Raw genomic sequence first — 69,322 nt, forward strand, 5'->3', positions numbered from 1 at the left:
CAGTAGAACTCAGCGCTATGTTTAATAGTGAAAGTAAGAGCATTTCCACACGCACAATGCGAAGGGAACTCAAGGGATTGGGACTGAACAGCTGTGTAGCCGTAAGAAAACCACTAATCAGTGAGGAAACCAGAAAGAAAGGCTTCGATTTGCTAGGGAGCAAAAAGATTAGACTCTGGAGCAATGGGCACATCAGGGTAAGAAGAGAGGCAGATGAAGTGATGCCCCCATCATGCCCAGTGCCTACTGTACCAGCCTGTGGGGGCAGTGCTATGATCTGGGGTTGCTGCAGTTGGTCAGGTCTAGGTTCAGCAACAGTATGTGCTCCAAGAATGAGGTCAGCGACTACCTGAAGATACTGATGACCAGGTTATCCCAGCAATGGATCTGTTTTTCAGCTGATCAAAAGTTTCGGACCACACCTACAAAAAAAACTAACCCCCCCAAAACAGAAATCCAACCTCCAAACATGACCTCAGTAATGAGTAGCTCCGCCGTTATTGTTCCGGCATGCTTGATGCAAGCGTTTCCATGAGGTGAGTGGGAACATTTCTCCAAGTGGTGAAGACGGCCGCACGAAGGCCATCTACTGTCTGGAACTGTTGTCCATTTTCGTAAACTTCCCTTGCCATCCATCCCCAAAGGTTCTCAATTGGATTTAGATCAGGGGAACCCGCAGGATGGGCCAAAAGAGTGATGTTATTCTCCTGGAAGAAGTCCCTTGTCCTGCGGGCATTGTGTACTGTAGCGTTGTCCTGTTACCACACAGACGAGGGCCCTCAGTCATGAGGAATGCTCTCTGCAACATCTGGACATAGCCGGCGGCCGTGTGACGCCCCTGCACTTCCTGAAGCTCCATTGTTCCACTGAAGGAAAAAGCCCCCCAGACCATTATGGCGTCCCCTCCACTGTGGCGCGTAGAAAACATCTCAGGTGGGATCTGCTTGTCATACCAGTAACGTTGGAAACCATCAGGACCATCAAGGTTACATTGTTTCTCATCAGAGAATAAAACTTTCTTCCACCTTTGAATGTCCCATGTTTGGTGCTCTCTTGCAAAGTCCCAACGAGCAGTTCTGTGGCGTTCAAGGAGACGAGGTCTTTGAAGATGTTTTTTGTTTTTGAAGCCCTTCAGTCTCAGATGCCGTCTGATGGTTATGGGGCTGCAGTCAGCACCTGTAAGGGCCTTGATTTGGGTCGAGGATCGTCCAGTGTCTTGACGGACAGCCAATTGGATCCTCCGGCTCAGTGCTGAGGATATTTTTTTGGGGTCTTCCACTTGACTTTTTTGTTCCATAACCCTCAGGATCATTTAAGAAATTCCAAATGACTGTCTTCCTGCGTCCCACCTCAGCAGCGATGGCGGCTGTGAGAGACCCTGCTTATGCAGTTCAACAACCCGACCGCGTTCAAAAAGGGAGAGTTTTTTTGCCTTTGCCATCACAACGTGTGACTACCTGACAGAAAATGACAATGGCTCCACATCTGTGCACAGATTTGGCCTTTTAAAGGCATGTGGTCCTAAACTTTGGATCAGCTGAAAAACACCTGTTTCAGTTTAATCGTTGTTTTCATTAAATTTAACGCTCAAAAAATGTCTTGTCTCCCTCCCATTTCTTCTTGTTGCATGGTGAAGCTCCACTTGGAACCTTGTTAACATCCAGCCATGATAAATAGGATTTTTTGCCATTTTTCAAGTGGTCTTAGACTTCTGATCAGGACTGTATTACAGTGCGCGACCATTTATTTTCGGACAGGCAGTGTATATAAGAGAAGAGATGACGGTCGCTGCTCTCCTGATGTCGTATCCACCTAGTTTTATTGCACCAGATCTAATACTGGCTCTACCATAAAACGTGGATACCCAGAATCCCCTCTCCTTCCTGATAGCGCTGTTCTTCTCTCCTGATACGTCATATGTTACAGGAGTGACGTCACTGCACGATCTTTCCTGTTTCTTCGCACACGCCCCGTCTCCTCCCATTGGCCCAACCCTCTCAGCTGCCGCTCGCTAGCACGCTCCTCCCTTAGCAACCGATTAGCCACCTAGCAACCCGCGCAGCAGCGGCCGCATACACCGCTTTCAAATTGTGCGTCGCCGGGGAATGACGTCACGCGTCCGCCGGCTCCCTCAGAGCAGAAGCATGCGTCCCTCCCTCCAGCCTGGGCGGCCTGGCTTCCGGTTTCCGGCCTGTGTTGCAGGGGCTGGTGAAGCGGAGGGACGAGAGGATGGTCCTGATTAAGGAATTGTGAGTTACCGGCGCCCGCGGGACCGGCCTTATGAGGCGGGGGGCCCCTTTAATGGACGGTTGGGGTCCCCTGCAGCGGGGTTGGGGGTGTCTGTGAAGGGGGCAGCAGTGTGGGGGTGGGGCTGCTGTCTGGAGAGGTCTGGGGGCTGGTGTGAGGGGGGCTGTGCCATGAGCTGCCAGGGTGGGGCCCCAGGGGCCCCTGTGGGTCTTTACTTTCTCTTTCTGGGTCTTCCAGCTGTTATAGAGCCACAGGTGTCTGGACATGCTGGTGCTTGTAGTCCTTCGGTGACCGCAGGTCCTGGGTTCCATGTCTGAGGGCGGCGGTCACCCCCCGGATAGAGCGGCGGGGTTCCCTCGGATTGGTCCATTATCTTATGCGGGGGTGGGGCTGCGCAGCGTGTCATGTGACCCCCGGATTGCTCTGACCTCCTGTTGTCTCTCTTGCAGCCGCGTCTGCCTGCCCATCTCGGTGGAGGAGGTGAGTACCGCATTGTCCGCTTCCACTGTCCTATCTGCTCTTGGAAAAGCTGGGTGACTGCTGTCCAGGACCCTGGCCGTATTGATGTCACCCAGCTTTCCCAGGTGCTGACATAGCCCCGCCCCCTGCGTTCCGGTAACCTGTGCGGCCTCTCCCTCCAGTACCAGGTCGGGCAGCTCTTCTCGGTGGCGGAGGCCAGTAAGGACAACACGGGCGGCGGAGAAGGCATCGAGGTCCTGAAGAACGAGCCCTACGAGCGGGACGGAGAGAAGGGGCAGTACACCCACAAGATCTACCACCTCCAGAGGTGAGGGACCACCACCCCCATCATTCTCTGCCGTCTTCTGAGGCTGAAAACCCGTCCTGGCCGAACGCTGCTCACAGCTGAGGGTTTGTTACAGTGAGGCGGCCCAAGTCTCACACTGCAACAAACAGGGCAGGAGAATCAGCCTGGATACAAGTGTAACAGACCCTCAGTTGTGAGAGCTATGAGGCCTGTGCAGGGTTTCGACCTCTGGCTGTGAGTCGGGCTCCGTTCCCCTCTTGTCCGGGCCCTTGTGTACAGATGTTCAGCCTGGTGGAAGCCCAGGGGCCCCGCTTTATCTGTAGACGGCAGGACACCGGCCCTTTAAGTATCATGCTCCGGGTGACGCTTGTGTTGCTCTTGTCTTGCAGTAAGGTCCCCAGTTTCGTGAAGATGTTGGCCCCTGAGGGATCGCTGGTGTTTCACGAGAAAGCATGGAACGCGTATCCGTACTGCCGCACCAGTGAGTGTCCGCACCGTGCTCCGGAGGAGGCTGATAATAGTGTTATAATGTGATGATGTAATAACGCGCTGTCTCTTCTCTCCTCTCTCACGCTGCTCCCCGGACATCAGTTGTCACTGTGAGTATATACATGGTATCAGTCTGTCAGCGCCCCCCCCCCCTCCCTTGTGTGTGTGCGCGCTCTCTTAGTCCAGTGCTCCTCCCTGTGTGTGCGCGCACTCTTAGTCCTGTCCTGCATGCTCCCTCTCTTAGTCCTGTCCTGCATGCTCCCTCTCTTAGTCCTGTCCTGCGTGCTCCCTCTCTTAGTCCTGTCCTGTGTGCTCCCTCTCTTAGTTCTGTCCTGCGTGCTCCCTCTTAGTCCAGTCCTGTCCTGCGTGCTCCCTCTCTTAGTCCAGTCCTGTCCTGCGTGCTCCCTCTCTTAGTCCTGTCCTGTCCTGCGTGCTCCCTCTCTTAGTCCTGTCCTGTCCTACGTGCTCCCTCTTAGTCCTGTCCTGCCCTGCGTGCTCCCTCTCTTAGTCCTGCCCTGCGTGCTCCCTCTCTTAGTCCTGCCCTGCGTGCTCCCTCTCTTAGTCCTGTCCTGCGTGCTCCCTCTCTTAGTCCTGTCCTGCGTGCTCCCTCTCTTAGTCCTGTCCTGCGTGCTCCCTCTCTTAGTCCAGTCCTGTCCTGCGTGCTCCCTCTCTTAGTCCAGTCCTGTCCTGCGTGCTCCCTCTCTTAGTCCAGTCCTGTCCTGCGTGCTCCCTCTCTTAGTCCAGTCCTGTCCTGCGTGCTCCCTCTCTTAGTCCAGTCCTGTCCTACGTGCTCCCTCTCTTAGTCCAGTCCTGTCCTGCGTGCTCCCTCTCTTAGTCCAGTCCTGTCCTGCGTGCTCCCTCTCTTAGTCCAGTCCTGTCCTGCGTGCTCCCTCTCTTAGTCCTGTCCTGCGTGCTCCCTCTCTTAGTCCAGTCCTGTCCTGCGTGCTCCCTCTCTTAGTCCAGTCCTGTCCTGCGTGCTCCCTCTCTTAGTCCTGTCCTGCGTGCTCCCTCTCTTAGTCCTGTCCTGCGTGCTCCCTCTCTTAGTCCTGTCCTGCGTGCTCCCTCTCTTAGTCCTGTCCTGCGTGCTCCCTCTCTTAGTCCTGTCCTGCGTGCTCCCTCTCTTAGTCCTGTCCTGCGTGCTCCCTCTCTTAGTCCTGTCCTGCGTGCTCCCTCTCTTAGTCCTGTCCTGCGTGCTCCCTCTCTTAGTCCTGTCCTGCGTGCTCCCTCTCTTAGTCCTGTCCTGCGTGCTCCCTCTCTTAGTCCTGTCCTGCGTGCTCCCTCTCTTAGTCCTGTCCTGCGTGCTCCCTCTCTTAGTCCTGTCCTGCGTGCTCCCTCTCTTAGTCCTGTCCTGCGTGCTCCCTCTCTTAGTCCTGTCCTGCGTGCTCCCTCTCTTAGTCCTGTCCTGCGTGCTCCCTCTCTTAGTCCTGTCCTGCGTGCTCCCTCTCTTAGTCCTGTCCTGCGTGCTCCCTCTCTTAGTCCTGTCCTGCGTGCTCCCTCTCTTAGTCCTGTCCTGCGTGCTCCCTCTCTTAGTCCTGTCCTGCGTGCTCCCTCTCTTAGTCCTGTCCTGCGTGCTCCCTCTCTTAGTCCTGTCCTGCGTGCTCCCTCTCTTAGTCCTGTCCTGCGTGCTCCCTCTCTTAGTCCTGTCCTGCGTGCTCCCTCTCTTAGTCCAGTCCTGCGTGCTCCCTCTCTTAGTCCAGTCCAGTCCTGCGTGCTCCCTCTCTTAGTCCAGTCCTGTCCTGCGTGCTCCCTCTCTTAGTCCAGTCCTGTCCTGCGTGCTCCCTCTCTTAGTCCAGTCCTGTCCTGCGTGCTCCCTCTCTTAGTCCAGTCCTGTCCTGCGTGCTCCCTCTTAGTCCAGTCCTGTCCTGCGTGCTCCCTCTCTTAGTCCAGTCCTGTCCTGCGTGCTCCCTCTCTTAGTCCAGTCCTGTCCTGCGTGCTCCCTCTCTTAGTCCAGTCCTGTCCTGCGTGCTCCCTCTCTTAGTCCAGTCCTGCGTGCTCCCTCTCTTAGTCCTGTCCTGCGTGCTCCCTCTCTTAGTGCTCCCTCTCTTAGTCCTGTGCTGTCCTGCGTGCTCCCTCTCTTAGTCCTGTGCTGTCCTGCGTGCTCCCTCTCTTAGTCCTGTGCTGTCCTGCGTGCTCCCTCTCTTTGTCCTGTCCTGCGTGCTCCCTCTCTTAGTCCTGTCCTGCGTGCTCCCTCTCTTAGTCCTGTCCTGTCCTGCGTGCTCCCTCTTTTAGTCCTGTCCTGTCCTGCGTGCTCCCTCTCTTAGTCCTGTCCTGTCCTGCGTGCTCCCTCTCTTAGTCCTGTCCTGTCCTGCGTGCTCCCTCTCTTAGTCCTGTCCTGCGTGCTCCCTCTCTTAGTCCTGTTTTGTCCTGCGTGCTCCCTCTCTTAGTCCTGTCCTGCGTGCTCCCTCTCTTAGTCCTGTCCTGCGTGCTCCCTCTCTTAGTCCTGTCCTGCGTGCTCCCTCTCTTAGTCCTGTGCTGTCCTGCGTGCTCCCTCTCTTTGTCCTGTCCTGCGTGCTCCCTCTCTTTGTCCTGTCCTGCGTGCTCCCTCTCTTAGTCCTGTCCTGCGTGCTCCCTCTCTTAGTCCTGTCCTGCGTGCTCCCTCTCTTAGTCCTGTCCTGCGTGCTCCCTCTCTTAGTCCTGTCCTGCGTGCTCCCTCTCTTAGTCCTGTCCTGCGTGCTCCCTCTCTTAGTCCTGTCCTGCGTGCTCCCTCTCTTAGTCCTGTCCTGCGTGCTCCCTCTCTTAGTCCTGTCCTGCGTGCTCCCTCTCTTTGTCCTGTCCTGCGTGCTCCCTCTCTTTGTCCTGTCCTGCGTGCTCCCTCTCTTAGTCCTGTCCTGCGTGCTCCCTCTCTTAGTCCTGTCCTGCGTGCTCCCTCTCTTAGTCCTGTCCTGCGTGCTCCCTCTCTTAGTCCTGTCCTGCGTGCTCCCTCTCTTAGTCCTGTCCTGCGTGCTCCCTCTCTTAGTCCTGTCCTGCGTGCTCCCTCTCTTAGTCCTGTCCTGCGTGCTCCCTCTCTTAGTCCTGTCCTGCGTGCTCCCTCTCTTAGTGCTCCCTCTCTTAGTCCTGTGCTGTCCTGCGTGCTCCCTCTCTTAGTCCTGTGCTGTCCTGCGTGCTCCCTCTCTTAGTCCTGTGCTGTCCTGCGTGCTCCCTCTCTTTGTCCTGTCCTGCGTGCTCCCTCTCTTTGTCCTGTCCTGCGTGCTCCCTCTCTTTGTCCTGTCCTGCGTGCTCCCTCTCTTAGTCCTGTCCTGCGTGCTCCCTCTCTTTGTCCTGTCCTGCGTGCTCCCTCTCTTTGTCCTGTCCTGCGTGCTCCCTCTCTTTGTCCTGTCCTGCGTGCTCCCTCTCTTAGTCCTGTCCTGCGTGCTCCCTCTCTTCCTCTTGGGTGGTCCTGTGTATGTTTGCACACGGTCTGTCCCTCCTGAGTTGTCAGCAGATGTCAGTGGGTTGCTTTAAGTGCCCTCTAGTGCTGCCCTCTCTTAGCTCTTCCTGTCATTGATTCACAGACCCCCTCCCCCTTTGCCCTCTCTTCCTGGCAGTCAGTCGCCCTTCCCCCTCCCCCCTTTCTCAGCTCTTCCTGGCAGTCAGTCACCCTTCCCCCTCCCCCTTTGCCCTCTCTCAGCTCTTCCTGGCAGTCAGTCGCCCTTCCCCCTCCCCCTTTGCCCTCTCTCAGCTCTTCCTGGCAGTCAGTCGCCCTTCCCCTCCCCCCTTTGCCCTCTCTCAGCTCTTCCTGGCAGTCAGTCACCCCTCCCCCCCTTTGCCCTCTCTCGGCTCTTCCTGGCAGTCAGTCACCCCTCCCCCCCTTTGCCCTCTCTCGGCTCTTCCTGGCAGTCAGTCACCCCTCCCCCCCTTTGCTCTCTCTCGGCTCTTCCTGGCAGTAAGTCACCCCTCCCCCCCTTTGCCCTCTCTCGGCTCTTCCTGGCAGTCAGTCACCCCTCCCCCCTTTGCCCTCTCTCAGCTCTTCCTGGCAGTCAGTCACCCTTCACCCTCCCCCTTTGCCCTCTCTCAGCTCTTCCTGGCAGTCAGTCACCCCTCCCCCTTTGCCCTCTCTCAGCTCTTCCTGGCAGTCAGTCGCCCCTCCCCCTCCAGTCATCTCTGTATGCAGCTCCATTGGGATTGAGTGTGAGATGTTCTGGTGCAACTGCAAGAAAATCCGGGTCAGTCGGCACATCCCGGCGCGCGCTGCCGTGGCTGGAAACATTGCATTGTTCTGACGTCAGACAGTGCGGAGCCCTCCCTTTATGTTGGGGATTGTAGTACAGTGATGAGGAAGTAGTCACTGCAGCCTGGGAGGTAACAAGGCCTGGGCGATGGCGCAGTTCTGTCCCGGAGACCTCATGGGTCGGTAAGGCCGCGGCCGTGACCTCTGTGCGCCCCCCCATGTGACAGAAATGACCGGTTGCATTGTCTTGAATTTTAATTCCAAATTATTGGAATTTGTATCGATTTAATCATTTTTTTGTTTTGAAAAAACTTTCAAAAACTTTCTGCTTGCTGTCAGTGAATGGGATCATTGATGGAGAATCTGAAAACGCCATGCAGACCTGCTACGTCTCACAGCTGAGGGGTTGTTCCAGTGTTCCAGTCTAGGCAATCCTCTGTGAGCCAGGTAGCGCGCGGCTCTCGCCTGTCCTGATTAGTTTGTTACAATGTATCAGTGCAGGCTGAGAAGCTCACAGAAGATTGCCTCGACTGGATACAACTGTAACAAACCCTCAGCTGTGAGAAGTAGCAGGTCAGAATCGGCAACTTTTGTATGGAAACCAGGAAATTCTGTTCAGGAAGCGGAGATCTTGATCATGATGAGGAACTCTTCACTACACATTGATGACTGGCAGTGAGTGGCGCCTCCTATCAGGCTCCGCTTCTCAGATGTGATGATTTTCGGCCGTTGGCACCTGCAGCGCTTACGTTCAGACCGTCCAGTGATGTCGTTTCCTGGCCCACTTCCCCTTTAAGCAGCAGTTTCGCTCTTGCGTGCTGACGTGGCCGGGCCTGCAGGTGGCGCTGTTCCATTGAGGTCTATGGAGAATCTCCGGCGTCTTGTAATGTGTCATGGATTTCCTTCCAGAACGAATACATGAAAGACGACTTCTTCATCAAGATCGAGACCTGGCATAAACCGGACTTCGGAACTCTGGAAAATGTGAGTCTGACCGCACCGCGCTATGTGTGCCGGTGTAAAACGCGCTGGTGCCCCATGTCCGTAATTCACACGCTTCCGTCCCGCAGGTCCATGGACTGGATGCGGAGACCTGGAAGGAGGTGGAGGTCGTGCCCATCGACATTGCAGACCGCTCCGAGATTTCCGAAGACGTGAGTACGATGGCGAGCGCCAGTGTGTACGCCTGACATGGGACTGCGCGTTTACCCGGCTCTGCTTGATTCTCCACAGGACTACAAACCTGAAGAAGATCCTGCAGCTTTCAGGTCGGAGAAGACGGGGAGAGGCCCCTTAAATAAGGACTGGATGGTATGATCCTTAAAGGGGCAGTGCATGTCCTACAATCTGCTGTGACCACTACCCCTCCTGTCCCGATCATGGGGACCCTTCTACTAGTCCTTACCCCATGAATTCATCTTCCTACAACTTGGCCTACAGCAGTGCTCATCCTGATTCATTAATAGAATGCCAGAACTGCGGTTAAGACTGACACTCGCCGCTGAGGGTTTGTAGAAAGCTGACCGACTTCATGTTTGTTTGTAGAAAGAAGTGCAGAACAACCCCTCGTGCCCTCACATGTGTGCCTACAAGCTGGTGACGGTCAAGTTCCGGTGGTGGGGTCTTCAGGGCAGAATGGAGAAATTTATCCACAAGGTAAGAGCCCCTCCATAAGGATGACGTTATCACGCGCCCACCGCTATAGCATTCCCTACACCTCCCACCATGAGCCAGCAGGAGGCACAAGCTGGGGACCGCATGGCTGCAGCTTTGGATGTGACAGGAGTATAAAGCTTTTTTTTTATTTTTATTTTTTTTCCTTTTTATGTCCCAGCAAGAAAAACGCCTCTTCACAAACTTTCACCGTCAGCTCTTCTGCTCGCTAGACCGGTGGGTGGACCTGAGCATGGACGACATCCGCCGCATGGAAGACGAGACACAGAGAGAACTTGACGAGGTGAGGCGCGAGGCTTTCCTGTGGTTTATTGGGGGGGGGGGGGGTTAGAACATGTGCGATTTCTGGGACTGACGCATCGTCCTCCCTCTCACCAGATGAGGCAGAAAGGAACAGTCAGAGGGATGACTGCCAAAGATGAATAAAGCCTGGGGCCTTCATGGACTAAACAGGTAAAAAAGGGTTAAATCTGCTACGCAGTGCAGTACCGGCAGTGACCACAGGGTGGCATCCCTGAACACCAAAGAGCTGGAAAGAACAATGTCTCCATCTACAGGCAGAACTGGTAACTGCGCCTCTGCTCTCTTCTAGATCCCTCATGTGCGGAGTCTGGATCATCTTCCTCTCATTGGCTGATCTGCGCTGGGGGGGGAGGGGCGCGTGGCTGAGAGTGGCGATGAATGGCGAGGAGGAGCTGCTGACCCCTCCCCGGCGGATTCCTCCCCGCCCGCTCCTTTGACGTCTCGACTCTTTGGCCTTTCTCATTTTAATATTTCTCTTTTTTTTTTTTCCTGCCTGCCCCCTGCTGGCTGTCCATGGCATTACCAGGCTGTGTTAACCTCTTCGCTGCCGCTGGTCTACACTGCCCTCCAGCTTTATGTTAGTAGCGTGGTATGACAGCACGGTTAACCCCTTGCTGGAAACGGACATTGAGGGCAGAGAATTCCCAGCCTCCAGCGCCACTTGCGTGCATTGAACGGTTTTCAGAAATCATCGTAAGAACAGGACAGAGATTTATTATATGGCGCCCGGTGCAGCTACATCCCCTATTGTGCAGCAGTGGAGTGGTTAATGCGCTCTAGTCCAGCAGGGCAGGGGTTAACGGGATGCCCTTTTATCCTCAAGTGTCATTTTGTATATTTTTATTTTTTTCTTATGGACTGTTCCATGTTAGGGAATGGGGGTGTGCGTGCGTGGATCAGTCTATTCCGGTGCTGTCCAATAGTAGAGAGGCCGGTGGGTGGAGCTTCAGGTGCCACTTACTTTTCGTAGGGTCCAGAAGTGACGAGACGCGGGACCAGAAGGGATGTTCACAGGGGCAGTGGGCGGGGCTTTAGTAACTTTTTTTTTTTTTTTTTTTTTTTAAAGGTATCATGTCACCTCATTTATGGAAATAAAAAAAATTAAAATTCCAGATGGCGTCTGTGATTGGTGGTGCATTTGGGTCAGGCCTCGGTTGTGGTTGGAGGGGTTACCTTGTGGAGGTGTATGGGGCGAGAGAGTGGACGGCGGTGCCTCTGATTATACGTGACCATCCGGTGGATCGGCAGAGCGACCGCAGCAAGAGACAGAGCCAGGAACGTGCCGTGAATCTGCAGGAAGAGGGGAAAATGGACGTAGAATGAATTTGCTTCGGAGCTGAAATCTCCCAGCGTCCCCTGCTTGTTCAGTGTCTGCACAGTGACTTGCTTTCCAGACATGCCAGCTCGTCACCAGGCGCTGTACAAGACGTTAAAGGGGTTGTCTGCTCTCCAGACATTGATGGCATAACGCTAAGATATACCATCAATGTCTGGTAGGAGCGGGTCCCAGAGACGGGACCCCCACCTATCTGCAAAACGGGGCCCCTGAAGTGTAGAGCGACGGCGCAAGCGCTGTCACCCTCCATTCACTGCTATGGGAGCTCTGAAAATAGCCGAGCGGTGAATGGAGGCTGGCCACATGTGCGCGGCACGTTATTCACTTCAGGGGCCCCGTTCTGCAGACAGGAGCGGGTCCCAGAGAAGAGAAACCCCCCCCCCCCCCACCGATCAGACATGATATGAGACAACCCCTTTAAGTAAAATATATTTTCCTATTAGGTGAATATCACGTCAGCAGAATTGTGAATATAGCTCTGGAGTATAATCCAGGCAGTAGGATATTGCTCGGAGCCGGACATGTGCATTTTGTTCTCCAGTCCCCTCCAGAGCTGCTTTTCTGCAGTGCATTGTGGGAGCTCAGGAGAAGGGTCGGAACTTGTTGGACCACGTGATACATTCCAAGGAGGAGTCGGCAGAATTGTGAATGCAGCTCTGGAGGGGACTGGGTTTCAGCAAAACTATGCATTTATTTTTTATATTTTTTGTAACCTTATGGCACTTGAATGCTTGAAACAAGACAGGCACGCCCTCACCCAGAAGGGGTCCCCACGCAGGGGCCCCATGAGCAGCAGGAAGATCGGATATTGGACAAGGGACAGGATTGAAGAGATGAACGTGTTAATTCCCAGCAGAGCTCCAAAATGCTGTCCGGGGAACCTGAGGGACAGAGTGGACATGGTAACGCCCGATTCCTTCTATCATGGCTGACGCGTCATCCGATCCTGTGCGTTATACTCACACGCTGAGATAGAGAGTGGAGCTGACGAGGAACATGGACGCTCTGATGGCCACATGGAGGATGAAGCTGACAACCTTGACGGGGGGGGGGGGACAAAGAGAAAAGCGACAAGTCAGGTTCAGGGAAGGGAATTTTCCTGGAGCTTCACTCCACCTCAGGTAGTGATATGTGTAGTACCAGTCACAGCCTGCAGGGGGCAAGGCAGCGCCATCTGCTGGCCCTGAGGTGGTACAGCACCCAACCTGAAAGTCAAGTTAAACTTCGTGTTACCAGGATCACTTACCTGGAGTTGCAGAGAAGGTATAAGACAGCTTATGCCAAAGCCAATGACGAGAAGACTCCTGAGGGCGTAGATGGCGGACAGTCTCTTCATGCTGCACGCTTGTTTGTAAGAATTCCTGCAAAACATCACATCATGTGGTTTAGGCAGCAGCCCTATAACGCAGAGATGACGGTATTATCAGAAAACATGGGAGGACCTCGCCGCGGTCTGGCCCGTTTTTCTGGGTCTTTTTCGGAGTCGGTGGTTATGGAGTAAGATGGAGATCACCGGCGCAGCAAACAGGCCGAGCATCTGCAGAGCCCCAAATACTGAGGAGTAGACATCTAGGTGGAGAAGACACTGTTAATTGGAGGACCACCCTGAAGAGCACCAGGACTAATGATGACACTGGAGGGAAATGGTTGAGGGCGCTCACCTGACTGACTCCAGCGACCCTCCTCCTGACTCTGAAGATGGGAGTTCACCGAAGAGACGTAGAAGTAGATCCAGGTGAGCAGCGTGGAGTCGGACAGCAGATGGAGCAGGAACGTGGGGCTGACGAGACTTTCCAGCAGAGGTGACTGGGCAGGAGCTGGGTGGAACAGAAGCAGGTCAGCGGGTGGTTCATGATGGAGCAGGACCCCCACCCCCCAAATGCCTAGTCCTCATGGTGTTGTCTTCTTCTGGTCCTCTTTGGCTCCTTGCACCAAGGCCCATTCTGGGTTCAGAACCTGGTTGGCCATAGTTGCTGTCCCCGGGACAGATCTCTCTATGATACAACTGGTGCCTTGGTTTTTAGATGAAGCTCTTCTGTCAGAAGAGACCTCACCCTGGTCCTGGCCGCCTGAAGGTGACTAGTAGATGATGGTGGTGGTTACCGTCCGGCCTCTTGAAGCTCAGCGTCCTCCTGAAGCTCAGGATTCTTTCTCTGTCCTTTAGAGAGTTCTGGAACTTGTGTTTCAGAGACTTCTGGCACCACTCATCCTCCTGGGGCTTCTTCTTGTTCATGGCCTCGTAGCAGTTCAGCCGCAGACTGACACTGAGGAGACACAGCAAGCTTGTTGTGACCATCTGCACCAATCACTACAACTCTCAACATCTTCAGATACAGTGAGTTACTTGGGACAAAACCACTACAGGTGGGATAGTGTGACCCACCAGAACCCGGAGTCCTCACCTGTACATGGTGTCCTCTTTCTCTCTAGGTGGGCTGAGGCACCAGCAAAGAGTACTGTTCAGGACCATCGCACAGGACATGGTCCCGTATCCTAAAATTATGGGGACAATGGGGATCCCCGAAAAATAAATGACCTAAACAAAGAGAGGGAGCAAAACTGTAAGGCTGAAATCTTACATCACCATAAAGATATACCACTGGATCAGGGACTGAGCGCTATATATACCACTGGACCACCAGGGACTGAGCGCTATATATACCACTGGACCACCAGGGACTGAGCGCTATATATACCACTGGACCACCAGGGGCTGAGCGCTATATATACCACTGGATCAGGGACTGAGCTCTATATAAACCACTGGATCAGGGACTGAGCTCTATATATACCACTGGACCACCAGGGACTGAGCGCTATATATACCACTGGACCACCAGGGACTGAGCGCTATATATACCACTGGACCACCAGGGACTGAGCGCTATATATACCACTGGACCACCAGGGGCTGAGCGCTATATATACCACTGGACCACCAGGAACAGAGCGCTATATATACCACTGGACCACCAGGAACAGAGCGCTATATATACCACTGGATCAGGGACTGAGCTCTATATAAACCACTGGATCAGGGACTGAGCTCTATATATGACACTGTACCACCAGGGACTGAGCTCTATATATGACACTGGACCACCAGGGGCTGAGCTCTATATAAACCACTGGACCACCAGGGACTGAGCGCTATATATACCACTGGACCACCAGGAACAGAGAGCTATATATACCACTGGACCACCAGGAACAGAGAGCTATATATACCACTGGACCACCAGGAACAGAACGCTATATATACCACTGGACCACCAGGAACAGAGCGCTATATATACCACTGGACCACCAGGAACAGAGCGCTATATATACCACTGGCCCACCAGGGGCTGAGCTCTATATATGACACTGTACCACCAGGGACTGAGCTCTATATATAACACTGGACCACCAGGGGCTGAGCTCTATATAAACCACTGGACCACCAGGGACTGAGCGCTATATATACCACTGGACCACCAGGAACAGAGAGCTATATATACCACTGGACCACCAGGAACAGAGCGCTATATATACCACTGGCCCACCAGGGGCTGAGCTCTATATATGACACTGTACCACCAGGGACTGAGCTCTATATATGACACTGGACCACCAGGGGCTGAGCTCTATATAAACCACTGGACCACCAGGGACTGAGCGCTATATATACCACTGGACCACCAGGAACAGAGAGCTATATATACCACTGGACCACCAGGAACAGCGCTATATATACCACTGGACCACCAGGGACTGAGCGCTATATATACCACTGGATCAGGGGCTGAGCGCTATATATACCACTGGCCCACCAGGAACAGAACGCTATATATACCACTGGACCACCAGGAACAGAACGCTATATATACCACTGGACCACCAGGAACAGAGCGCTATATATACCACTGGACCACCAGGAACAGAGTGCTATATATACCACTGGCCCACCAGGGGCTGAGCTCTATATATGACACTGTACCACCAGGGACTGAGCTCTATATATACCACTGGACCACCAGGGACTGAGCGCTATATATACCACTGGATCAGGGGCTGAGCGCTATATATACCACTGGCCCACCAGGGGGTGAGCGCTATATATACCACTGGCCACCAGGGACTGAGCTCTATATATACCACTGGCCCACCAGGAACAGAACGCTATATATACCACTGGACCACCAGGAACAGAGCGCTATATATACCACTGGACCACCAGGAACAGAGCGCTATATATACCACTGGCCCACCAGGGGCTGAGCTCTATATATGACACTGGACCACCAGGGGCTGAGCTCTATATAAACCACTGGACCACCAGGGGCTGAGCTCTATATAAACCACTGGACCACCAGGGACTGAGCTATATATACCACTGGACCACCAGGAACAGAACGCTATATATACCACTGGACCACCAGGAACAGAACGCTATATATACCACTGGACCACCAGGAACAGAGCGCTATATATACCACTGGACCACCAGGAACAGAGCGCTATATATACCACTGGACCACCAGGAACAGAGCGCTATATATACCACTGGACCACCAGAAACAGAGCGCTATATATACCACTGGACCACCAGGAACAGAGCGCTATATGTACCACTGGACCACCAGGAACAGCGCTATATATACCACTGGACCACCAGGAACAGAGAGCTATATATACCACTGGACCACCAGGAACAGAGAGCTATATATACCACTGGACCACCAGGGACTGAGCGCTATATATACCACTGGATCAGGGGCTGAGCTCTATATATGACACTGGATCAGGGGCTGAGCGCTATATATACCACTGGACCACCAGGGACTGAGCGCTATATATACCACTGGATCAGGGGCTGAGCGCTATATATACCACTGGCCCACCAGGGGGTGAGCGCTATATATACCACTGGCCACCAGGGACTGAGCTCTATATATACCACTGGACCACCAGGGACTGAGCGCTATATATACCACTGGACCACCAGGGACTGAGCACTATATATACCACTGGATCAGGGGCTGAGCGCTATATATACCACTGGACCACCAGGGACTGAGCGCTATATATACCACTGGATCAGGGGCTGAGCGCTATATATACCACTGGATCAGGGGCTGAGCGCTATATATACCACTGGACCACCAGGGACTGAGCGCTATATATACCACTGGACCACCAGGGGCTGAGCTCTATATATACCACTGGATCAGGGGCTGAGCGCTATATATACCACTGGACCACCAGGGACTGAGCGCTATATATACAACTGGATCAGGGGCTGAGCGCTATATATACCACTGGCCCACCAGGGGGTGAGCGCTATATATACCACTGGCCACCAGGGACTGAGCTCTATATATACCACTGGACCACCAGGGACTGAGCGCTATATATACCACTGGACCACCAGGGACTGAGCACTATATATACCACTGGACCACCAGGGACTGAGCACTATATATACCACTGGACCACCAGGAACAGAGCGCTATATATACCACTGGACCACCAGGAACAGAGCGCTATATATACCACTGGACCACCAGGAACAGAGGGCTATATATACCACTGGACCACCAGGAACAGAGCGCTATATATACCACTGGACCACCAGGAACAGAGCGCTATATATACCACTGGACCACCAGGAACAGAGGGCTATATATACCACTGGACCACCAGGAACAGAGCGCTATATATACCACTGGACCACCAGGAACAGGGCGCTATATATACCACTGGACCACCGGGAACAGAGCGCTATATATACCACTGGACCACCAGGGACTGAGCGCTATATATACCACTGGACCACCGCGAACAGAGCGCTATATATACCACTGGACCACCAGGGACTGAGCGCTATATATACCACTGGACCACCAGGAACAGGGCGCTATATATACCACTGGACCACCAGGAACAGGGTGCGATATATATACCACTGGACCACCGGGAACTGAGCGCTATATATACCACTGGACCACCAGGAACTGAGCGCTATATATACCACTGGACCACCAGGGACAGGGTGCGATATATATACCACTGGACCACCAGGGACTGAGCGCTATAGAGTCCCCTGGACCACCACAGACTGAGGTCTATATAAACCACTGGCCACCAGGTTCTTAGTTCTATACATCAAGTGACCTCTTTAGGCCTCATGCACACGGCTGTTGTTTTTTGGTCCGCAGTTTTGGCGGCTCGGATGCGGACCCATTCACTTGAACGGGGCCGCAAAAGATGGCCCCGCAAAAAAAAGTATGACATGTCCTATTCTTATCCGCGCTTTGCGGACAAGAATAGGCAGTTATATTAAAGGCTGTCCGTGCCGTTCTGCAAATTGCGGAACGCACATGGAGGCCATCCGTGTTTTGCGGATCCGTGCATGTAGCCTTACTCTGGGCAGCACTTTATGTCTTACCTTAATGATGGTGAAGATTGTCGCTGAGGCTGAGAAGCTTGCAATCACCAGGGAAGGGAAGAGAGGCCCAACGTCCTCCAAGATATGTGGGAGCTGAAGAAGACACGAGACACAGATAATGTCCTGCGGTTATCTGTCAGGCCGATATGTGTGTGAATGACTGCAGGTCTGGTCTGATTAGATGCTGGATCTTGCCACTAGAGGGCATAACAGTGCATCCCCCGCTGCCCTATAAAGAGGCTCCCAGGGGCTACCTAAGGGTAGTGTACCTCTTGGTAAGAGATTATTGACTGCTAGAGATGTCTCTACAATGCACTAGAAGACAATGAGGGACGTTTATCAATACAGCAGTTTATATACAGCAGCCATGATCCCTCTGCACCGGAGTGGAAGGTTCCTAATTTATTCAGATATATTCAGGCAGATGTCTCTTAAATTAGTCGCATCTCTGGCAACCTGTGCCCCAGAAACTGAAGTCTGCGCCAGCCGGGGGCCATATCTCTAGAGGCCGTATCCCATATTGTATCCTGTCTAGAGGCCGTATCTTATCCTGTATCTAGGATAGAGGCCGTATCCCATCTTGTATCCGGGCTAGAGGCCGTATCCCATCTTGTATCCGGGCTATAGACCGTATCTCATCTTGTATCCGGGCTAGAGGCCGTATCCCATCTTGTATCCGGGCTAGAGGCCGTATCTCATCTTGTATCCGGGCTAGAGGCTGTATCCCATCTTGTATCCGGGCTAGAGGCCGTATCTTATCCTGTATCTAGGATAGAGGCCATGTCTCATCTTGTATCCAGGCTATAGACCGTATCTCATCTTGTATCCAGGCTATAGACCGTATCTCATCTTGTATCCGGGCTAGAGGCCGTATCCCATCTTGTATCCGGGCTAGAGGCCGTATCCCATCTTGTATCCGGGCTAGAGGCCGTATCCCATCTTGTATCCGGGCTAGAGACTATATCTCATCTTGTATCCAGGCTATAGACCGTATCTCATCTTGTATCCGGGCTAGAGACTGTATCTCATCTTGTATCTTGGTTAGAGAATGTATCTCATCTTGTATCCGGGCTAGAGACTGTATCTCATCTTGTATCCAGGCTAGAGACTGTATCTCATCTTGTATCCAGGCTAGAGACTGTATCTCATCTTGTATCCAGGCTAGAGACTGTATCTCATCTTGTATCCAAACTACAGGCTGTACATAGATACATTCACATACACAAGCTTCATCCCGACATCTCCTTCTTGGTGCAGGATTTTTTTGTCAATGAGTTTAGATTTATTTGGCCACTACCTCCAAGTTGTTCTGTAATACTGTATCACACGTGACCGGATTAGATACACTGGTATAATATCTTATGCCTCCTGCTGTCAGTGTGCTGAGGTCAGGGTTCTTGGGTGTGATCTGTTGTGTAAATATTTGGGGTGTTTGTAGGTGACACATCAGACGTCAGGGACAGTTCACATGAAAACACAATAAATCGGTCACTGATAAGAAGATTTATATCTGTCATTGAAGGTAAATCTCCCACAGCAATAAAACCTAATCCTTACCATGAGAGAGGAGAAGAGGACACAGCTTCCTCCGAGGCCCTGCGCGATCAGTGCAAACGGCAGGAACAGGGACAGGGCTGAGGGACAATAGAAGTATCACATGTAAAATGATACTACTATACTACTGCTCCTATGTACAGGAATATAACTACTATACTACTGCTCCTATGTACAGGAATATAACTACTATACTACTGCTCCTATGTACAGGAATATAACTACTATAATACTGCTCCTATGTACAGGAATATAACTACTATACTACTGCTCCTATGTACAAGAATATAACTACTATAATACTGCTCCTATGTACAAGAATATAACTACTATAATACTGCTCCTATGTACAGGAATATAACTACTATAATACTGCTCCTATGTACAGGAATATAACTACTATAATACTGCTCCTATGTACAGGAATATAACTACTATACTACTGCTCCTATGTACAAGAATATAACTACTATAATACTGCTCCTATGTACAGGAATATAACTACTATAATACTGCTCCTATGTACAAGAATATAACTACTATAATACTGCTCCTATGTACAAGAATATAACTACTATAATACTGCTCCTATGTACAAGAATATAACTACTATAATACTGCCTCCTGTGTACAAGAATATAACTACTATAATACTGCTCCTATGTACAAGAATATAACTACTATAATACTGCTCCTATGTACAGGAATATAACTACTATAATACTGCCTCCTATGTACAAGAATATAACTACTATAATACTGCTCCTATGTACAAGAATATAACTACTATAATACTGCTCCTATGTACAAGAATATAACTACTATAATACTACTCCTATGTACAAGAATATAACTACTATAATACTGCTCCTATGTACAAGAATATAACTACTATAATACTGCTCCTATGTACAAGAATATAACTACTATAATACTGCTCCTATGTACAGGAATATAACTACTATACTACTGCTCCTATGTACAGGAATATAACTACTATAATACTGCTCCTATGTACAGGAATAGAACTACTATAATACTGCTCCTATGTACAAGAATATAACTACTATAATACTGCTCCTATGTACAGGAATAGAACTACTATAATACTGCTCCTATGTACAGGAATAGAACTACTATAATACTGCTCCTATGTACAGGAATATAACTACTATAATACTGCTCCTATGTACAGGAATATAACTACTATAATACTGCTCCTATGTACAGGAATATAACTACTATAATACTGCTCCTATGTACAGGAATATAACTACTATAATACTGCTCCTATGTACAGGAATATAACTACTATAATACTGCCTCCTATGTATAAGAATATAACTACTATAATACTGCCTCCTATGTACAGGAATATAACTACTATAATACTGCCTCCTATGTACAAGAATATAACTACTATAATACTGCTCCTATGTACAGGAATATAACTACTATACTACTGCTCCTATGTACAGGAATATAACTACTATAATACTGCTCCTATGTACAGGAATATAACTACTATAATACTGCTCCTATGTACAGGAATATAACTACTATAATACTGCTCCTATGTACAAGAATATAACTACTATAATACTGCTCCTATGTACAAGAATATAACTACTATAATACTGCTCCTATGTACAAGAATATAACTACTATAATACTGCTCCTATGTACAAGAATATATCTACTATAATACTGCCTCCTATGTACAAGAATATAACTACTATAATACTGCTCCTATGTACAAGAATATAACTACTATAATACTGCTCCTATGTACAAGAATATAACTGCTATAATACTGCCTCCTATGTACAAGAATATAACTACTATAATACTGCCCCTATGTACAAGAATATAACTACTATAATACTGCCCCTATGTACAAGAATATAACTACTATAATACTGCCTCCTATGTACAAGAATATAACTACTATAATACTGCCTCCTATGTACAGGAATATAACTACTATAATACTGCTCCTATGTACAAGAATATAACTACTATAATACTGCCTCCTATGTACAAGAATATAACTACTATAATACTGCCTCCTATGTACAAGAATATAACTACTATAATACTGCCTCCTATGTACAAGAATATAACTGCTATAATACTGCTCCTATGGATACTCACTTTGTGGCTTAACAAGGCAGTACACGAGCATCAGGCAGGAGACGGACACCAGGGCTCTGTGGGTGCAGAGTAGGGAGATTGGTGGTGATGAGTGGCAGACAGTAGACTATATTGCAGTTATACTGAGGGTCACAGATGTGCGGTGTATACATTTCTCACCCTCCAATCTGGCGCAGTGACCTGATGTGGACGTATCCCAAAAGCAGCTGGAGGGGCAGAAAGGCCCCCCAGATGAAGAATGTCCCCACTGTGAACCCTAAGGTGAGGCTTTGCTCTTGAGATGTGCAGGGATCTTGGGGTTTATTGCTCCTGGACCCCAATATTAACTCCGCCATGGAAGACACCGCCTCTGGATGCGGGAAATCAGAAGGAGGAGACGTCAGAAAACGGATGTAACACAGAGTCCTGCAGGGTCACTAGCTGTATACTGCAGGCTATATATAGTGTCTATGGGGATGTGTGATATACAGTATATTGCAGGGTTGTTGGCTGTATATTACAGGCGGTATATAATATTCGATGAAGATGTGTGATATACAGTATATTACAGGAGATATATAATAATCTATGAAGATGTGTGATATACAGTATATTACAGGCGGTATATAATAGTCTATAAAGATGTGTGATATACAGTATATTACAGGCGGTATATAATCTATGAAGATGTCTGATATACAGTATATTACAGGCGGTATATAATAGTCTATAAAGATGTGTGATATACAGTATGTTACAGGCGGTATATAATCTATGAAGATGTGTGATAAACAGTATATTACAGGCGGTATATAATATTCTATGAAGATGTGTGATATACAGTATATTACAGGCGGTATATAATATTCTATGAAGGTGTGATATACAGTATATTACAGGAGATATATAATATTCTATGAAGATGTGTGATATACAGTATATTACAGGCGGTATATAATAGTCTATGGGGATCTCTGATGTAGGTGTATGTAACCCCTTATAATCGGCCTCTGCAGGTCACGACCCTTATTACTCCTCATGCTCTCACCTGCACGTCCAGTATCGTTACTCCGCTCTTCTGACCGCTCCAGATCTGGGAGACACAAGAAGAGACATTTTATATGACAAAACGCAAAGGGAGAGAGACCGAGGGATGAGCGGATACCGACCTGAGTGACAGTCCTGAGACAGCACCCCCACATCTATCAGGATGGGGCTCAGCGAATTCCAGCCAAGAAGACACCCCGAAAATAAGAGCGTTTCCACTAGAGCTGAGCTCAGTATCCACCGCCTCATGATTCGCCCCATAATTCAGCAGGCAGAGAAGATGGGAAAAGTGCAGTATACGGCAGGACTTCTGGCCGTCTGTCACAGGCGGTATATAATCCTGCTCCTTGTATTGCAGGCGGTATATCACAGGCGGTATATAATCCTGCTCCTTGTATTGCAGGCGGTATATAATCCTGCTCCTTGTATTGCAGGCGGTATATAGTTCTGCTCCTTGTATTGCAGACACGTAGACCCGGTCGGGGTATTGAGTGCAGACTGGCTCCTGGGTCGGGGCGTTGCACGCTCACTTGTGACCCTGTGTTTACAGACGACACATCGGCAATCCTGACCCACAACTAAAAAATCCAATCATGGCAGATGGAAGAGAAGGAAGGAGTGTGTACAATACAGGCGCAGCGCAAGCGCACACAAACAGCCGCACAATCGCCTCTCTATAGCCTCAATATCATAGCAAGGTGGACGCGGATAGTGCACCTCTCCCACCGCTGGGACCCTACGGGGTGAGGGAAGGGCAATCCATAACTCGGGGCCCCAACGGCCGTAGAGCGTCCATCACTGCAGGAGGTTGACCCGAAGTGCCCCAGGGCACCAGAAGATGGGTAGACAAATCTCCGTACATTGCAGTGACCTTTAGGGGGGAAGATGTAGCTTGTCCTCAGTTTAGTGATGTCATCCTACCTCCATATGATGTATGGAACGGGAGGGGCCGCACCAACCCCAATAGCAGGGCCGTATATATTATCCCTTCAATAAACTGGATCCATCTGGTCCCTCAGGTTTTCCTACGGAAAAAGGGTCTGATCCCCAGACGCCCCTTTCCCTCAAGCTCAGAAAATGGCGCATTTCGTAATTGTAATTTGAACCATTTTCTTCCGAATAATAATTAGTCAGCTTGTGGTTCCTGTACATTGTGTAATGGAACAGAAGTATCTGCCGACACGGAGCGCCGTCAGCAGTTTCTACTGGACGACCACACATCTAAATAAAGTTCAAAGATGAAGTTTCTCCCCATTTTGTGAGTTTCAATATAAATTAAAAAATAAATATGTAAATAAATATAATTATATAAATAAATAAATATGTAAATATAAAGATGAAAATAAATAAATACAATAAGGACAGTAACTAAAAATCTTGAAATATATCCAACTAAATAACTGAACTTAATAATAAAAATAACAGGGTCATAGAATAATAGACAGATGAAGTAAAACATATAAGAAAACATAAAATGACACAATGTTCATATAAATCTAATAAAGCGATTGTCAAATGTATAAACGATCCAACATCGATCTTAATAAGATACAACAATCAACTAAAACAGATGAAGAATTCACATGAATATCCAAGTAAAGCAATAAACCACATAAAATACTGTTCTGTAAATATGAAGAAATCCTATAAAATGTCGCCTTTATAGAGTGACAGAGAACACTGAACACATCACATGCTACAATATATAATACATGCGTCATACATGGACACTGCGCACAGGCCCCCGAGAAGTGTGAACAGAGCCCAGAGCGCGGCGCCTCTCCTGACAAAACATCCCGCTCCAAGAAGGAGGAGTTGTCAGAATGAAGCTTTTTATATGTGACTGTAATTATGATAAATGTACGGCTTCTAGTCCGGATACAAGATGAGATACGGCCTCTAGCCCGGATACAAGGTGAGATACGGCCTCTAGCCCGGATACAAGGTGAGATACGGCCTCTAGCCTGGATACAATGTGAGATACGGCCTCTAGCCCGGATACAAGATGAGATACGGCTTCTAGTCCGGATACAAGATGAGATACTGCCTCTAGCCCGGATACAAGATGAGATACGGCCTCTAGCCCGGATACAAGATGAGATACAGCCTCTAGCCTGGATACAAGATGAGATACGGCCTCTAGCCCGGATACAAGATGAGATACGGCTTCTAGCCCGGATACAAGATGAGATACGGCCTGTAGCCCGGATACAAGATGAGATACGGCCTGTAGCCCGGATACAAGATGAGATACGGCCTGTAGCCCGGATACAAGATGAAATACGGCCTGTAGCCCGGATACAAGATGAGATACGGCCTGTAGCCCGGATACAAGATGAGATACGGCCTGTAGCCCGGATACAAGATGAGATACGGCCTGTAGCCCGGATACAAGATGAGATACGGCCTCTAGCCCGGATACAAGATGAGATACGGCCTGTAGCCCGGATACAAGATGAGATATGGCCTCTAGCCCGGATACAAGATGAGATACGGCCTCTAGCCCGGATACAAGATGAGATACGGCCTGTAGCCCGGATACAAGATGAGATACGGCCTCTAGCCCGGATACAAGATGAGATACGGCCTCTAGCCCGGATACATGATGAGATATGGCCTGTAGCCCGGATACAAGATGAGATACGGCCTCTAGCCCGGATACATGATGAGATACGGCCTCTAGCCCCGATACAAGATGAGATACGGCCTCTAGCCCGGATACATGATGAGATACGGCCTCTAGCCCGGATACAAGATGAGATACGGCCTATAGTCAGGATACAAGATGAGATACGGCCTCTAGCCCGGATACAAGATGAGATACGGCCTCTAGCCCGGATACAAGATGAGATACGGCCTCTAGCCCGGATACAAGGTGAGATACGGCCTCTAGCCCGGATACAAGGTGAGATACGGCCTCTAGCCCGGATACAAGATGAGATACGGTCTCTAGCCCGGATACAAGGTGAGATATGGTCTCTAGCCCGGATACAAGGTGAGATACGGCCTCTAGCCTGGATACAAGATGAGATACGGCCTCTAGCCCGGATACAAGGTGAGATACGGCCTCTAGCCCGGATACAAGGTGAGATACGGCCTCTAGCCCGGATACAAGGTGAGATACGGCCTCTAGCCCGGATACAATGTGAGATACGGCCTCTAGCCTGGATACAAGGTGAGATACGGCCTCTAGCCCGGATACAAGGTGAGATACGGCCTCTAGCCCGGATACAAGATGAGATACGGCCTCTAGCCCGGATACAAGGTGAGATACGGTCTCTAGCCCGGATACAAGGTGAGATACGGCCTCTAGCCTGGATACAATATGAGATACGGCCTCTAGCCTAGATACAAGATGACAGGAGGAGACATTCCTGGGAAACCCTTCTGTGTGTGGTGAGCATTGTCCTGCTGATGAATGAAGAACCTGCCATGACATTTGACATTACTGGTGTGCGGTATTTTTTGTGTCGTGAGTGCACATATATAACATATCACACATAATATCCTCAGTTCTCTATTAGGCCTTGATTTCTCTTCTCTTTTACCGAAACACTACTGCAGAGACAGGGGAGCTCAGCTCAGTAGAAGTGAGTTTCATCGCTACGGACTCTGATGATATTTACTACTTCCCTATGAGACAACGGACAGGATCCTTGTGGTCTGCGGCCGGGGGCGGATGGTTTGACTAGTATCTGACAGAAACCAGAAGGTTTTGCCAGTGTGAACAGAGCGCTGATATTTTTCACAGTGTGGCAGTATTATTTCTGTCCTGTTTGGCAGTATTTTTTTTACTGACTGTATGGCAGTATTATTTATATATTATTCACTGTATCGCAGTATTTATTTACTGTATGCTGTATTGTTTGGCAGGATTATTTATTTACTATATGGTGGTATTTATGGATAATTTACCCAGTGTATGGCAGTATTATTTATATATTGTATGTCGGTAATATCTGAGAAGTGCATGTGTTATTATTTATCCATTGTTATGCAAAATTATTTGAAGAATGTATTGCGGTATTACTTGAGGTAAGAGGTCCGGACAAATGCTGACTTTGTGGGATTAGATAGATGATAGATAAAGAGATATAGAGAGAGAGAGATATAGAGAGAGAGAGATAGAGAGATATAGAGAGAGAGAGATACATTAGATTTATGATAGATAGATGATAGATAAAGAGATAATAGATAGATATGTGAGAGAGAGAGATACTTTCAATTTATGATAGATAGATAGATAATAGATAAAGAGATAGATATGCGAGAGATCGATTAGATTTGAGATCAGGATTTGTGCCACGGAAGGTCCTGTTTCTGACCTTATCCCTCTGGAGAAGCTGTGGACGACCTGCAGAGAGTTTTCCGCACACGACATCCCACATTTTCATGGAGAAATGCTCCACAATTCCTCCTCAGCGTTGTGTTGTGTTGTAAATCTTATATTAGGAAATCTTTTGGCGGAGGTGATTTCTGCCAAAGGGGATCTATAGGTCGTTGAATTCAAGGGTTCACTTACTTTCTGTCCCTGCGCTGCGGAGATTTACCCGGCGTGCTGACTAAGCTGTGAGCGGTATCGGTGGTTGTTGTGCGAATAGATACATTGTGTTTGTCTCTAACTGTGACCAAGATACAATCAGTCCTGAAATCCAGGTACTTCGAGGGGGTTCACTTACTTTTTTTGTAACTGCAGTGCGCACACACGTATTGGGGTGGGGTATATTTTATGACATAATTTTCTCTATATAAGTTGCAGTTTATTTATACAAAGAAAGAGAAACTGGAACTGGTGACGTTGTCTGATATTTCCGATGATAAATACATAACTGTGCCGCATCTGCAAAACCCACGAGCAGGAATGATAACACAAGCAGTTTACCGTAATCCCCCATGATCCAGAAATTGCCATGTATACCGCATGTGATGTCACCACTGTATAGAAGCCACCGCTATGGAATAAAGAAGCAGCTTAAGGTCTGGAAACACTATGTGGCAGTATTATGTAGGCACTATATGGCAGTATTATATAGGCACTATGTGGCAGTATTATATAGGCACTATGTGGCAGTATTATATAGGCACTATGTGGCAGTATTATATAGGCACTATGTGGCAGTATTATATAGGCACAATGTGGCAGTATTATGTAGGCACTATGTGGCAGTATTATATAGGCACTATGTGGCAGTATTATATAGGCACTATGTGGCAGTATTATGTAGGCACTATGTGGCAGTATTATGTAGGCACTATGTGGCAGTATTATGTAGGCACTATGTGGCAGTATTATATAGGCACTATGTGGCAGTATTATGTAGGCACTATGTGGCAGTATTATATAGGCACTATGTGGCAGTATTATGTAGGCACTATGTGGCAATATTATATAGGCACTATGTGGCAGTATTATATAGGCAGTATGTGGCAGTATTATATAGGCAGTATTATGTAGGCACTATGTGGCAGTATTATATAGGCAGTATGTGGCAGTATTATATAGGCACTATAGCAGTATTATGTAGGCACTATGGCAGTATTATATAGGCACTATGTAGCAGTATTATGTAGGCACTATGTGGCAGTATTATATAGGCAATTTTTAGCAGTATTATATAGGCACTATGTGGCAGTATTATGTAGACAGTATGTGGCAGTATTATCTAGGCACTGTGGCAGTATTATCTAGGCACTATGTGGCAGTAGTATATAGGCACAATGTAGCAGTATTATGTAGGCACTATGTGGCAGTATTATGTACAGTACAGACCAAAAGTTTGGACACACCTTCTCATTCAAAGAGTTTTCTTTATTTTCATGACTATGATGGCATCAAAACTATGAATTAACACAAGTGGAATTATATACATAACAAACAAGTGTGAAACAACTGAAAATATGTCATATTGTAGGTTCTTCAAAGTAGCCGCCTTTTGCTTTGATTACTGCTTTGCACACTCTTGGCATTCTCTTGATGAGCTTCAAGAGGTAGTCCCCTGAAATGGTTTTCACTTCACAGGTGTGCCCTGTCAGGTTTAATAAGTGGGATTTCTTGCCTTATAAATGGGGTTGGGACCATCAGTTGCGTTGAGGAGAAGTCAGGTGGATACACAGCTGATAGTCTTACTGAATAGACTGTTAGAATTTGTATTATGGCAAGAAAAAAGCAGCTAAGTAAAGAAAAACGAGTGGCCATCATTACTTTAAGAAATGAAGGTCAGTCAGTCAGCCGAAAAATTGGGAAAACTTTGAAAGTAAGGGCTATTTGACCATGAAGAAGAGTGATGGGGTGCTGCGCCAGATGACCTGGCCTCCAGTCACCGGACCTGAACCCAATCGAGATGGTTTGGGGTGAGCTGGACCGCAGAGTGAAGGCAAAAGGGCCAACAAGTGCCAAGCATCTCTGGGAACTCCTTCAAGACTGTTGGAAGACCATTTCAGGGGACTACCTCTTGAAGCTCATCAAGAGAATGCCAAGAGTGTGCAAATCAGTAATCAAAGCAAAAGGTGGCTACTTTGAAGAACCTAGAATATGACATATTTTCTGTTGTTTCACACTTGTTTGTTATGTATATAATTCCACATGTGTTAATTCATAGTTTTGATGCCTTCATAGTCATGAAAATAAAGAAAACTCTTTGAATGAGAAGGTGTGTCCAAACTTTTGGTCTGTACTGTAGGTATTGTACAGTTGTGTAATGTATTCACTATATGGTGCTATTAGGTAAGCACTCTATTGCAGGATTATCTAGGCATGGTATGCTTGTTATGTTTTCATTATATGGTACTATTGTGTAAGTGCTTTTTGGCAGTATTATGTAGGTAGTGGGTGGTTCTGTTCTGTGTTCACTATATAGTACTATTATTGCTGCATAGATGACATATGGATAGTGCCTTCACTATCCTAGACCACCAGGTTAGCTGGCATAAACCCCTTCACTACCCAAGGTCACTGGGAATGCTGATATTAACCCCTTTAATACCTCAGACCACCACGGATTCTAGCATTAACTTCTTCACTATTCCAGATCGGCAAGGATGCCTGACTTAACCCCTTCACTACTTTAGAACCGCAAAGATGCTGACATAAGCTTCTTCACTACCTCAAACCATAATGGTTCCTGGCATTCACCTCTTCACTGTCGCTAACCACCATGGATGCAGGCATAACCCTTCTAATACCACATGGAATCTACCATTAACTTCTTGACTAATCTAGGCCTCCGGGGATGCTGGCCCCTTTCACTAGCCTAGGCCACCTGGGTTATTACTAATACCTCCTTAGTTATATATCTTATTCAGGGTAAAATATATGTATTCATACGTTACTGTAGACAACCATGGATATAATTAGCCAACTAAGATGCTACCAGCAATATGCAGTATTAACCACCAGCTGTATCGGACCGACGAGGTTCCTGAAGCTGCAGCAGAGGGATCAGCAATGAAGGGCTTTCCTCCCTCATTCCTGAGCCCAGTACCTGTCCTCATTACACTTCTTCTGTCTACTGGCATTGTTCATCAGATTTTCCTCTAAAGTACATTCAGGCAGACAATATTCAGAAGACGTTTCTTGAGCAAGAACAGCCAACTAGACTCAAGTGATTACGACTTCTCTATTGGGTAACCTGTGAATGCAACCGGAGGTCCACCTCAAATATCTGCCATGTTGTAAGTATGGAAGATCTTCTACAAGAAAAGAGATGTGCACCAGACAGGTTTACTATGATGAGACATGACAACAACTAGACTCAGAATTCAATCCCTCTACTTGCCACGCCTGTATATCTACTGTCTATTGCTTATGTAGTGACAAAACACAGTATACCGCGGCACAGTGCACAAACTAACCACACACATGGCTATCCTGTGAAGAATATACTTATTTACTATAATACTGGCGTCTATGTACAAGAATATAATTACTATAATACTGCTCCTATGTACAGGAATATAACTACTATAATACTGCTCCTATGTACAAGAATATACTACTATAATACTGCCTCCTATGTACAAGAATATAACTACTATAATACTGCTTCTATGTACAAGAATATAACTACTATAATACTGCCTTCTATGTACAAGAATATAACTACTATAATACTGCTCCTATGTACAGGAATATAACTACTATAATACTGCTCCTATGTACAGAAATATAACTACTATAATACTGCTCCTATGTACAAGAATATAACTACTATAATACTGCCTCCTATGTACAAGAATATAACTACTATAATACTGCTCCTATGTACAAGAATATAACTACTATAATACTGCCTCCTATGTACAAGAATATAACTACTATAATACTGCCTCCTATGTACAAGAATATAACTACTATAATACTGCCTCCTATGTACAAGAATAGAACTACTATAATACTGCCTCCTATGTACAAGAATTTAACTACTATAATACTGCTCCTATGTACAAGAATATAACTACTATAATACTGCCTCCTATGTACAAGAATATAACTACTATATTACTGCTCCTATGTACAAGAATATAACTACTATAATACTGCTCCTATGTACAAGAATATAACTACTATAATACTGCTCCTATGTACAAGAATATAACTACTATAATACTGCTCCTATGTACAAGAATATAACTACTATAATACTGCTCCTATGTACAAGAATATACTACTATAATACTGCCTCCTATGTACAAGAATATAACTACTATAATACTGCTCCTATGTACAAGAATATAACTACTATAATACTGCTCCTATGTACAAGAATATAACTACTATAATACTGCATCCTATGTACAAGAATATAACTACTATAATACTACTCCTATGTACAAGAATATAACTACTATAATACTGCCTCCTATGTACAAGAATATAACTACTATAATACTGCTCCTATGTACAAGAATATAACTACTATAATACTGCCTCCTATGTACAAGAATATAACTACTATAATACTGCCTCCTATGTACAAGAATATAACTACTATAATACTGCCTCCTATGTACAAGAATATAACTACTATAATACTGCTCCTATGTACAAGAATATAACTACTATAATACTGCTCCTATGTACAAGAATATAACTACTATAATACTACTCCTATGTACAAGAATATAACTACTATAATACTGCCTCCTATGTACAAGAATATAACTACTATAATACTGCCTCCTATGTACAAGAATATACTACTATAATACTGCCTCCTATGTACAAGAATATAACTACTATAATACTGCCTCCTATGTACAAGAATATAACTACTATAATACTGCCTCCTATGTACAATAATATAACTACTATAATACTGCTCCTATGTACAAGAATATAACTACTATAATACTGCTCCTATGTACAAGAATATAACTACTATAATACTGATTCCTATGTACAAGAATATAACTACTATAATACTGCCTCCTATGTACAAGAATATAACTACTATAATACTGCTCCTATGTACAAGAATATAACTTCTATAATACTGCCTCCTATGTACAAGAATATATCTACTATAATACTGCTCCTATGTACAAGAATATAACTACTATAATACTGCCCCCTATGTACAAGAATATAACTACTATAATACTGCTCCTATGTACAAGAATATAACTACTATAATACTACTCCTATGTACAAGAATATAACTTCTATAATACTGCTCCTATGTACAAGAATATAACTACTATAATACTGCCCCTATGTACAAGAATATAACTACTAAACAGTTTTATGTCCATCCGGAAGCCGAGAAGCCCTCAGGTATCTGGCCTCTTTTGGCCGAGATCTCTTTAAGTGAGATTAGGTCCCCGGATGGGTCCCTGGATTGGTCCACGGTCTTGAATGACCCTAAAGTCAAAAAAGCTTCCTTCCTACAGAGTTTTGCCCTGCAGAAGGAGATTAAGAGGATTAAGCTACCACCCCCCACCACCTCTAGAGCCCCTTCTTGGCTGTCTAAGAGACTATCAGATGCCCGTAGGATCCCTAAACCGCTGTCTACCATATATAAGGAGTTACTCTCAGACTCCCCTCCTGAGCTACATTTCCTTTCTTCATGGGAAAGGGAATTGTCCATCCACCTTACAGACCCGGAAAGGGCTTTTGTCCTTACACACTCTCACGGCTTTAGCCGCTGTATTAAGGTACAAGAAAACTCGTATAAGCTGCTCACGAGATGGTACAAGTCCCCGGAGTTCTTGCATAGGCTTAATGCAGATTTCCCAAGTGAGTGCTGGAGGTGTAGAAAAGACGTAGGCTCTCTGTCACACATTTGGTGGCACTGTGAAAAGATTAAAGCGTTCTGGACCAGTATAGAAGCTCTGATAAATGAGGTGTGTGATAAGCAGGTTAAGCTGGATCCTAAACTGATTCTGTTTTGGTGCCCTAATGACTCGCTTTCCCCCTGTAGATCTGATCTTCCTACTATGCTCATCACGGCGGCGAGACTGCTCATCCCGCTGCTTTGGAAGGATACTGAACCTCCCACTGTTTCGATGTGGAGGGATAAGGTGGATCAGATCTACAGGTTTGAAGAGCTGGCCCACTGGGAATCTTGCACGCGTTCCCGCTTTCTGAAAATCTGGTCACCCTGGAAGACATATAGGAAGTTCCCCTGACGGGGTTGGGGAAAACTCCCCTACCCCCCCCCCCCCTTTCCTTTCCCTTCCTTTTCCTCTCTTTTCCTCTTATTTGTGTTATATTTGATTTTTATTGTCTGTCACATTTGATGTATCATTTTGTACAACATGTGTTGCACTGACATGCATTTGTGGTCACTTCCATGACCGATTTGTGACTATGCCTTGCCAGTGATGCTACGATGGTTTGTGATCGATTGATATGCCTTACTTACTTTGAATAAAAATAAATTTGGTTAAGAATATAACTACTATAATACTGCCTCCTATGTACAAGAATATAACTAATATAATACTGCGTCCTATGTACAAGAATATACCTACTATAATACTGCCGCCTATGTACAAGAATTTAACTACTATAATACTGCCCCTATGTACAAGACTATAACTACTATAATACTGCTACTATGTGCAAGAATATAACTACTATAATACTGCTCCTATGTACAAGAATATAACTACTATAATACTGCCTCCTATGTACAAGAATATAACTACTATAATACTGCTCCTATGTACAAGAATATAACTGCTATAATACTGCCTCCTATGTACAAGAATATAACTACTATAATACTGCTCCTATGTACAAGAATATAACTACTATAATACTGCTCCTATGTACAAGAATATAACTACTATAATACTGCCTCCTATGTACAAGAATATAACTACTATAATACCGCTCCTATGTACAAGAATATAACTACTATAATACTGCTCCTATGTACAAGAATATAACTACTATAATACTGCTCCTATGTACAAGAATATAACTACTATAATACTGCTCCTATGTACAAGAATATAACTACTATAATACTGCTCCTATGTACAAGAATATAACTACTATAATACTGCCTCCTATGTACAAGAATATAACTACTATAATACCGCTCCTATGTACAAGAATATAACTACTATAATACTGCTCCTATGTACAAGAATATAACTACTATAATACTGCTCCTATGTACAAGAATATAACTACTATAATACTGCTCCTATGTACAAGAATATAACTACTATAATACTGCCTCCTATGTACAAGAATATAACTACTATAATACCGCTCCTATGTACAAGAATATAACTACTATAATACTGCTCCTATGTACTAGAATATAACTACTATAATACTGCTCCTATGTACAAGAATATAACTACTATAATACTTCTCCTATGTACAAGAATATAACTACTATAATACTGCTCCTATGTACAAGATTATAACTACTATAATACTGCTCCTATGTACAAGAATATAACTACTTTAATACTGCCCCTGTGTACAGGAATATAACTACTATAATACTGCCTCCTATGTACAGGAATATAACTACTATAATACTGCTCCTATGTACAAGAATATAACTACTATAATACTGCCTCCTATGTACAAGAATATAACTACTATAATACTGCCTCCTATGTACAAGAATATAACTACTATAATACTGCATCCTATGTACAAGAATATAACTACTATAATACTGCCTCCTATGTACAAGAATATAACTACTATAATACTGCTCCTATGTACAAGAATATATCTACTATAATACTGCTCCTATGTACAGGAATATAACTACTATAATACTACCTCCTATGTACAAGAATATAACTATTATAATACTGCTCCTATATACAAGAATATAACTACTATAATACTGCTCCTATGTACAAGAATATAACTACTATAATACTGCCTCCTATGTACAAGAATATAACTACTATAATACTGCTCCTATGTACAAGAATATAACTACTATAATACTGCTCCTATGTACAAGAATATAACTACTATAATACTGCTCCTATGTACAGGAATATAACTACTATAATACTGCTCCTATGTACAAGAATATAACTACTATAATACTGCTCCTATGTACAAGAATATAACTACTATAATACTGCCTCCTATGTACAAGAATATAACTACTATAATACTGCCTCCTATGTACAAGAATATAACTACTATAATACTGCTCCTATGTACAAGAATATAACTACTATAATACTGCTCCTGTGTACAAGAATATAACTACTATAATACTGCTCCTATGTACAAGAATATAACTACTATAATACTGCTCCTATGTACAAGAATATAACTACTATAATACTGCTCCTATTTAAAAGAATATAACTACTATAATACTGCTCCTATGTACAAGAATATATCTACTATAATACTGCTCCTATGTACAAGAATATATCTACTATAATACTGCTTCCTATGTACAAGAATATAACTGCTATAATACTGCCTCCTATGTACAAGAATATAACTACTATAATACTGCTCCTATGTAAAAGAATATAACTACTATAATACTGCTCCTATGTACAAGAATATAACTACTATAATACTGCTCCTATGTACAAGAATATAACTACTATAATACTGCTCCTATGTACAAGAATATATCTACTATAATACTGCTCCTATGTACAGGAATATAACTACTATAATACTACCTCCTATGTACAAGAATATAACTATTATAATACTGCTCCTATGTACAAGAATATAACTACTATAATACTGCTCCTATGTACAAGAATATAACTACTATAATACTGCCTCCTATGTACAAGAATATAACTACTATAATACTGCTCCTATGTACAAGAATATAACTACTATAATACTGCTCCTATGTACAGGAATATAACTACTATAATACTGCTCCTATGTACAAGAATATAACTACTATAATACTGCTCCTATGTACAAGAATATAACTACTATAATACTGCCTCCTATGTACAAGAACATAACTACTATAATACTGCTCCTATGTACAAGAATATAACTACTATAATACTGCTCCTATGTACAAGAATATAACTACTATAATACTGCTCCTATGTACAAGAATATAACTACTATAATACTGCTACTATGTACAAGAATATAACTACTATAACACTGCTCCTATGTACAAGACTATAACTACTATAATACTGCTCCTATGTACAGGAATATATCTACTATAATACTGCTCCTATGTACAAGAATATAACTACTATAATACTGCTCCTATGTACAAGAATATAACTACTATAATACTGCCCCCTATGTACAAGAATATAACTACTATAATACTGCTCCTATGTACAAGAATATAACTACTATAATACTGCCTCCTATGTACAGGAATATAACTACTATAATACTGCTCCTATGTACAAGAATATAACTACTATAATACTGCCTCCTATGTACAAGAATATAACTACTATAATACTGCATCCTATGTACAAGAATATAACTACTATAATACTGCCTCCTATGTACAAGAATATAACTACTATAATACTGCTCCTATGTACAAGAATATATCTACTATAATACTGCTCCTATGTACAGGAATATAACTACTATAATACTACCTCCTATGTACAAGAATATAACTATTATAATACTGCTCCTATATACAAGAATATAACTACTATAATACTGCTCCTATGTACAAGAATATAACTACTATAATACTGCCTCCTATGTACAAGAATATAACTACTATAATACTGCTCCTATGTACAAGAATATAACTACTATAATACTGCTCCTATGTACAAGAATATAACTACTATAATACTGCTCCTATGTACAAGAATATAACTACTATAATACTGCTCCTATGTACAGGAATATAACTACTATAATACTGCTCCTATGTACAAGAATATAACTACTATAATACTGCCTCCTATGTACAAGAATATAACTACTATAATACTGCTCCTATGTACAAGAATATAACTACTATAATACTGCTCCTGTGTACAAGAATATAACTACTATAATACTGCTCCTATGTACAAGAATATAACTACTATAATACTGCTCCTATGTACAAGAATATAACTACTATAATACTGCTCCTATTTAAAAGAATATAACTACTATAATACTGCTCCTATGTACAAGAATATATCTACTATAATACTGCTCCTATGTACAAGAATATATCTACTATAATACTGCTTCCTATGTACAAGAATATAACTGCTATAATACTGCCTCCTATGTACAAGAATATAACTACTATAATACTGCTCCTATGTAAAAGAATATAACTACTATAATACTGCTCCTATGTACAAGAATATAACTACTATAATACTGCTCCTATGTACAAGAATATAACTACTATAATACTGCTCCTATGTACAAGAATATATCTACTATAATACTGCTCCTATGTACAGGAATATAACTACTATAATACTACCTCCTATGTACAAGAATATAACTACTATAATACTGCTCCTATGTACAAGAATATAACTACTATAATACTGCCTCCTATGTACAAGAATATAACTACTATAATACTGCTCCTATGTACAAGAATATAACTACTATAATACTGCTCCTATGTACAGGAATATAACTACTATAATACTGCTCCTATGTACAAGAATATAACTACTATAATACTGCTCCTATGTACAAGAATATAACTACTATAATACTGCCTCCTATGTACAAGAACATAACTACTATAATACTGCTCCTATGTACAAGAATATAACTACTATAATACTGCTCCTATGTACAAGAATATAACTACTATAATACTGCTCCTATGTACAAGAATATAACTACTATAATACTGCTACTATGTACAAGAATATAACTACTATAACAATGCCTATATGTACAAGACTATAACTACTATAATACTGCTCCTATGTACAGGAATATATCTACTATAATACTGCTCCTATGTACAAGAATATAACTACTATAATACTGCTCCTATGTACAAGAATATAACTACTATAATACTGCCCCCTATGTACAAGAATATAACTACTATAATACTGCCTCCTATGTACAAGAATATACTACTATAATACTGCCTCCTATGTACAAGAATATAACTACTATAATACTGCCTCCTATGTACAAGAATATAACTACTATAATACTGCCTCCTATGTACAATAATATAACTACTATAATACTGCTCCTATGTACAAGAATATAACTACTATAATACTGCTCCTATGTACAAGAATATAACTACTATAATACTGCTCCTATGTACAAGAATATAACTTCTATAATACTGCCTCCTATGTACAAGAATATATCTACTATAATACTGCTCCTATGTACAAGAATATAACTACTATAATACTGCCCCCTATGTACAAGAATATAACTACTATAATACTGCTCCTATGTACAAGAATATAACTACTATAATACTACTCCTATGTACAAGAATATAACTTCTATAATACTGCTCCTATGTACAAGAATATAACTACTATAATACTGCCCCCTATGTACAAGAATATAACTACTAAACAGTTTTATGTCCATCCGGAAGCCGAGAAGCCCTCAGGTATCTGGCCTCTTTTGGCCGAGATCTCTTTAAGTGAGATTAGGTCCCCGGATGGGTCCCTGGATTGGTCCACGGTCTTGAATGACCCTAAAGTCAAAAAAGCTTCCTTCCTACAGAGTTTTGCCCTGCAGAAGGAGATTAAGAGGATTAAGCTACCACCCCCCACCACCTCTAGAGCCCCTTCTTGGCTGTCTAAGAGACTATCAGATGCCCGTAGGATCCCTAAACCGCTGTCTACCATATATAAGGAGTTACTCTCAGACTCCCCTCCTGAGCTACATTTCCTTTCTTCATGGGAAAGGGAATTGTCCATCCACCTTACAGACCCGGAAAGGGCTTTTGTCCTTACACACTCTCACGGCTTTAGCCGCTGTATTAAGGTACAAGAAAACTCGTATAAGCTGCTCACGAGATGGTACAAGTCCCCGGAGTTCTTGCATAGGCTTAATGCAGATTTCCCAAGTGAGTGCTGGAGGTGTAGAAAAGACGTAGGCTCTCTGTCACACATTTGGTGGCACTGTGAAAAGATTAAAGCGTTCTGGACCAGTATAGAAGCTCTGATAAATGAGGTGTGTGATAAGCAGGTTAAGCTGGATCCTAAACTGATTCTGTTTTGGTGCCCTAATGACTCGCTTTCCCCCTGTAGATCTGATCTTCCTACTATGCTCATCACGGCGGCGAGACTGCTCATCCCGCTGCTTTGGAAGGATACTGAACCTCCCACTGTTTCGATGTGGAGGGATAAGGTGGATCAGATCTACAGGTTTGAAGAGCTGGCCCACTGGGAATCTTGCACGCGTTCCCGCTTTCTGAAAATCTGGTCACCCTGGAAGACATATAGGAAGTTCCCCTGACGGGGTTGGGGAAAACTCCCCTACCCCCCCCCCCCCCCCCTTTCCTTTCCCTTCCTTTTCCTCTCTTTTCCTCTTATTTGTGTTATATTTGATTTTTATTGTCTGTCACATTTGATGTATCATTTTGTACAACATGTGTTGCACTGACATGCATTTGTGGTCACTTCCATGACCGATTTGTGACTATGCCTTGCCAGTGATGCTACGATGGTTTGTGATCGATTGATATGCCTTACTTACTTTGAATAAAAATAAATTTGGTTAAGAATATAACTACTATAATACTGCCTCCTATGTACAAGAATATAACTAATATAATACTGCCTCCTATGTACAAGAATATACCTACTATAATACTGCCGCCTATGTACAAGAATATAACTACTATAATACTGCCCCTATGTACAAGACTATAACTACTATAATACTGCTACTATGTGCAAGAATATAACTACTATAATACTGCTCCTATGTACAAGAATATAACTACTATAATACTGCCTCCTATGTACAAGAATATAACTACTATAATACTGCTCCTATGTACAAGAATATAACTGCTATAATACTGCCTCCTATGTACAAGAATATAACTACTATAATACTGCTCCTATGTACAAGAATATAACTACTATAATACTGCTCCTATGTACAAGAATATAACTACTATAATACTGCCTCCTATGTACAAGAATATAACTACTATAATACCGCTCCTATGTACAAGAATATAACTACTATAATACTGCTCCTATGTACAAGAATATAACTACTATAATACTGCTCCTATGTACAAGAATATAACTACTATAATACTGCTCCTATGTACAAGAATATAACTACTATAATACTGCTCCTATGTACAAGAATATAACTACTATAATACTGCCTCCTATGTACAAGAATATAACTACTATAATACTGCTCCTATGTACAAGAATATAACTACTATAATACTGCTCCTATGTACAAGAATATAACTACTATAATACTGCTCCTATGTACAAGAATATAACTACTATAATACTGCTCCTATGTACAAGAATATAACTACTATAATACTGCTCCTATGTACAAGAATATAACTACTATAATACTGCCTCCTATGTACAAGAATATAACTACTATAATACCGCTCCTATGTACAAGAATATAACTACTATAATACTGCTCCTATGTACAAGATTATAACTACTATAATACTGCTCCTATGTACAAGAATATAACTACTATAATACTGCTCCTATGTACAAGATTATAACTACTATAATACTGCTCCTATGTACAAGAATATAACTACTTTAATACTGCCCCTGTGTACAGGAATATAACTACTATAATACTGCCTCCTATGTACAGGAATATAACTACTATAATACTGCTCCTATGTACAAGAATATAACTACTATAATACTGCCTCCTATGTACAAGAATATAACTACTATAATACTGCCTCCTATGTACAAGAATATAACTACTATAATACTGCATCCTATGTACAAGAATATAACTACTATAATACTGCCTCCTATGTACAAGAATATAACTACTATAATACTGCTCCTATGTACAAGAATATATCTACTATAATACTGCTCCTATGTACAGGAATATAACTACTATAATACTACCTCCTATGTACAAGAATATAACTATTATAATACTGCTCCTATATACAAGAATATAACTACTATAATACTGCTCCTATGTACAAGAATATAACTACTATAATACTGCCTCCTATGTACAAGAATATAACTACTATAATACTGCTCCTATGTACAAGAATATAACTACTATAATACTGCTCCTATGTACAAGAATATAACTACTATAATACTGCTCCTATGTACAGGAATATAACTACTATAATACTGCTCCTATGTACAAGAATATAACTACTATAATACTGCTCCTATGTACAAGAATATAACTACTATAATACTGCCTCCTATGTACAAGAATATAACTACTATAATACTGCTCCTATGTACAAGAATATAACTACTATAATACTGCTCCTGCTTACAAGAATATAACTACTATAATACTGCTCCTATGTACAAGAATATAACTACTATAATACTGCTCCTATGTACAAGAATATAACTACTATAATACTGCTCCTATTTAAAAGAATATAACTACTATAATACTGCTCCTATGTACAAGAATATATCTACTATAATACTGCTCCTATGTACAAGAATATATCTACTATAATACTGCTTCCTATGTACAAGAATATAACTGCTATAATACTGCCTCCTATGTACAAGAATATAACTACTATAATACTGCTCCTATGTAAAAGAATATAACTACTATAATACTGCTCCTATGTACAAGAATATATCTACTATAATACTGCTCCTATGTACAAGAATTTAACTACTATAATACTGCCTCCTATGTACAAGAATATAACTACTATAATACTGCATCCTATGTACACGAATATAACTACTATAATACTGCTCCTATGTACAAGAATATAACTACTATAATACTGCTCCTATGTACAAGAATATATCTACTATAATACTGCTCCTATGTACAGGAATATAACTACTATAATACTACCTCCTATGTACAAGAATATAACTATTATAATACTGCTCCTATGTACAAGAATATAACTACTATAATACTGCTCCTATGTACAAGAATATAACTACTATAATACTGCCTCCTATGTACAAGAATATAACTACTATAATACTGCTCCTATGTACAAGAATATAACTACTATAATACTGCTCCTATGTACAGGAATATAACTACTATAATACTGCTCCTATGTACAAGAATATAACTACTATAATACTGCTCCTATGTACAAGAATATAACTACTATAATACTGCCTCCTATGTACAAGAACATAACTACTATAATACTGCTCCTATGTACAAGAATATAACTACTATAATACTGCTCCTATGTACAAGAATATAACTACTATAATACTGCTCCTATGTACAAGAATATAACTACTATAATACTGCTACTATGTACAAGAATATAACTACTATAACACTGCTCCTATGTACAAGACTATAACTACTATAATACTGCTCCTATGTACAGGAATATATCTACTATAATACTGCTCCTATGTACAAGAATATAACTACTATAATACTGCTCCTATGTACAAGAATATAACTACTATAATACTGCCCCCTATGTACAAGAATATAACTACTATAATACTGCTCCTATGTACAAGAATATAACTACTATAATACTGCCTCCTATGTACAAGAATATAACTACTATAATACTGCCTCCTATGTACAAGAATATAACTACTATAATACTGCTCCTATGTACAAGAATATAACTACTATAATACTGCTCCTATGTACAAGAATATATCTACTATAATACTGCCTCCTATGTACAAGAATATAACTACTATAATACTGCTCCTATGTACAAGAATATAACTACTATAATACTGCCCCCTATGTACAAGAATATAACTACTATAATACTGCTCCTATGTACAAGAATATAACTACTATAATACTGCCTCCTATGTACAAGAATATAACTACTATAATACTGCCTCCTATGTACAAGAATATAACTACTATAATACTGCTCCTATGTACAAGAATATAACTACTATAATACTGCTCCTATGTACAAGAATATAACTACTATAATACTGCCTCCTATGTACAAGAATATAACTACTATAATACTGCTCCTATGTACTCGCATTCCTTTCCTCTTTGGACCATGCATACGCCTTGATTGAGGATCAGGAGAACCGGAGCAGGCGTAAGAACATACGCCTCAGAGGCTTACCAGAAACCGTGCTCCATGAGGAGCTGCCTGAAGCGGCGTCCACCATCTTCACCACCCTGTTGGGAACGGACAGGGCATCCGCCATCGCTATTGAGCGCATTCACCGCTCCTTGCGCCCCCAAACCAAAAGACAGCGACCCCCCGCGAGACGTGGTGTGCGGCCTGCTAAGATACTGTATATCGATACCGCAGCGCTCTTCAAAGCGGCTAAAGATCGTGGGGACTTGCGCCACGGCGGGGCTAAGATATTAATGTTCCAAGATTTGGCATCCTCGACCCTCAACAAGAGAAGGGTTTTACGTCCTCTCACGGAACTGTTGCGCCTAAACAAAACCCCTTTCAAGTGGCTGTTTCCGTTCGCCCTCGCGCTCACAAGAGAGGGCAAAATATGCACGATTCGGACCCCCAACGACTTGTGTCATAGCCTTGCTGCGGGGCCTACATCTCACCTCTTGTGCCCATCCCAGTTGTCAGCTCTCCGGTACCGACCAGCCCAGGATATATGCTGTGTAATTCAGTATTTTCCTTCATATGTGAAACTTCTTAGTTGAAAGATTGTGTTTATTCCTCCTACGGCTCTTTTAGACGGTTAGGGCTGTTGTTATGACTAGATGTAAAATACATTGCCACACTTTGCGGGGGCATGGGGTCCCGGTTCCTGGCTCCAGTATATCCTACTGACTGGGCTTACACATGCCAGTTCGCTCCCACTCGGCCACCGGAGGACCCTATGTCCCATCATGGTGTACTTGCACTCTATTTGAACCCTCCTTGCTTTTCAGGATGTATAATCGGTCACTGAATCGGAAGATCTGGCAGGGGGGTTACAATGTCCTTGCATGTAGCAAGGGTTTTTGTTATACCCAAGTTGTTGAGTTACCCCTATGTTCATGTCCACCTCCTCACACAACTACTGCCAATCTCTTATCGCACTGCACTGATGGCATCGGTTAACTGCACCTCATTCAATATCCGGGGTTATAATACCCCCCAAAAGCGCTCACAATTCATACGGCTCCTGAAAAAGTCTCACACGGACATCTGTTTCTTCCAGGAACTTCACTTTAAATTGGGGCATATCCCCCATATTTTCAGCATTGGTTCATCAGCGCCCAGGTTAAAGCATCGAGGGGAGCGGGAATTGCCATTACTAAACGGGTTCCCTTCTCCTTCATTGCATCCCAAACGGATCCAGAGGGTTGTTATGTTTTTGTGAAAGGGAAACTGGGGACTGTTTCAGTGACCTTGGCAAGTCTATACAGCCCTAACCGAGGTCAGGGTTCTTGGTTAACTACTACACTTTCGAATCTGTCCTCATTTGCTGAAGGAGTCTGGTTAGTAGGTGGGGACCTCAACGTTTCGTTGAACCCTCTTCTGGACGCCTCGGACTAATCCTCACAGCTGACTCAGTCGGTATTGGGTAGAATAAACACATTTCGGACACCCACTTGGTAGACACATGGCGCTCGACTCACCCTACAGACCGTGATTACACATTCTTTTCGGCCCCCCATAAATATATATAAATATATAAAAGGCAAGACTACATCTTTGTTTCTAGTAATCATATTGACATGGTGGAAAGGTCCACCATAGACCCCATGACGGTATCCGATCATGCCCCGGTCACGAAATCGGTGAGATTCTCTAACTTACCTCAACACGCCCGGCAGTGGAGACTGGATGAGACTCTATTGGATAGCGAAGAGGCGGTGAGAGACCTTGAGTCCAAAATGCAATGTTTCTTCAAGGAGAACACCACGGATGATGTGTCTATAACCACTATTTGGTTAACACACAAGGCGGTCATTCGAGGGGAACTTATAGCGTTAGGCAGTAAAATAAAAAAGGACAGACGAAGAACCTTCCACTCACTGATTGAAAAAATTACAGCTCTAGAATCTAAAGCAATAGCCGCCCAAATAGAGCTATCCCTGTTCCGGAAAAAATTAAAAGACCACCTTAATACCTGTCACGCCAGGGCATACCAATATGCCCAATTTCGATTCTATGCCCATGGAGACAAAGGCACGCGACTCATGTCTTCACTTATTAAACAGAAAAAGGACTCCTCCTATATATCGGGGATCACCACGAAAGACGGACATCTGGTGCACAAAACCTCAGATATTGCAAAAGAATTCCAACAGTTTTATAGCCAGCTGTACGGCCTTAGATGTCAAGATAACGACACAGATTCCGATATAGAGAGAGCTCCACTGATAGATTTTTGCAGAATCTTAATTTTCCACACTTAGAGGAAGGGGATAGAGAAACACTGCTGGCTCCGGTCACAATAGAAGAAGTGACGAGAATCCTTAACTCTATGCCAGATGGGTTCCCAGTTGGATATTTTAAAAAGTTTTCAGCTATCTTAACCCCCCACCTGTCTACGTGGTGTAACTCCCTTTTAAAGGGCTCCACACTTCACAAACAATCCCTAGAGGTGACGGTCACGATTCTCCCAAAAGCAGGGAAAGACCCCAATCACTGTGGCAGCTACAGACCGATTTCGCTTCTTAATGTGTATAAAAAAATTGGGGGCGAAGTTGTTAGCTTCCCGCCTAGGCCCCCTCCTGCCGAAACTGATTCATCCTGATCAGGCCGGGTTCGTGCCAGGGCGAGAGGGCAATCACAACTCTTGTAGACTAATTTCGGCCATGCAGTTGGCTAAGAAGAGGGGTGCTTCATTAGTTTTGCTGGGTGTGGATGCGGAAAAGGCCTTTTTGACGGAGTGAGCTGGAACTACATAAGGAAATCTCAGCATAAATTTGGCATACCGGAACAATTCCAAACGGCCATTATGACCCTTTACCACAAACCTAGTGCCCGTATATGGGTGAATGGTACGCTGTCCCAACCATTCCCGATCTCAAACGGGACTCGTCAGGGATGTCCCCTGTCACCTACCCTATATGTTATGGTCATGGAGACGCTGTTACAGGCCATCAGAGAACACCCTGGCATAAGAGGAATCCAACTTAAGGAAAACTTTCCGCATCTTCTATCCCTCTTTGAGCAATATAGGAGACTCTCTAATTTTACGGTTCAATCATTATTTTATTAAGGCATATAAATGAATGATGTAGTAAGTATATCTAATACATATACAAAGGAAATGCAGTGGCCAACAACTGGCCTTACAAATGATTCAGAGGTAGTACAGTCTATAAATAACTATATAAAACATGACTGGCAAATAACAAGCCAATGAGGACCTCCGGAATTGAGGATAAGAGTACATATGGCATACATTCCCCAGTTCCTAGACAAACAACCACATATGACAAGAACGAACACCACAAGACTTGACAGACCAAGACATGACATAGACAAAAGGAAGGGGAAAGGAGGGGTAGAGAATGGAAAGGCCCTACCGTGGATATTACTTCAGGAACCGCTACCCGGAATGATACCAGTTGTCAACCAGTCAGGGAAGGACGTGGAGGTACGGAATTGGCTCCATGGATCCCATATCCTCCAGAAAGCCGAAGCAGACTCTGTGTTCAAGGCACTTAGCTTCTCCATATGTACTAGCGTGTCTAAGGCGTTAGACCAGGTCACTCTCAAAAGACTCTCTGTAGACCTCCATTGACGGGGATTATCTGTCTCATAGCTAGAATAAACAGGCGAAGAGCACCCTTCTTAGTCTGCGAGATCCGCCCTGGGAACATGGATAGGAGAGCCATCGCTGGTGAAGGCATAACAGTAGCTTTGTATAGGTGATTATATAAGATAAAAACATCTCGCCACAGGGGGGCCACACCCGGACAATCCCACCAGATATGTGTCATTGTGCCCTTTGCAGCAAGACACCTCCAGCATACATCTGGCACCTGGGGGTAGAATTGGTGTAATCGTACTGGGGTCCTATACCATCTGGTAAGGATTTTGTAGTTAAGCTCCTGTAAATTACAGGACACAGTTAACTTATGAGTAAAGAGGAGTGATCTAGACCATTGGTCAGCCGAGAAGGTGGATCCCAGTTCCGATTCCCAATCAGACATGAATTTAGAGTTAGCTCCTTGAATACTTGCAGGAGAGTCCCCTTTCTCCCCAGAGTTCAACATGGCATATAGTAGAGATATAGCATGGTCAGGAGCTGAGCTTGCTGTACACATTTTCTCAAATTCAGTTAAGGGGGGACATGACTGCAATCCAGGCATCAGGGATTTAATAAAGCTCCGTGGCTGGAAATAAAGCAGCCAGCATCCAGGACACGATGGTATAATATGGGAGAGGTCTTCAAGAGGGAGTAGGCCATTCTGTTTATAGACGTCCATCAATTTAGTTGGATGTCTGTTACGGTATCCCAGGGCTGGGAGCTGGTTCAAACCTACAGGAAGATCTGCATGGCCCGTGAGTATTGTGAGAGGACCAGGAGACTGTATAAGCCCAAGTTTGACCGCAAATTTAGTCCAAAGCCTAGCTAAAGTATAGAGAAGCATCGAAGATTGCGAGTTAGGCAATGTATTTAAGGAAGTAGGGGATAACCAAAAGATTCCAGTGGCCAAATGCGGTGCCATTTCATGTTCAATTTCCACCCATAGTTTAGTAGAGCGGTTGTGACACAGGTCGAGAACACAATTCATGACTGTCGCTCTATAATATGAGATGAAATTTGGCAATCCCGTACCTCCTGAAGCTTTAGAGCGGGATATCAGACTGTAGCTAAGTCTAGCCCTGGGCGCTTTCCAAACAAAGACCGAAACCATTCTCCTGAGCCTGGCAAAATAGGTTAAGGGAATTTTACATGGGATCGTCTGGAACAAATATAGAAGGCGCAGTAAAATGTCCATTTTCACCACATTAATCCTCCCAAACCAGGAGATCTGGAGCGGGGTCCATTTATGGATACTGGATTCAATGGATCTAAGCAAGGGTAAATAATTAAGCTTAAATACATGTGTCAAGTTCGCTGGTATGTACACTCCTAAGTATTTAATGTGTTGGGAGGTCCACTTAAAGGAGAAAGAACCCTTCAGATAATCCGCTTCCTGTTGGGGAATGTTAACATTCAATATCTCTGATTTTTGCACATTGACTTTAAAGTTACTAAGGTGACCAAAAAGGTCAAATTCACGGAGAATCGAGGGCAAGCCTATCCTGGGAGAAGTCAAATATATAAGCAGGTCATCTGCGAACAGAGACAGTTTGTGTTCCGTATTACCAAGTCTAAGACCCGAAATAGAAGGATTTGCACGAAGGGCATTCGCTAGGGATTCCATCACAAGAGTGTATAGAAAAGGTGACAAGGGGCACCCTTGACGTGTTCCGTTTCGGATCTCAAAAGGAGCAGACAGTAGCCCATTAACACGAACACATTCCGAAGGGGAGGAATAAAGGGCTAATATCCTATGAATCATTCTGTCTCCTAGGCCAATATGGCGCAGAGTTTCCTCTAAGAACCGCCAGTTTACCCTATCAAACGCCTTCTCTGCGGACATGAGTTAGAGCTGTTTGGGGATGCAAGGCCCTAGCTAACCAGCTGCCACATTTATTACCATACTCAAAGAACCCGTGTCTAATTTTGTCTCTAAAGCATAGGGATTTTTGATCTAGAATCTGCAGTATTTGTTGTTGTACTAATGAAATGTCCGATTTTAGAGTATCAGAAGGGGAGGTTTTGTTTAGATTTTCTTTTGTGGCGAGATCAGATAAGAGGGATTTCAATTTGTGGGAGCGTTCCTTTTTCAGTCTGGAACCATGTGAGATAAACACCCCCTTCCCCCCCGAAGCACACATTTGAGGGCCTCCCATTTAATAGGGGGGGGCGGTCAAATCCGTTTGATGGTCACTAATAAAATCAGATATGGCTTTCCGGATATCTGCTAAGCAGGTTATGTCTGAGAGCAGGTTGTCATTCAATCTGACTCTCTAATTTTAAAGTGAACTATACGAAATCGGAGGCCATGAACGTCTCAGCCCCAAACAAGGTGATCTCTCTGCTTAAAACCACCACCCCATTCACTTGGCAAAATTCCCATCTCTCGTACTTAGGGATTAGAATACCTGCTAGCCTAGACCAAATCTACCATCTGAATTACGAACCCCTGGTGAAAGACGTTCAACGCCAACTCCATTCCCTTAGGATCCCGAATGTCTCGTGGATGGGCAGGAAAAATCTGTTGAAGGCTTATATTATGCCAAAGATTCTGTATGTGCTACAGATGTTACCCATCTTTCTCCCTTTGTCCTTCTTCTCTCAAGTTAAGCGGCTGTTCAGCACGTTCCTGTGGGGAGGTAGGAGGGCCAGGCTAGCCCATAGCAGGTTAATACAACGGAGGAACATGGGAGGTTTTGGGTTACCAGACGCTCACTCATACTATCAAGCTATACATCTGAAAAGATGGATCCAGCTCCATGTCCCCAATTTTCAAACCTGGGGAAATGAACTAGAATTGGCACAACTCTCTTATGTTCAAAGGGCGGGCTTGTGGGGCCTAAATCTCTCTAATCTCAGATCTCAAATCTTGCTCAGAGGAACAGCCTCGGTCATTCACCAACTTAATAATAAACTGAGACTTTTAACCACCTCAGCCCCCAGTGCTTAAACACCCTGAAAGACCAGGCCACTTTTTACACTTCTGACCTACACTACTTTCACCGTTTATTGCTCGGTCATGCAACTTACCACCCAAATGAATTTTACCTCCTTTTCTTCTCACTAATAGAGCTTTCATTTGGTGGTATTTCATTGCTGCTGACATTTTTACTTTTTTTGTTATTAATCGAAATTTAACGATTTTTTTGCAAAAAAATGACATTTTTCACTTTCAGTTGTAAAATTTTGCAAAAAAAACGACATCCATATAGAAATTTTGCTCTAAATTTATAGTTCTACATGTCTTTGATAAAAAAAAAATGTTTGGGTAAAAAAAAAATGGTTTGGGTAAAAGTTATAGCGTTTACAAACTATGGTACACAAATGTGAATTTCCGCTTTTTGAAGCAGCTCTGACTTTCTGAGCACCTGTCATGTTTCCTGAGGTTCTACAATGGCCAGACAGTACAAACACCCCACAAATGACCCCATTTCGGAAAGTACACACCCTAAGGTATTCGCTGATGGGCATAGTGAGTTCATAGAACTTTTTATTTTTTGTCACAAGTTAGCGGAAAATGATGATTTTTTTTTTATTTTATTTTTTTCTTACAAAGTCTCATATTCCACTAACTTGTGACAAAAAATAAAAACTTCTATGAACTCACTATGCCCATCACGAAATACCTTGGGGTCTCTTCTTTCCAAAATGGGGTCACTTGTGGGGTAGTTATACTGCCCTGGCATTCTAGGGGCCCAAATGTGTGGTAAGGAGTTTGAAATCAAATTCTGTAAAAAATGACCTGTGAAATCCGAAAGGTGCTCTTTGGAATATGGGCCCCTTTGCCCACCTAGGCTGCAAAAAAGTGTCACACATCTGGTATCTCTGTATTCAGGAGAAGTTGAGGAATGTGTTTTGGGGTGTCATTTTACATATACCCATGCTGGGTGAGATAAATATCTTGGTCAAATGCCAACTTTGTATAAAAAAATGGGAAAAGTTGTCTTTTGCCAAGATATTTCTCTCACCCAGCATGGGTATTTGTAAAAAGACACCCCAAAACACATTCCCCACATTCTCCTGAGTACGGCAATACCAGATGTGTGACACTTTTTTGCAGCCTAGGTGGGCAAAGGGGCCCATATTCCAAAGAGTACCTTTCGGATTTCACTCGTCATTTTTTACAGAATTTGATTTCAAACTCCTTACCACACATTTGGGCCCCTAGAATGCCAGGGCAGTATAACTACCCCACAAGTGACCCCATTTTGGAAAGAAGACACCCCAAGGTATTTCGTGAGGGGCATGGCAAGTTCCTAGAATTTTTTATTTTTTGTCACAAGTTAGTGGAAAATTATGATTTATTTTTTTTTTTTTTATACAAAGTCTCATATTCCACTAACTTGTGACAAAAAATAAAAACTTCCATGAACTCACTATGCCCATCAGCGAATACCTTGGGGTCTCTTCTTTCCAAAATGGGGTCACTTGTGGGGTAGTTATACTGCCCTGGCATTCTAGGGGCCCAAATGTGTGGTAAGGAGTTTGAAATCAAATTCTGTAAAAAATGACGAGTGAAATCAGAAAGGTGCTCTTTGGAATGTGGGCCCCTTTGCCCACCTAGGCTGCAAAAAAGTGTCACACATCTGGTATCTCCGTATTCAGTAGAAGTTGGGGAATGTGTTTTGGGGTGTCTTTTTACATATACCCATGCTGGGTGAGAGAAATATCTTGGTCAAATGCCAACTTTGTATAAAAAAATGGGAAAAGTTGTCTTTTGCCAAGATATTTCTCTCACCCAGCAGGGGTATATGTAAAATTACACCCCAAAACACATTCCCCACCTTCTCCTGAGTACGGAGATACCAGATGTGTGACACGTTTTTGCAGCCTAGGTGGGCAAAGGGGCCCATATTCCAAAGAGCACCTTTCGGATTTCACAGGTCATTTATTACAGAATTTGATTTCAAACTCCTTACCACACATTTGGGCCCCTAGAATGCCAGGGCAGTATAACTACCCCACAAGTGACCCCATTTTGGAAAGAAGACACCCCAAGGTATTCGCTGATGGGCATAGTGAGTTCATGGAAGTTTTTATTTTTTGTCACAAGTTAGTGGAATATGAGACTTTTTGTATAAAAAAAAAAAAAAAAAATCATAATTTTCCACTAACTTGTGACAAAAAATAAAAAATTCTAGGAACTCGCCATGCCCCTCACGGAATACCTTGGGGTGTCTTCTTTCCAAAATGGGGTCACTTGTGGGGTAGTTATACTGCCCTGGCATTTTCCAGGGGCCCTAATGTGTGGTAAGTAGGTAAATGACCTGTGAAATCCTAAAGGTGCTCTTTGGAATATGGGCCCCTTTGCCCACCTAGGCTGCAAAAAAGTGTCACACATGTGGTATCGCCGTATTCAGGAGAAGTTGGGGAATGTGTTTTGGGGTGTCATTTTACATATACCCTTGCTGGGTGAGAGAAATATCTTGGCAAAAGACAACTTTTCCCATTTTTTTATACAAAGTTGGCATTTGACCAAGATATTTCTCTCACCCAGCATGGGTATATGTAAAATGACACCCCAAAACACATTCCCCAACTTCTCCTGAGTACGGCGATACCAGATGTGTGACACTTTTTTGCAGCCTAGATGCGCAAAGGTGCCCAAATTCCTTTTAGGAGGGCATTTTTAGACATTTGGATACCAGACTTCTTCTCACGCTTTGGGGCCCCTAGAATGCCAGGGCAGTATAAATACCCCACATGTGACCCCATTTTGGAAAGAAGACACCCCAAGGTATTCAATGAGGGGCATGGCGAGTTCATAGAAAAAAAAAATTTTTGGCACAAGTTAGCGGAAATTGCTATTTTTAATTTTTTTCTCACAAAGTCTCCCGTTCCGCTAACTTGGGCCAAAAATTTCAATCTTTCATGGACTCAATATGCCCCTCACGGAATACCTGGGGGTGTCTTCTTTCCGAAATGGGGTCACATGTGGGGTATTTATACTGCCCTGGCATTCTAGGGGCCCTAAAGCGTGAGAAGAAGTCTGGAATATACATGTCTAAAAAATTTTACGCATTTGGATTCCGTGAGGGGTATGGTGAGTTCATGTGAGATTTTATTTTTTGACACAAGTTAGTGGAATATGAGACTTTGTAAGAAAAAAAAAAAAAAAATCCGCTAACTTGGGCCAAAAAAATGTCTGAATGGAGCCTGACAGGGGGGTGATCAATGACAGGGGGGGTGATCAATGACAGGGGGGGTGATCAATGACAGGGGGGTGATCAATGACAGGGGGGTGATCAATGACAGGGGGGTGATCAGGGAGTCTATATGGGGTGATCACCACAGTCATTGATCATGCCCCTGTAAGGCTTCATTCAGACGTCCGGATGCGTTTTGCGGATCCGATCCATCTATCAGTGCATCCGTAAAAATCATGCGGACATCTGAATGGAGCTTTACAAGGGGGTGATCAGGGAGTCTATATGGGGTGATCACCACAGTCATTGATCATGCCCCTGTAAGGCTTCATTCAGACGTCCGGATGCGTTTTGCGGATCCGATCCATCTATCAGTGCATCCGTAAAAATCATGCGGACATCTGAATGGAGCTTTACAAGGGGGTGATCAGGGAGTCTATATGGGGTGATCACCACAGTCATTGATCATGCCCCTGTAAGGCTTCATTCAGACGTCCGGATGCGTTTTGCGGATCCGATCCATCTATCAGTGCATCCGTAAAAATCATGCGGACGTCTGAATGGAGCTTTACAGGGGGGGTAATCAATGACAGGGGTGTAATCAATGACGGGGGTGATCAGGGAGTCTATATGGGGTGATAACCACAGTCATTGATCACGCCCCTGTAAGGCTTTATTCAGACGTCCGGATGCGTTTTGCGGATCCGATCCATCTATCAGTGGATCCGTAAAAATCATGCGGACGTCTGAATGGAGCTTTACAGGGGGTTGATCAATGACAGGGGGGTAATCAATGACAGGGGGGTGATCAGGGAGTCTATATGGGGTGATCAGGGGTGATCAGGGGCTAATAAGGGGTTAATAAGTGACGGGGGGGGGTGTAGTGTAGTGTAGTGGTGCTTGGTGGGACTTTACTGAGCTACCTGTGTCCTCTGGTGGTCGATCCAAACAAAGGGGACCACCAGAGGACCAGGTAGCAGGTATATTAGACGCTGTTATCAAAACAGCGGCTAATATACCTGTTAGGGGTTAAAAAAAACACATCTCCAGCCTGCCAGCGAACGATCGCCGCTGGCAGGCTGGAGATCCACTCTCTTACCTTCCGTTCCTGTGAGCGCGCGCGCCTGTGTGCGCGCGTTCACAGGAAGTCTCGGCTCGCGCGAGATGACGCATATATGCGTGACTCTGCGCAGGGCTGCCACCTCCGGAACGCGATCCTGCGTTAGGCGGTCCGGAGGTGGTTAAATAACCCCTCCCCCTCTATGCCAGCGGACCTACACCCCTTCACGATGCGCCCAAATACAACACAAGTGGCCCCGACCTGGAATAAACTGCGCAAATACACAGCAGCGGAGTTCCTGGGGGCGACCTCAGGGGAACTTTCTGACCAACACCCACTTCAGCTCCTTATTAACTTCTGCAACTTTATGGAGCTCATTGAGTTTAAGTCAATTAGATAGCAGGAGACATAAACCTGAACTGACCTGGTTTTGGGGGGGAAGGGGGGCAGTAATCACTAAATATCACGCTTTACTTAGCAGTGTAACCTTTTGTAGGAAGCATTGGATTGTCCACAAGTGCAGAGACTCTACTGAGACTTCTGATCGAAGTGTTACTCACTTGGAAATTATTACTTTCTTTTTTAGTTTTTGCTGCTCTCACGTGTCTCATTTTTCAGGGTTTTGATTTGAGGTTCCTCTTATTGAATTTTCCTGAGTGTGAATACCCAGGAGTTATATAGAAAGTTTAATAAATATCAGTGTTACTGGTAATATTTGGTTTCCCCTCCCTGAACATTGTCTCATCAGACTGCTTCCTGTGCTTGTTATCCACATACATAAGCGATGAGCTCCCCCTGGTGGTGGCTACAGGTAGCCTGAATAGGGGCCCAGTAGGCAGAGGTGCCCTTTGTGAGTCCCACTTTGCCGTCTGGTGATTTCTGTGTGTAGCTGTAAGCACCTACTAATGGACACCTGGGTAGCAAAGGTTTATTGCCATTGTGTGATGGAGATATGCATTGCTACAGTGTAGAAACCACACTGTGACAGTATAGCAGTGAAAACACATAAAACACACTTGTCACAGTGGAGGGCGTCTGAGTTGTAAGAGTATTTTACATAATAAAGTACTGACTGGTTTTGTCCCCTTTAATTACTATTTTACCTTTTATATTCTTTGTAATGTAGTGAGTTAGGGATGGATAGATAATATATACAGTACAGACCAAAAGTTTGGACACACCTTCTCATTCAAAGAGTTTTCTTTATTTTCATGACTATGAAAATTGTAGATTCACACTGAAGGCATCAAAACTATGAATTAACACATGTGGAATTATATACATAACAAACAAGTGTGAAACAACTGAAAATATGTCATATTCTAGGTTCTTCAAAGTAGCCACCTTTTGCTTTGATTACTGCTTTGCACACTCTTGGCATTCTCTTGATGAGCTTCAAGAGGTAGTCTCCTGAAATGGTCTTCACTTCACAGGTGTGCCCTGTCAGGTTTAATAAGTGGGATTTCTTACCTTATAAATGGGGTTGGGACTATCAGTTGCGTTGAGGAGAAGTCAGGTGGACACACAGCTGATAGTCCTACTGAATAGACTGTTAGAATTTGTATTATGGCAAGATAAAAGCAGCTAAGTAAAGAAAAACGAGTGGCCATCATTACTTTAAGAAATGAAGGTCAGTCAGTCAGCCGAAAAATTGGGAAAACTTTGAAAGTAAGGGCTATTTGACCATGAAGGAGAGTGATGGGGTGCTGCGCCAGATGACCTGGCCTCCACAGTCACCGGACCTGAACCCAATCGAGATGGTTTGGGGTGAGCTGGACCGCAGAGTGAAGGCAAAAGGGCCAACAAGTGCTAAGCATCTCTGGGAACTCCTTCAAGACTGTTGGAAGACCATTTCAGGGGACTACCTCTTGAAGCTCATCAAGAGAATGCCAAGAGTGTGCAAAGCAGTAATCAAAGCAAAAGGTGGCTACTTTGAAGAACCTAGAATATGACATATTTTCAGTTGTTTCACACTTGTTTGTTATGTATATAATTCCACATGTGTTAATTCATAGTCATGAAAATAAAGAAAACTCTTTGAATGAGGTGTGTCCAAACTTTTGGTCTGTACTGTACATAACCCCCGATTGTGCTGAGAAGGCTGTATTCCTTAGTGATTATCTCACATGCCTACTGCAGAATGGAGGAGTGGCTGATAAATATAAAACTTTGTGCACAAACAAAAAGAACTGAGCTCTGCTGAGAGCATCATCCAGGTAGGACGTTGTAGGTCACTAAATCTCTTGTTTCACCGTGGGGTGTCTGCTATGTGCTACAATATTATGACGGGAGTTTCCCCCACTGTTTTGCAGGCCAGTGATTGACTGTTATTTACCTTTACTACTGTATGTGATTTGTCTTTTATATTTTTTAACACATTTAGTAAATATATTTATTCACTTAGCCTGTGCAGCCTTAGTTATTCTCAAAACTTTGAATTCACCTTAAAGCAGCATCTTTCATAGTTGTGGTCTGGACAAGTGTATTGGTGACATAATTCTCTACAAGGTTCATGGTCACTGGCAGCAGTGGTATTCACCCATGCAGTGGGAAATGGTGCAACGCTTACCCGAGAGTCATCTCATATACATTACCTGCTCTCCTGTAGTCTTCAGTACAGGTAGTTTTACTAATAACTCCTCCCCTAGACCACCATGGGTGGTACGGTTAAGCCTTCCATTGTTGTAGACCAACAGTGATGTTATTATGAATCATTTCGCTTCTGAAGACCACCGGGGATGTTACTATTAACTCTTTCATTGCCCTAGGATGTTACTAGTAATGTTTACATCCTAGACCAGCATGGATGTAATGCTAAACACTTTTAGTGCCCTAGACCACTAGGAATTTTATTTTTAAACCTTTTAGTGGCCTAGACCACCATGGATTTTATACACAAACCTCTTTCCTGCCCTACACCATCTGGGATTTTAATATTAGCCCATTCAATGTCCTATACTACCATGCTTCCATTAGCTCTTTCACTTCCCTAGACCACCAGAGATATTACTAGTAACCCCTTCATTAACCTAGACCACCATGGATTTTTATATTTACGTTTAATGCTTTAGACTACCAGGGATGTAGTTATTAACCACTTCACTATCCTAGACCACCAGATATGTTATTAACCCCTTTACTGCGCCAGACTACAGAGATATGTTATTAACCCCTTCACTGCGCCAGACCACCAGAGATGTTACCATTAACCCCTTTACTGCCCTAGACCACCAGGGATGTTACCATTAACCCCTTTACTGCCCTAGACAACCAGGGATGTTATTAACCCCTTTACTGCGCCAGACTACAGAGATATGTTATTAACCCCTTCACTGCGCCAGACCACCAGAGATGTTACCATTAACCCCTTTACTGCCCTAGACCACCAGGGATGTTACCATTAACCCCTTTACTGCCCTAGACAACCAGGGATGTTACCATTAACACTTTAACTGTATAATCCTGATAGTGTTACATTTTACGTGTTACGCGTTCCTCTGTTTGTCTGCTATACATTGGCAAACCACTAAGAGAAGACGATGCAATAGTGTTGTAGACTGCGTTCTTCCATTTAGCAGTATCCAGTAAAAAACATATTCGTTAAATGTAAAATTTTACAATGACGCCCTATTGGTGACAGATTCCAGTGTTATATTGGGCCGGCAGAGGGGCTCCTTCACTGGCAACAAGGGCGGCCTCTGCAAGCTGGAGAGCTTTGGCGTAGTGATGTCAAGGGGTCAGGTGACGCAGCCGGCGTCCAGTAGCGTAGTGTCCTGTTATTGTTTTATCTTCAGATCGCTACACTAGCCTTACTAATCAGCTCTAGAGTATTGGATTATGGACTTCTGCTTTGGATTCTGACGCTGACCCTTTGCTTGATGATTTGGACCCTCACATGACTTCCTGATATCGTCTTTTGGCTTGGTATTGTTTCTGGTTATTTTTCTGTAATTTTGTCCTATCTTGTTTCTCTTGGTATTGACTTAGACGCGATTTGGTTACTGATTTGTGTCTCCTGATTCAGTGCATTTTTGCCTCTCCTGGTCTGACCTGGCTTGTCTGTTTCTGATTTGATACTAGTCCGTTTTGGCCGATCTGTCACTTGTGTATTTTTGTCTCCACCTCATCCTTCCCATATAGGCCCCGACACTTAAGTCATGGAGGGACTGTCGACCAGTTGTGGGCCGACATCTAGGACGCATCATGCAAGTAGGTAGGGACAGTAATTGGGGTAGCTCAGGATATCATTAGTCCCCACGTGACAAGTATATGGCAACTGTCGCAGGAAACCATTCCACATTAAGCAGAGGCCTGATATACGTGATGTGAACATGGTCTTAATATGAGAAGATGTAAGCTGCCAGTATGCTGCTTGAAGGAGTCCACATACCGTTTACACAGAGGGCCTTTTATGGTGTGTCCACCCCTGACTCCAAACATATGCTGCTCTCTTTCATGACATAACGTAAAAGCTATCTTGGACCATTTCTACAGATCTCCATCCCATGGTGCTGAGGTTAATGGTCTCCTGGTGTAGAAAGACCACAGAGTGATGGGTCCTGGGATCATGACTTAATAATAATAGTGTCAAGTCTGGCGTCTCTTCAAACTTCCCAAATTGTGAGCACTCTTATTACAAGATGATCTAATTTTTTGTTAAGGAAACTCTCGTGTGAGAAATGAAGAAGAAGGGAATCCCCTTGTCCTTCATCTGAGAGAAGATAACTTCTAGTAGCTCTAAAATGAAAGTCTGCAGGGTATAAAATCCCAGAGATGGAGATTTCTGAGCACAGACACACAAGGAGTAGATCCTGGGGCACAATCTACACTCAAGATGAACACAATGATTGCAGGTACGAAGTTCGAATATTCAGTGCAGAAGACACAGCTATAGAACTAATTAAAGATTACTGGTTCCTCTACGTGAGAATATCTGGTCTTAGAAGAATAGGTAGAAGTATAGGCAACATCCAACCGAAAATGTCCAGTCATGGAGAATGCCGGTCATTCCACCAGACTCCATTATTATCTGACCTGATCCCCACCATAAGAGATTGTGATGAATGGTAACTTTCTTCTCTACGAGTACAGCAAACCACTCAAATCAGGTTAGGGGTAGGAGGCAGCTTTTGTAAATTCAATCCTTGAAAGAGAATATAAGAATCCTTGACCTTGGCTCATAAAGTTTAATATTTGTTTAGCATACTGTATATATAAGAACGTAGATAAGTAGACAGACCGACCTACTTCTCTCGATGGTCTCAAACTAACTGTTTCTTGCTCAAAGGGAAGGAAATTGGCAGCTTCTAAAAACTGCCCTATAGACGATTGTGGAAGGAGATGAGACAATTTAGAGAAGGGGAAGGGAGTGCAAAGAGTATTCAGAATAGAAAGAAGGGGGTGGTGACTGTCTAAGAGATATCTAAGAGAAGGGAAGGGTAAAAGCTGCAAAGACCAATGTGCCTTCTAGAACACTGGGAAAAAACTCATTATAAGGTAAATAGGAGAAGGAGAAGGTGACGAGGATGAGAAGAGGTCACAAAGCTTTGTTGTATAGACAAGAAAATTGTTGTGTCTTATCACCAAAACCTTCTTTTATCTTTGCAGGTAATTTCTGGTTGCCCATAATATTTTCTGGCATTGTCTTGAGGTGGCCGGTGGAAGGAGGTCCTATAAGTAACACCACTACAACGAAGAGTGTCAGCCTTGGCCATGACTTCAGCAAGACGTTAACATTGTCCAGGAAACTCTTACAAGAGAGCAGACTGTTGACCCATGACTATGTAAGTGACCAATATCAGCTGTAGCTTTGCTCAGGGGTTTGGGTGGATTTTTGGTGGTGACAGAAGAGTTTTTGCCTTCAGATGCTTCACCTGACTTATTATCATTCTGTATGTTGTATTATGTGACTTGTATTACAACTTCCCCATATTCCGCAATGGTTTCTCTTTAATCTATACTATAAATCACAAATGCAAGGGATTATCCTGTTTGTGCAAACCCTTGTCTTTTTTCCCCTTGAGTAAAGTTGTCCACATGGGTCTTGCTGTAATGTTCATAGTTCCTTTCAAAACCAGTGGGCGTCTGTAGATTTCAGTAGATGTCACGGGTAATCCAGGGTCATGCTCTAATCGTAGACCCATAGATAGACCTTGTAACCTAAGACTTAAAATTTTCTGGCAATTTTTGACTTGACTTTGTTCATCCTATCTAACTAAGCCATTATCTTCAAAGTTCTTTATATCAGCTGTCTTCACTTAAAGTCTTCTTGTCTCAAATCTTACCTTCCTAAAGAATTGGAGTTTAGACCACAATGTTTTTACCAGGCTCCTTGCCTAAAATTTTATTTTCTAAGATATAATTTTTATCTTCCATTCTGTCTTCAAGCTTGAGCATTGATGTTCTCCTCACTGTTTTTGCCTGTTTAATGTCTTCTTGCTTTGCTACCACTTGAGATCTTCTGACAAATGTCCTAATAGCAATGATGTTTTTCTTTAGCGTATGTGGAAATTGCCTGGGTCACACTTGGATTTCACAGGATCTTTCCTAAACCTGACCTCAGTAGCTATTAACATCACTACTTGGCTGAAGCTACAGGTAAGTTTCTGCTGTTCTCCAACCATTCCTTACTTTATGACCCTTACTTTTTCTCTAGACCTCTAACAAATTTTACTTTCTTCAGCCAAGTGAGCGGCTACGATTCCTCAGTGACACTCTTCAGGTTTACCCTGTATATTTGGGTGAGCTAGAGAAATGGGAGAAGGAGGAGACCAAGGAGGGCTCGCCATCACCTCTCAAGAGAAGCGTCACTCATGTACGTCTAGACCTCCGAGATCTGCTACATCACATCCACAGACAGGTAAGTGACTAATCACAATTATAGAAATGACTACACAGGGCCAGGTAAAATGAAGAGGGCCATCTTATGATCATTGATGACCTCCATTCAAGGGTGGAGAAGAGATAAGTGAATTAATGTGGAGGGGGTCTAGCATATCACTCTGTAGTAGGAGCCGAGGAAATGTTTATTAATACTTCTTTCTTTTTAGATGTCGTTACTTGGACTCAATCACACAAAAGTTTCGTCCCAAGAGCACCCATGGGGTGGGGCCAGAAACTGGTCCACCCATCTGAAGATGTACCAAGTTCTTCGAACCATGGAACAAACTCTACTTCGGGCGGTGAGGGAGTACACCATACTGCAACGTTTTCATGGTTGAAAATGAGGACAATTTTAAGTGTCTGTGTGTGTGTGGAGGGGTGGTGCTCATATTATGTGGGTACATCCTCTCCATAAATAATACTGCTGACTTATACACTATTACACTCGTACTGTAAGCTGCAGAAGACGAGAGGGGAACTTAGCTGGGAAAAAGCGTGAAAAACTCAGATAAACCCAAGTGTACCATTGCTCTATACCTCATGTCCTTGTCCCATGCCCCAATTGTCAGTGTGTCCTTGTCTCATGCCCCAAGTGTCAGTGTGTGCTTGTCTCATGCCCCAAGTGTCAGTGTGTCCTTGTCCAATGCCTCAAGTGTCAGTGTGTCCTTGTCCCATGCCCCAAGTGTCAGTGTGTCCTTGTCTCATGCCCCAAGTGTCAGTGTGTCCTTGTCCTGCACCCCAGGACTATTGTTTAGTGACAGAGACCTAGTTTGCCAGTTTCCCAGTTGATGATCTCCCCTGTCCTCTTGCCTCTTCCGTTATCTGCTGTGATAATATTTATGGTTTTATTATATGTGATTATTTATTATTATTATTTATTACGTTCTGGACATTGCACTGACATACTGACAGTAAGTCATTGATTCTTCTGTGATGAGTAACGAGAAGTAACACTGTGTTCAGGGCATTTACTGGATGTGTTAACTGTACGTGATACCTGATAATTTATGCTCACATCACTGGAAATCCTGGACAGAACTGTGAAGCTTTTGTTACTTTTATAGGATATATATATATATTTTTTTACTTTTATATTTATATAATTTTATTTGGCAGCTAATATGCTTGTATGAAAAAGCTTATTTGTGTCCTTGATGTGTGCTGCTATACTGTCACCTACCAGGCTCCACCAACGTGTCCTCCTAACCATGCTGCAGGACATCCATCATTTCATACACACACCAACTGAGCAGGCAATTATTGGGAAGGACCCATGCCTGCTTGTCGTAGGTGGTGAGAGCTGCATGTACATGCAGCAATCACCTTGGCTGTGTGGGGACAATCGCTCCTGCAATCTCGTCCTCATACAGATTCATTGTTTCTGGGAAACAGATGCTATTCACACAGCACAATCTGCTGCCTAGAAACAAAGATTTTGATGTCTGCTTGAATGTTGATTTCACCAATTAATAAGCATTTGCTCATTCCTTGGGTGATCGGAGGAACCTTTACATGGGCCAATTATCGGGAACGAATGTTCATACAAACATTTGTTCCCAATAATCTTCTTGTGGAAGGGGACCTTAACTCATCCCAGTCTGCCGCCCTCATTTCCATAATGAATCACAGTGTTTTAGAGTATTAGGCTACTGCCGTAGACTGTTAAACCCTTTCCCCGTGCTTCCTGGACTACCACACTCTTCCACCACTCCTTACACATTCAATTTACTTTGCCAAGTTCTAACTGGTCACCTCTTCCCACATGTTGTCTCAATATCGACTGGTCTTATAGAAATCTCTTTTCAAATTCTCCTTTGGAGATGAAACCTTTACCAACGTAGTCTAGACTCTTACACCCTACTCCAACGTTTCCTAGTCTAGACCATACTAGTAGTACTAGTAGCTTGATTAAGGCTCGTAGAGTCTATATCTAACATGTCCCAGTCTCTAAGATCCTTCATCAGACTGTTATGTTGTTTGCTCTTTGGCATGTCCTTTAATTTTGTAGACAACTGCGCTCCCCACCACGTCCATCTCCTCAACATGTCCTAGATTCATCTTTCAAAACATCTCCCAGTTTACAACAACCTTCTTGATAATGTCCTGGTTGGCCAATTCATCCTCATCATGTCCTACAATCACAACTTTAACAAATTTCGAAGAGTATTCACCAATATGTCCTAGTCCTGGATTGTTACTCCAAGTCATGGACTGATAGACTTTTCGAAATCATTTCATAGTCTGCAACCCTCCTTATCTACATGTCCTAGTTGGCGAAACCTTTGTAAACATGCTCCGAAACTTCCAGACATGATGTGGATCACCAATCCCACCACTATTGCACAAATCCTTAAGGGGACCTAGCCTCTTGGAGTTGTCTTCTACTCATGTTTCACCCACCCGGTTTAAAAATTATTCCAAGTTAAAGCCACCTGATTACACAATTCTGTTACAGTAAGTCACAGCCTAATTTTGTGGAAGTGTTTTTCTGTTAGGAAATATGCTGACTACACATTGGAGTTTTCCACCAGTTGAGGTCTTGTTCTACAGCTCAGGTCTTCATCCCATGCCTTGAGATTCAGTATTACTATTCAGAAATGTGTGAGAATAATTTGTTAATTTATGTTCTTGTTACATTTTGTGAACATTGTTACAATTTTTTATATTTGCATCTTGTTTTTATTTATCATTTAAATAAATAAAAAATCGGAATTTGGGAATTTTTGATGTTTTTTTAATGGGTAAAAGACCCAAAATTTCATGGATAGTTGTGAAAGTCCCTCAATTACTGGGACATCTAACCCTTATACCCTTACATCTCCAAAACATGGTCCATATTTTTTTTCCTTAAAAGGAAGGAGGCAATGAGAACTCGGAAGATCCCTGCTAGGGGTGCTCAGAAAGCCATTTGTTATTGAGTCATAATAATAGGGGGAAATCCTGGGTCTGACCGAAAACAAAAGTTGTAAGCCCCCCCCCCTTCCCGACAAGGATTATACTAAACAAAACAACCTGCAAACAGCTGCCCATCCCCCATTGTGTTTACGTATTCTGTTATATCACACTGTTGATAAGCATATACATATGTTCCATATACACTATATAGTCAGTGGGTAGTACGGGGTGGATTCCATGGGACTGGTCTGGATTCTGCACACATGTGGAAGGTCAGATGATTTCTGTAAGGCTGGAGATTTCAGTATCACATTATACCGTTTCTATCTGTATGGGGGATCTATGGCTGACAACAGGGGCTTCAGCGCTGTCGTTTTATTAGGACTCTGTCTGGCACTGTTATGGGGGGGGTCTGTGGTTGGCACTTCATGGGGTCTAGGAGGTTGGGACAGAATGGGGCTCTGGAATTGGCACTATCTGGGGTCTTCGTGATGAGACTATATGGTAGCATTGTAGTTGTAGTATGGGATCTCCAGGGCTGGCACTGTATGGGGTCTCTGTAGTTAGCACCAAATGGGGTATCTTGAACTGGCACTGTTATGGGGCTCTGTAGTTAGGACTGTATGGGGTCTTTGTGACCGGCACTATATGGACACTGTTATGGGGCTCTGTAGTTAGGACTGTATGGGGTCTGTGTGACCGTCACTATATGGAGCTTTAAGGGCACTATATGGATACTGTTGTGGGGGCTCTGTAGCTAGTTCTCTATGAGGGCACTGTATGTATTCTTTCTGGGCTCGCACAGTTATGGAGACTCTGTGCTTGGTACTGTATAGGGGTTCCCGTTTCTGGGACTGACACTGTTATGGAGGCTTTGTGAGGTCTCTGTGGTGGGTACAATATGGGTGGCTCTCTGGTTAGCACTGTATGTAGGTGGCACTCTTAAGGTGGCTCTATAGCTAGTTCTCCGTGAGGGCTATGTCATTGGCACGGTATGAGAGCTCTGTTGTTGGCACTATATGAAGGCGGCACTGGCTGTAATGGGGGGGTCTATAGTTGGCACTGTATAGTGTCTGTGTATTTGGCTTTGTTATGGGGCACACAGGATTGGATTGGGGTTCCTTGGGCCAACCAGAGGAAATTATTCTTGGGGCCCAACCTCCATATCATCAATAAAATCCAACAGGCTTTGATTCGAAGAAATAGTCTCTTGTGGCAATTTATTGTCTGCAAAGGAAGCTCCAAATGTTCTTTTCTCCTGGGTCTTTGAGGCCCACTATGGTATCAGAGCCTTGGCCCACCAGAGAATGCTCTGGTACTCTGGTGGACCAGCCTGAAGGGAGGCACGGACTGCACTGACCATGACTGACAACATTATGGGGTCGCTGAACATGGTGTATGTCTATAAACCCTCCTTGACCAAATCCTTCAAATAACCCCCCCCCCCATTCCCTATAGTGAACTCAGTGGGGTTTCCTGTCTGATGTGATGGCCATATGCCAGGCAGTGATGGATGTCGTCTGGTCTCATCGTACATTTTTTAGACAATCTTTATTAAATTTTTGTATTTACAATACATTATGTGCATTTACCAGGATCCCCCCCTCTGGTCACTTATTTGGCTTCTTCTTCTTCAGGCGCGTCTGTAACTCCTGCATCATCTGAGGATGTGGGATCCCGAACCTGTTCATACAGAGAGGGTTAGTAACAGAGAGCATTACTAATAGACAAGAGGACTACATTTCCAGTGTTATTAACAATAACTCCTATCATATTTTCATTGGGGAACGTCACAATGGTCTATACGTTATTGGTTCGCCTGGCTGGGGGGATGGTGGAGTTTATGCCGTAGTCAGATCCCACTAGGGTTTCCCCGATTAGTAGTGATTGCTGGAAGTTCGTGTAGGGAATTTCACAGCCCTCAATGTCTTTACAGAAGTTACAGTTTTCACTGTTTGTCACCATCCAGTAAAGAATGTGAAATTGTCTTCTGCTCCATTGTGGGCAGAGACCTGCAGACCCCCGACAACTGATGGGGGGTTTAAAAATCAGAACGATAATGGAGAAGACCACAAAGTCATTGCTTCCTTTTTATGTTTCCTTTGCATTACAAGGGTTTTCTGAGGATAGGTCACCAGTATCTGATCATGGGGGTCTGACACCTGGGACCCCCGCTGATCAGCTGTTTTGAGAAGGCATCGGTGCTCCTGTGAGCGCATTTTGGTTTCTCCGCTCAGCCCCATTCACTTCTATGAGGTTGAGCTGCTCCTAGGCCACGTGACACATGAATGTGTCGTCAATGGCCTAAGAAAAGCAGAGAGAAGGGCACAACGCTCACAGGAGCCCCTGTGCCTACTCAAACCACTGATCGCCAGGGGTCCCGGGTGTCTGGCCCCCACCAATCAGATACTGCTGACAGATCCTGAAGATAGATCATCAGTATTAAAATCTCAGAAAACCCCTATAACTACATATACTGACATATACTGATAATGGATGGAGTATGTACCACCCATGGCCTCAGATATCATGACGTCTTATACTGGAACCATTCCTGTATTAAGCTTGCCCTGCTGTTCTGCCCGTCATGGTCATAGCCCACAAACACTGGCATTATATCCACAAACCAGAAAGCTCAGGATGAGCAGGACTTTAGTTCCCTTTGTGATGCCCCTGGAATAAATCTTTCCAAGCATCTATAATGATAACTGCTCATAATCCTTACCCAGCATGCTTTGGTATCCCCTTCTTGGGTTTTATAAGGAACTCCTCCTCTGCAGGCTTCGCTTCCTTGGGTTCTTCTGGAGAATGTGATGCAACAGATGTCATGGCAGAAGTCGCTGGAAATACCGGCAAGTCTCCTGGAAATATGGCTACTCCCATCGGCCGAGGCCTGCTGACTGGCTGTGGGGGTTCAACGAGTTCACTGTCAGGTGTAACTTGGCGCTGGCCCTGTTTACGGCGAATAGAGGTTTTTCTACGTAACTGGACACGACTCTTCTGGGCACTGATGTCCAATGTGTTATGAGGGAGCTACAGACAAAACAATATATGACAGTTACATTATTTCCAAACTCCATATTGGAAATCTGTCTATCATCCTCACTTTACAGCATGCTGTGAACATTATGTAGCCATAGCAGATGAACAGCCAGACACTTACCAGGTTGTTGTCAATGTCGTCTTCTTCTTCTACACTTGGTTCCGTCAATGTTCCTTTCTGATCCACTACAGATCTCTCTTGATCTTCGCTCATTTCTATATAGGTTGGTGGCTCTGTTAATTGTCGCAGATCTTCGGTGCGGATTGTGATGACAGGCTTGTTTTGACCCAAACACAAGGCTTCTTCATTAGAAATCTTTTCCTTACCTTCTCCTTCCATCCCTGTTTGCTTAGTATGATCCATACTTGGAAGCAGCTGGATTTCCAAGCCTGATGACCCAAAATAATCTGTTGTTTCTAAGGATTTATTGTTCTCAAAACCAGTGATGTCTTCTGTAGGATGGGTGCCAGTGGTCGAAACTGTTGAGAAATCTTGTTCATTAAGCTTCTTCTCTGGTTCCTCACTAAGTTTTGAACAAGCAAATTCTTGAGTGGTTTCCTCAGAACCTTCTTTTTCTGACTCAGCAGCTTCATCCGATGCAATAACCTTGACAGTAGACGTACTTGTTGTGAATCCTACTAAGTAATCTAAAGTCATTCCAGACTGGACTTCATATAAAAGATCCATGTCTTTGTGTTTTTGATCTTCTAGTAGAACAGGTACATTTTCTTCTGCACTATTGACAATGTCTGAACCAGTGAGAGATTCTTCTTTGGAAACTGGAAATGAAGGACTGTGTTCATATTCCCCCAGTTTTTGGCTAGGTTCAAGACTGGATCCAAGTTCTTCTGAAGAAGAAATAGCTAAGACATTATTTGTGATCTTCTCCTGATCATCTGAAATAGCAGTATCTGGAAGGATATCTACTCGAACAGCTGATTCATCTATTACTTCACATACTTTAATTGTATCTGATATGTCTTCTTCAACAGTAGTAGTGACAAGGCTAATGACTTCTGTTCTGTGATCTGTCATCTTAGCAGATAGATCATCCTCACCCTGAGAAAGTTTTGAGGTGGATCCAAAAATGACATCAATATCTTCAACATGATATTCCATCTCCAAAGGAATCACAGGCTCATTGACTTTAAGATCTCCAAATTCTCTTCTAGATGCATCATCTAGCATTTCTGATGGTTGACTTTCTTCTTCTTCTTTACTTTCCGATATCATCTCCACTGTGTGGTCTGTGATAAGGCTACAGTGAGTTTCTGCTGAAGGATCCATTTCTTTGTCCTCTTGATCTTCAAGTAGAACTTTTCCATTTCCTTCTGAAGTACTGATAATGTCAAAACCAATGCATGATTCTTCACTTGAGACTTGAGATGAAGAATTGTGTTGATTTTCCTCAAGTTTTTGGATGGGCTGAAGACTGGATACAATTTCTTCAGAGACATTATTATGGATCTTCTCCTGTTCATCTGGGACAGTATCTGAAAGGATATCAGCTTGAACAGCGGATTCATGATGTATCTCTCTTGCTTTACTTAGGTCCAATATGTTTTCTTCACAAGTAGAGACAGCCCTAATGACTTCTGTTGGGTGACTATTCATCTTGACAGAATTAATGTCTGATAAGAGATCACCTTCACCTTGAACTGCTGAGGTGAATCTTAAAACTAAATCAATATCTTCAACAAGGGTTACATTTTCCAAAGGAACAACAGACTTGTCAACTTTAAGATCTTCAAATTGCCTTGTAGATGCATAATCTAGAGTTTTGGACGATTGACTTTCTGTTTTACTTTGTGAGAGCTTTTCCAGTGTATAGTCTTCAATAAGGTTATTGTGAGTTTCTAGTGAAGGATCCGTTTCAGTCATTTTGAAGTCATTATTGATGTAACCAGCTTCTACCTCAGTCTCAATGACAACATTGGAAGAATAATGATGTTCTTCAAATGTATACTCATGCTCTGTGTTGGATTCAAGTTCTTCTGAAAGATACACCTTGGGGTAATATTCCTCAGGGTCTTCTACACAGACTGTCTCTGACAAGATACCTACAATGGCTTCATCATTGGAATAACCCTCATCTATTTCCTCTACATTCATAGTAGAAACAGTGTCTTCTGCTGAGGGGTCAACACTAGGTAAGATATCACCACCTCCTTCCAGTGCTTCAGAATATGAAGCCAAGATGGATCCAACAAGTACTTCAATGTTGTCTTCAGCAGGAGATCCAGTGCTTAATGGAATCTTCAGCTCCTTGATAGGATCTACAGGTTGATCTCCTAAATGTACACTTGATATCTCATGTAGAGTAACAGAAGAGTTATCTTCTCCTGCAAAACCATCTTCTGAGGTCTCTACTGAGGTACTGCCGATGACCAAACCAATGTCAAAAACTTCTGTCTCAGTCTCATTGACAGCAATTCCAACAGAAGAATAATGTTCTTCCTGAAACCTCTGAGTAGGTTCTATTAGTGATTCAAGTCCTTCTGAAAGATGGAGGCGAGAACTGCATTCTTCTACAGTAATTTTCTTTAAGATCCCTGCATTGGTTTCTTTATTAAAATGAACATCATCTTCCATACCTTTTTCTGAGTTACCTACATTCACAGTAGACACAATTTCCAAGACTTTTGCTGGAAGATCCACTGACATCACAGAATTAAAGTCAGACAAGAGATCACTACCATCTTGAGGTTTACAGATGCTGTCCACTCTGAAATTTTGATCCAAGATTGTTTCAACCTGGTCTACGGCAAGAATGTTCAATGAAATCTCCAGATTCTTGACACTATCTAGAGACTGATCTCCCAATGCTTCATCTGGTGTAACAGAAGTTTGATTTTCTTGTGTCAGGTCTTCTG

The 69,322-nt window shown here is 43.7% G+C and overlaps 3 protein-coding genes across 3 annotated transcripts; 1 reads left to right on the forward strand and 2 right to left on the reverse strand.

Moving 5' to 3' along the window:
• Positions 1–2,120: 2,120 nt before the first annotated feature.
• On the forward strand, positions 2,121–10,738 carry LOC121007577 (phosphatidylinositol transfer protein beta isoform-like). Its single transcript, XM_040439612.1, has 12 exons — positions 2,121–2,249; positions 2,697–2,727; positions 2,889–3,034; positions 3,403–3,494; positions 3,605–3,612; positions 8,559–8,633; positions 8,720–8,803; positions 8,883–8,960; positions 9,195–9,305; positions 9,484–9,606; positions 9,702–9,776; positions 9,916–10,738. Exons 1-11 carry the CDS (start codon positions 2,230–2,232, stop codon positions 9,747–9,749), a joined length of 816 nt encoding a protein of 271 aa, XP_040295546.1. The 5' UTR covers positions 2,121–2,229; the 3' UTR covers positions 9,750–9,776; positions 9,916–10,738.
• On the reverse strand, positions 10,449–22,611 carry LOC121007556 (large neutral amino acids transporter small subunit 4-like). The gene is made up of 14 exons (XM_040439580.1): positions 22,249–22,611; positions 22,128–22,172; positions 21,260–21,449; positions 21,101–21,156; positions 18,950–19,026; positions 17,393–17,485; positions 13,365–13,498; positions 13,066–13,226; positions 12,624–12,779; positions 12,405–12,531; positions 12,209–12,323; positions 11,926–11,999; positions 11,720–11,843; positions 10,449–10,916 (listed from the first exon to the last, which is right to left on the reverse strand). The coding sequence occupies exons 1-14, from the start codon at positions 22,385–22,387 to the stop codon at positions 10,770–10,772; spliced, it is 1,638 nt and encodes a 545-aa protein (XP_040295514.1). The 5' UTR covers positions 22,388–22,611; the 3' UTR covers positions 10,449–10,769.
• A 42,331-nt stretch (positions 22,612–64,942) lies between these two features.
• Positions 64,943–69,316, reverse strand: APOBR (apolipoprotein B receptor). The gene is made up of 3 exons (XM_040439574.1): positions 66,570–69,316; positions 66,132–66,439; positions 64,943–65,089 (listed from the first exon to the last, which is right to left on the reverse strand). The coding sequence occupies exons 1-3, from the start codon at positions 69,111–69,113 to the stop codon at positions 65,017–65,019; spliced, it is 2,925 nt and encodes a 974-aa protein (XP_040295508.1). The 5' UTR covers positions 69,114–69,316; the 3' UTR covers positions 64,943–65,016.
• Between the last annotated feature and the right edge of the window lie 6 nt (positions 69,317–69,322).

Source organism: Bufo bufo, chromosome 7, assembly GCF_905171765.1.
Source record: "Bufo bufo chromosome 7, aBufBuf1.1, whole genome shotgun sequence".
Lineage (NCBI taxonomy): Eukaryota > Metazoa > Chordata > Amphibia > Anura > Bufonidae > Bufo > Bufo bufo.

Coding starts and splice junctions, on each gene's coding strand:
- LOC121007556 (XM_040439580.1), bottom strand. CDS start 22,387: ATGGGGCGAATCATGAGGCGGTGGATACTGAGCTCAGCTCTAGTGGAA. Junction 19,027..21,100: donor CTGCCTTGTTAAGCCACAAA/GTGAGTATCCAT, acceptor ATTGTCCCTCAG/CCCTGTCCCTGTTCCTGCCG. Junction 12,000..12,208: donor TACCTTCTCTGCAACTCCAG/GTAAGTGATCCT, acceptor CCCCCCGTCAAG/GTTGTCAGCTTCATCCTCCA.
- APOBR (XM_040439574.1), bottom strand. CDS start 69,113: ATGTCAGTGGATCTTCCAGCAAAAGTCTTGGAAATTGTGTCTACTGTG. Junction 66,440..66,569: donor ACGACATTGACAACAACCTG/GTAAGTGTCTGG, acceptor TTTTGTCTGTAG/CTCCCTCATAACACATTGGA. Junction 65,090..66,131: donor GGGATACCAAAGCATGCTGG/GTAAGGATTATG, acceptor CTGTATGAACAG/GTTCGGGATCCCACATCCTC.
- LOC121007577 (XM_040439612.1), top strand. CDS start 2,230: ATGGTCCTGATTAAGGAATT. Junction 2,250..2,696: donor ATGGTCCTGATTAAGGAATT/GTGAGTTACCGG, acceptor TCTCTCTTGCAG/CCGCGTCTGCCTGCCCATCT. Junction 8,634..8,719: donor ACTTCGGAACTCTGGAAAAT/GTGAGTCTGACC, acceptor TCCGTCCCGCAG/GTCCATGGACTGGATGCGGA.